Source organism: Ambystoma mexicanum, chromosome 14 (assembly GCF_040938575.1).
Source record: "Ambystoma mexicanum isolate Mex_15411 chromosome 14, UKY_AmexF1_1, whole genome shotgun sequence".
In the NCBI taxonomy this organism is placed as follows: domain Eukaryota; kingdom Metazoa; phylum Chordata; class Amphibia; order Caudata; family Ambystomatidae; genus Ambystoma; species Ambystoma mexicanum.
Genome location: NC_090940.1, coordinates 370,130,669 through 370,202,757, shown reverse-complemented (window position 1 = coordinate 370,202,757; position 72,089 = coordinate 370,130,669).

The following is a 72,089-nucleotide window of genomic DNA, read 5'->3' as shown; positions in this document are numbered from 1 at the left end:
AAAATGGGATTCCCATTTGGTAGCTTCAATTTCATTAGACAGTGAAGCAGAGTGGCATGAGTTTCCTGCATTCAATATTGCCCAGATTTCACGAGAATTCTTTGAAACCAACTGCTTCATTGAAGTCTCAGCTTTGTCTTGTTCGATTATTATTTTTTGGGATTTCAACCAATTTGCTTGCCGTCGTGATCGAATTGCGGTTTTGATGTCCATCCCACAAGTGTTAGCGTTCTCAGACTTTTTTAGTGCTCTGATGTCTTGTCCCATTGCTTGCTTTGCTTTTATTATTATCGTGGATGATAGATGTTTATGGGTTATTCCCATCACACGATCAGAAGCTTTGACGGTAATAAAGTCTGAGAGTAGTGGAGCGTAATCAACCGACAGGGCTGCGTTCTGAATGAATAAACGCTGATTTAAGGTTTGAATTTGAGGACCATTGATTCGAATTCGGTTGCCACTTGCATTGACCGTTAATGGAGTTTCATATTTCTTGCTACACTTTGTCCATTCAACCATGCAAGAGAGTCGAAGGAGATCGTGATCGCTGTTTGACATTTCACATACTGCAAGCGTCATTTCTTGTTCAAATAGGTTTTGAGATACCCAAAAATAATCTATGATTGGCTAAGCTTTTGAATTTGACCAGGTTGCCTGTGGTGGTTGATCCCCTGTTATTTGCCATTGACCATTTTACAGTTACGGTTTTGGAGTGCAAGTCGCCACTGCTGCCCCCTTGCAATTACCTCGTCGCCTGGCAACGGTGTAAAAAGCTGAGATATATGGTCAATTTTAAGCCATGTACAAATTTAAGTCTCCACAACATATAATTGATAGATTCCTATATGTGGTGAGAGCCTTATCAATGTAGGATGTGATCGTATTTAGAGACATCCTGGTTCTCATTTTCTTAGGATTCCAATACCCATTTATAATAAGTATGTGTTTCCTTGTTAGGATATTTTCGTCTTATGTCTGAAGCAAGGCTCCACAATTAACCACCAAGGATTGATTTTTATTAACATCAGGAGACCTGAAGATGGTCTCCCCTTTGGATTTTTGATGGCTGGGTTTAGTTAGGTAACATAGCAATCCCTTGACGGTGCCTCACTTAACCAGGTCTCCTGGAGACAGATTACGAAGACTTTTTCCAGCGGGACATCAAAGTTGTTAAATTCTTGAGTAAATCCTCTGGTGTTCCAAGATAAGAATTCACACATACATTCACTCGCCTCCTGTTGTGGCTAACACTGGTCAGCTGTTTTGTTCAAGTTGACTTCCGAATGAACAGGACTCTTAAAGGCATTATCACTGCGGTGTCGTGTGTTTGCCGACATTGCCATAGCTTGTCGTGGCTCAGCACGTCTTTTTTCCTGATTTTCCTGTGTCCCGGGCCTCGCACTCAAAACGGCTGCACTAGGACCAGTGGACACTGGTTCGACAGTTATGTCAAAACCAAATACTAACAATTCCTCCAAAGCTTTCAGCAGTATAATTTTCAAGATTCAACCACCCAAGAGCATGGATGGAGAATCCTGGCCGGTGGCATGTTCTGCATTTCTGTAGGACATTAGAATCCTTAATTGGATTAGCTGTACTAATTATGTCAGTCCACTGGGGCAGGGTACTCTGTATGAATTATCAGACGCCAAAACAATTCTTGATCTTTCTGCCCATTAAAAGGAGGTTCTTTCCAGGTGCCACCTGATGAGCCAAGTCTACTGATGAACATGATTTCTAACCCATGGCCCACACATATATAGCCTGATCAGCAGGAACTCCAATCCAAAAGATCCTGAATTGCCATCTTAGGCTGGTTTCTTGCATTGTGATCTGTAAATATAGCATGGAATGGACTTGCGGCACACAGGGCAAATTGGCAAAGTCCTGGCCAAATGTGATCCTTCACGTTCTTTGATTCTAATATAGATTATCCTTTTCCAATAACAACTGAATATGGAAAAAAAATACTATGACTATCTATCATGATGGCTCGGTGTCTCTTACCCCTTCTCAGCCATTTTCCCAGTCCCACCTCATCAACTGTCCCCAAGTCACAGCCGCTAATTGTTCACTGTCATGTGATCATGTGATTTTCCCCCAACAGTGCCCTGCATGATGTGGACTTGAACGTACATGTTGAGAATGGGGGAAAAGAAGTTCTTCTTCCCAAAGTGTGGTCTCCTCAAAAACCATGAAAGGACAATAGGAACCCTCAAAGTGGCAGCAGTGCTGCCATAGCTGTACTGTGAAGACCTGGCACAATATATCAAACATCTATTGTGGTGCATCACATAATGGTGATAAAGTAGGGAATTGAGCATTTGACGTTCTTACTCTAAAGGATAGATATAGCTTGCAGCACTAATGGACCGATTATTAATTGAGGAGTTTTGACCTGTACCAACATTCAGCACACACAGCTGTATGGTGCTGTGAAGGAGGTGATGAGTGGAGGGCCTAGGCTGCTGGAGGGGAACAAACACTCAAGATGTGATCAAGTCCTTTAAGGCCATCTGCTAGATGAGCAGTAGTGCAAAAGAACCAAGAAGGCTTCAATTCTAGGATCAGGTAGGCAAGGACAAGTGCAAGTCGGGTGTTGGGCATAAGGCTCCTAGACTGCATTATGGGTGGTATTGGACCCAGGTGGACGGATTCCAAAAAGGGGTGCAAGAAATGGCATCATGGGTGGAAAAAAGGCCACAGTGCCTGAGGGCAGCCTGCAGCCACAGTTTTTGTTTGGCCAGGGGTAGCAAGAGAGACAGCAGGGATCACAACTGAGACAACAGAGGCCGCAGCTGCAACCCCTAGCAAACCCCAAACGATGTCCGAAGTGCCATTCAATTCCAAATTAGACCTTTTGTCAAGGCCCCATGGCCATTAGGCTATAATGACACCACGGTCAAGTGAGGTCTCACCCATATTGTATTAGTAAGTTATGCCAGAGCCATTTCAAGATGTATAGAGTGTAATGGATGGACCATTAATAGTTGTCTTAGAAATAGGCTCGCTAGATTTTGAAGGCAATTAGCCTTAACATAACCCCTTATCTCACACCCAAACATTCCCGTGGGGATTGCTTTGCCCTCAGACCTTTAACATATGTGCTATAGAAGAGTTTTGCAGAGTCCTTGCTAGTCTGAAAATTCCCCCTATGGTTTGGCTCATCTTAACTATTAGCGTCTTCATTTGGTCATTTTACTTCAATCTGTAATTGAACCTAATACCTTCATAATGAAATGGGGAACAGCTGCCCAATCGCTGTCCCCGTAGGATCATCAATGGTGATCTTTTGGCTTTCCGGTAAACGCACATTGTATAAAACTTTAGGTGGTTAACACGTTGTGCCCTATCCATCATAAACATATCATATTCCATTATTAAAACCTGCCATGATTTTGGAGTCTTGGCTAGGAGAACAGCATCATCAATGTTGCTTGGAATTGGCAATCTAGGAGCTCCACAATGGGGTACATCAATAGTAAGTGGCTGTAAAGGTGAGGCAAGGGAGTTGACATATAAATAGAAAGGCAGAGGTGCGAGACTGAAATCTTGATGAACCCCTTACTGCATTACAATCCGCCAGTTCTTCATCCAGCCCAAAATGCACACGTACCCAGGTATTCTCATGTAGGAATTCCATCATCTGAAATAGGGTTTTGGCACCCCCATATTGCATAAGGTTTTGCAAATACCATATCCAAATACCATATCATATCATAAAGTAAACTAACTAGGTGGTCAGAAACCGAGCTGTGGTCCATAGAGACCACATATAGGAGATTGCAGAACTTTGCCATATTTGGCTAAAATCAAATATAGATTCAGACACTGTTGTCTTGTGCCTTATCCCTTGTCTGAAAGCTAGTTGTGTGCTAAAAAGGATGTTATTATCTGTCACCCATTCGTCCAGGCTTCTCAGAATAACTCCTGTAAACAACTTCGAGGTCCTGTCCAGTGGGGCAACCAGTCCATAGGAGAAGGAAGGGATTTGCTACCATCTTCCTAGCTCCTATCTGTGGGATCGGGGAGAAAAACAGAATCACTAATTAGACATGATAAGACACAAGAGTGGGACAGATGATTATTAGCAGCCTACTTTCAGAATCTGATCGGTTTCACTTTAATCGAAGTCGCATCATGCATGTTAATAGAATATGCCACAACAGATCATCACATCGGGCGATATAAATTTAGCTGTATTATTAGATGATGAAAGAAACATTAGTTCAATACATCATTTTAAATCTTGCTGATTCTTGTCCTGATCACACTATTACTTGAAGGGATATGTAAACATGCATACTTGACCATCCAGCAGAGGGGCAGCAGACTCATCATAACAAACTATTAAGAGGATGATTATAACTTGTGCACATTTTTAAAGGTCTAACAAAAGGAAGGGAATGCTGAAGAACAATTAAAGGTTGATAATCAAAAGGACATATGCTTGGAAATGTGAAACTTCAGTCCCAGTAGGAAAAGGGCTGTACCCTACTACTTTCATGGAATCCTGACACCTGGACTGGCTGCAAGAGACACTGCAACCTAGATTTCTAATGAATACATGCACCCCTATACTTTAACCATATGAGCATTGAATATGCAATGATATACATATTACGTGAGCCCTAGATTAAGATTCTGATTCTCCAATGTGTTGTATTCTTGTGGGAAACTTGGTCGGTAGAACTAATCCATCTAGATGGTATGTGAATGATTCATGAACACGTAATCAAGCATGAATTGGGTAGGGTCAAAGGTGGACTTCCATTCATGGACGTCATTTAGGGGTCGCAAATGTGACCCATGAAGTCTCCTTTGCTACCCCTTCTGGTGTCCCTTGCTAACCCTACAAAAGAAAAAAACTTTTAATATATCTTTTCTTTTTTTTACTTGAGGCTCCTGGGCTGTGGCCAGCAGCATGTGGCTCTTTGTTTCTGGAGTGACTTGTTTTCTGGTAGCTATAGCCGGTAAGATAGCTCAGTGGGTAGAATGTTCGCTTATGTGATTTCTGTGTGATCTGCAGGTTGCAGGTTCAACTCCCGGCAAGGTCAACTCAGCCTTTCTTGCTGCTGAGGTTGATAAATGAGTACCAACACAGGTTGGGTGATATTGTATGTATATTTGTTCTATAAGAAGCACTTATGCATACGTGCTATATGATAACAGATCTTTATCGCTTGGCCTTGGACGCCTGCTTGCAGTCACAGTAATTTGGTAATATGGGCCTATACACACTGATAATAACTATACATATGGTGATCCATTCTTGTATGTAATGTATATCACTTTACAGTGATACCGTAACCATATTTTGCATAGTTTACTTGGAAACAATGCCATGTGATGCCACTTTTGTTTTGTCAAGGGGTGAAGGTCGTGTTCCATCGCTTCCTGTGATGTCACTTAGGTGTGCGGTCAGAGGATATCACTTTCTGTGATGTCATCAGAAGTCAAGGCTCGTGTGATGTCACTTCCGCAACCCCAGGCATTTTGGTGAAATTACGTCCCTGCTACTATTAGGGGTAAATGCTACATTCAGAATAATTAAATTAAATAGGAAATAAAATGAAACAATCATATTAAGAATCATTCAATAAAGTTATAATAATTAATGGAACTGTTGCTTATGAAGTGTGACACAACATACCCAATGCCCCTATTATATTAATGGATGCCTTAAATGCAAAATGTCCAGAAACAGTGGGCATGAATAATGATTAATATATTTTTGTTGATGACTGGTAGTTGGAGACTCCTGAATTGAAATACATGAAATCAGATATGAAAGGGCACTTCTGATCAGCAAATCCTCAGAGGAATCACCTTAGAATGTGGAAAAGTAGAGTTCCAGCTGGCGTTTCATCCCAATATGCATCTGTTACAGAAATAGCTTGAATGGTCAATAATGTCCTTTCTTTCGGACATGACTTTGGAAGCTTTCATTCATAAAATGTAGTTCCTTGTATAGAAAGGGATCAGTACTCCTTAAAAGTAAGTTGGAAAGTGAATGGCACCCAAAGTGACAGTAGGGAGCATAACGCTGAATATGCGAGGACATCAAATTATTTGGAGGCTACTCTTAAGATAACTTCCAACAAAATCAATAATGAGTTCTTTTTTACCCTAATTGAGGACAAAAGAGACAAACATATACCAAGACAAGCTGAAAAATGATATGGAACTGGTGGATACATTAACCAACTTTTGAAATTACGTGCAAAATAGGACTAATGAAAACAACTAAATGAAGGACAATAAAGTATATATCCAACATTAGTACCTGGCACGCTCTATCCACGGGAAATACTACATGTGGATTGGCTCTTTTCCGAGCCATACCACACGGTATTCCCTATGTGTGTGCCTGCATTTGTTCCTGGCGGGCGGGCATAGCAGTCCCTTAGCCAATGAGGAGGCTCGAAACGGGGCAATCCCAGCTCCGAGCCTCCCCAAGGCTGGAGACTGCCTTCGTCCCCCGCCGGGGACTCGAGTAAGCTTTTTTTCCCCTCCACACCCCTCCCCTGCAAACTATCCCATTCCCACCCTCCCAACCCCACTTACCTTCTTTTTTCTTTTTCTCGGGAGCGAATGCACTGGTCCGCTCCCGCTGGCCGCCATGGAAAGGGAAAACAGACTACGTTCTCCCTTTCCCGGCGGCCATTTTATTTGATTTTTTTTTTCTGTATCGAAATGCAGCGTAATTTAAAAGATGTAATGGCACGGTCAAGCAAAAATGCAGGGTAGCCCCAATATATTCTTCTAAGTGGTATGATAACAGTTTACTGTACACGTGGCAGCGATAATTGGGTAATAGGATATTAACTTAGTCCATCATGAGTGTATAAGGGTACCTTAAAGGAAATGTTTGACCCTTTTAAACAATGTGAAACATTGAGGCTGCTATGTGCAGGTGGGCTTTCCAGTATGCTTTCAAAGCAGTGTCCCCTTAAAGCAGTGTCCCCTTCACATGGGTTCATGTGCTACAACTGTTTATGAAGGTGATTAGTAAAACAGGTTTAATGTCACTGATTTGCAAACGAAGGACGTTGTAAACAATGTACAAACATTGGGCTGAACATGGAAATGGTAAGATCATCACCCCCCTTAACATACATGTCAAACTATTTGTAAATAATTTGTAAACATGTGATTAAAATAAATTACTAAATGGGTGGTAGAAAACAACATTTGTCAAATTATCAGACTGCTTTCCAATGTCTACCTCAGTGAATACCATGGCCCCAACATTGCCAAATAATAAAACCTAGTATATCAAAAGCCATCCACTACATGCTGCGTTCATGGACTACTCAGAGGATTCTGACCTCGTAACTAGAGACAAATTATATGCAAAGTAGTACTAACGTGAAATTCAGTTTGGTGTCCTACAAATAATCATTGCACTATAGAGTGAGGTTAGATGAGTTTGGGGCATACCGAGAGAATTAACAACTACTGGATGTTTGAAACAAGGTTGCGTTCTCGCACCTGTCCTCTTTAATCTTCAGATTGCAGATGAGCTTATTCGCACTTGAGAACCTGGAGACTGCTCCTGGGTGGTAGCGGTGCACAGTATAAAACAACCTAATATAATATAAAATAACTTGCTAAAATAAGTATCTTTCCTACAAAACAAGGCCCTTATCTGCAATTGCTTGTCTATGCAGACGAGTTTGGAAATACAGATTGCCACACTGATCATCCTTCAAGATAATTATCCAAATTAACAACTGTTTTAAGAATTTGGAAATGAACATTAATTATGCATAAATAATGTCATCTGCTTTAGCCAGTAAGTGATTGCTAGGCAAATAGATGGCATCCCATGTTCAAGTTGTGAGAAATTTGAAATGCCTAATTAATCTTTTATAACTCGCTTAATACTGGAGACGAGTCTCCAAGCAAAGGAACTGAACCTGTTTTTCTCTGCGTTGCCTTGCTTCTGAGACAAATGCACTGCCCCTGAGCTATCCTCCCTGCATGAACCTTGCTGTTACAGTCAATGATAGATTAACATGGAGCAATCAAGAAATTGTGCATACTAAAAAACACCAGCTGATGTCGCCCTATGGTGTTTGGACAAAAACATAGTATTGAAATTGTGCCCATTGATAAACACATGCATAATGAAAAGAACATTTGGGAAGGAAAGGCACACTAGTTGTACAAAAGGGGACTCCCTTGGAATATATATGTATACATATATTCAGTGAAAAACCTTGTTTAAAGGGACGTCATGGTTAAGTTGCACTAATAAAAACCGATTAAATGTACTGAAAAAACGAAAAACGTTGTTAAAGGGATGTTATGGTTACACATAAAACCGGAAAACCTCAGAAATTCACCAGTTATGGTAAGCTAAGCAACTATAACTCATGCCACCACCGTGCACTGCTAAAACTAACACCCAGGATATCAACAATGACATCACAAATGTCATTGTTGACATCACTGATGACATCACACATCTGGGACACTTGTTTTTGTTCACTGACATGATTAGGCTAGTTTTTTTGTTTTTACTGACAATGAGTGCTATATATCTACACATTAACCTGTTTTTATATGTTTTAAAAATACTTTCCTTAGAGTTTAACTTGAGCTCATACTGCACATACATGGGGCAATAAGCACGCCTTAAGCACACAATTAGTTTGTGAACATGATGATTAACTCTAATGTTATCGTCATTTTTTGGTACTGTTGTTTCTTTCCTCCTTCAGTTTCCCTGTATGTACCTCTAATTTGTATGCATTGTGCTTTTTTATATGTATTCTTTCTACTAATAAAAGTGTGTCTCACATTTTCAATTGTTACCTATTTATTCCATGTTTAACATCAAAATTCTCATCAGATAGCATTTATTATTTTACTATCGGAAATTACCAGATTAAACATAGTGTACTTCTATGGTGTATGCCGCAACCATTGCCTATATGTATTTATGATTAGGTTGCTCTACTAAGAACAACACTAGAATATAATGATTTATTTGCATGAGTACATTCTTTAATACATTAAGACATTCATGATAGTTCTCCCAATCACCCCAAACATCTTGTTTCCAACATTATAAACTCAAACCCTTGTAGGTACTCTTTACTAAATTTAATGTAATATGTTATGTCATCAGTGATGTCATCATTTGTATTTGTGACATCATTTTTCAAGTTCTGGGTGTTAGTCTTAGCAGTGCACAGTGGTGGCGCGAGTTATGGTAGCTTAGCTTACCGTAACTGGCGAGTGTCTGACGTTTTTCAGTTTTACGTGTTACCATAATGTCCCTTTAACAACATTTTTTCAGTGAATTTAATAGGTTTTTATTAGTGCAACTTAACCATAACGTCCCTTTAACAAAGTTTTTTTCACTGAATTTCATGGATTTTTAACAGTGCATGCTAATTTCCTACAGCTTACTTATATCATACTTACCCCAATATTCCAACATTTTTGAACAATTTACAAAGTTTTACCGTAAAAGTCTGCCATTTCCACCTTCTAGCATAATTTTTTTTGTTTGTTGATGTTTTAGTTTGGTGTCAAACTTTCCCATCATTGTGAGTCGAGTGTGAAATATTGTGAAGAGATGAAAAAAAAAAATGATGCTAGAGTGTGGAAATGGCAGAGTTTTACACATGGCGCGCCATTACAGAGGATATATTAGTGCTTTAAAATTGAAATAAAAGCAACACTTTCACATCTGCACATTTCTAGAACGTATATGCTTCCATGTTGCTCCTTGTTACTAGAACTGTGAATGGACCGATTGATGTCTGGCGATCGTCCCAGATGATTATTATTACATATCCGTTGTTTATCATTATTGTCCAAATACTGTTGAAAAAGCCGTTTGCGGGTAGACTGTACCCCTGACATGCGCACATGAGGATTTGTTAGGATGTGCAGTGTTTCCAATGTTTACCTGTTAAACCATGAGTGTATAATATTTCCTTCACTATGTCTATTGTCACTTAGATACTATAGAACATAGAACTGCATCTTATGTAGCAGGGTTCCGAAGAGAGCCAGTGAAGAAGCAGGGCCTTAGTGGGAAGATTGTACTCCTCCTGCTGGGGGTCGTCTTATGTCATCAACTTGCAAATAAAAGGTTCTTTACCTTTAAACTACTGGTTATGTGAAAGCCTCCCTTTGTACATAACATTTGGCGACGAGGATTTTGACTGGGACCCGGAGGACGACCCCCAGCGCCTTTTCTACAGATCTAGTGTGCTGGCTGTGGAGCGGAGCCAGCCTGACTTGCCTGAGGGAGGGCCTTTTTCAGTGGATTATTGACGGCCTGACATCCAGTGTGTGGCATCCACCGGAGGGACATTGCTAGCGCCAGAGGAAAACCCCTGGAGGCTCCGTGGTCTGTGGGAGCTGGAATTGGACCCCTGCAATTTTGTTGAACTTGTGGAGACCGGGCTGGCAAAGACACGGCTTTGGCACTTTTATAATTGGATTTTGGGTTGTGTGTTTTCCGAGCGGCCATTGGACACCCTGGCCCCACACTGAGCAAGGTTGAGAAAGAAGTCGCCGCCGATGACCCTGGTGAGGCGCTCCAGGGTGAGTACATAACCAAGCAGCTATCTTTTAATTAGTGTCACCTTCCTGTTTGGGTGGGAGCTCTATTGGTTAAACCAGAATTGCAAGCTTGTTATTCTATTCTGCAACTTTGAGACATGGCAAATGTGCCTGCTCCTGTGTTTTTTCTGGCAGTGCCAGGTGAACCCAGGGTTAGATGGCAAGACTGGAAGGAAGGATTCAGCAAATATGCCTTAGCAGTGTTTGGTGCCAAATACTCCAATGAGCGCAAGGAGGCATTGCTATTTCACTGTTTGGGAACTGCAGGCCAAGAGGTCTTAAAGAGATTGCCGGAGCCTTCTGACATTTTGGATGCTGGTCCATATGAAAGGACATTAGCCAAACTGGACAGGCATTTTAGAGTGGAGGAGAACATTATATTGGAAAGATATAAATTTGCCACGAGAGAGCAGAAGAATGGGGAAAGTATCGAGGATTTTGTCACGGCTTTAAGGGGCTTAGCAGTGAAATGCAAATTCACTCACTGTCAGGATGAGCACTTGAGAGACCAGCTAATGATTAAATGTTCCAATGACAGTATTAGGAAAGAACTATGGAAAGAGAGGAACCCCACTTTGGATCGAGCAATTGAGATAGCGAAAATGGTGGAACACACAGATAAGTGCATTGAAGTTCTTCAATCGGATACTGTGAACAATGGTAAACCCAAGTTGGATGAGAGTCAGGGTTCAGTGCTGAAGGTGTCAAAGGTTGTTCAGAGGCAGAGTACGTGGAATCCAAGACTCGCCTCGCAGAATGCTAAAAGGAGGGAAGAGAACAGACCGGCAACTGGCAGAGGATGGCGTCAATGGGTTCCTGCAAAAGATAGCAGAGGGATTCCCAAAGACATGAATTCTTTCAAGATGGTTAGGGATTCAGGACAATCCATAGGTTTTCCAGGGAGAAGATGCTTTAGATGTGGAAGCTTGTCGCATATAGCCTCGGATAAGGATTGCTTTGCTATTCATATCATATGCAATGAGTGTGGTGTGAGAGGGCACATTGCCCGATGTTGTAGAAATTTTAATGCTGGGTCAAATCAAGGTCATGAAATAAGTGCAAGTTATGAAGATGAGTCATATTGTGAGGATGGCACAGAAGTGGTATTTACAGTGAATGCTGTCAATGGCAGAGTGAAAATGCAGAAACCTTATGCTGAGGTTGTAATTCGAGGTGTACCCGTACGCATGCTAATGGATAGTGGTGCTGACTACACCTTGATAAGTGTGGAAGTGTGGAGGAACAAATTTGATAGTTGTACTCTGTGGGAAAATACTGTTAAAGCAAATGCTTATGGAGATGTTCCCATAGATATTATAGGTTGCTTTGATGCTGAATTACAGTTTAAGGACAGGAAGGCCAAAGGTTGTGTGTATGTTACCAACAGAGGGGGTGAATTGTTGTCATGGAGTGATCAAGCTGAATTGAAGACAAGGCTAGAGGCAAGTCATCCCGAGCAGGTAATGTCTGTTGCGGGAGGAGAGCCCACAGAGATACAAACCACGTTATCTGGGAAATTGGGGTGTCTTAAGGGCTTTGTACATGTAATTCGCCTAAAGAAAGGAGCTGTCCCTAAGATTGCAAAACTGCGAACTATTCCTCTTGCTCTTAGAGGAAATGTAGAGGAAGAACTCAAGAGAATGGAAAGAGATGGTGTCATTGAAAAGATAGAAGCATCTGAATGGGTCAGTCCTATAGTTGTAGTCAGAAAAGGCAATGGGTCTTTGAGGCTCTGTATAGATCTTAGACATCTAAACAGCATGGTTGTGGCAGACAGGTTTCCTCTTCCCCGAATAGATGATTTGATGGTGGGAGTAGCTGGGTCAAAAGTGTTCTCCATACTAGATCTTAAATCGGCCTACCATCAGGTTGAATTGCACCCTAATTCCAGGGATCTCACCGCCTTCATCACCCCGATTGGATTGTTCAGGTGTGTTCGCATGCCATTTGGTTTGGTCTCAGCCGCAAGTGTGTTTCAGAGTATTATGCATAAATTACTTGGGGGTGAAAAAGGGGTGATGTGTTATCAGGATGATGTTCTTGTATGTGGGAGCGATGAGAAGGAGCATGATGTTCGATTGAAAAGAGTTTTGGATATTTTGAAGGAGGCAGGCCTCACCGTTGCCTTGGAAAAATGTACTTTTAAAGCCAACAAAGTGGTGTACCTGGGTCATGAGATCACTGGGGAAGGGGTTAGACCCAAGGAGGAGGCTATTGAGGCCATAAAAAGAATGGAGGAGCCTAAGTCTAAAGGGGACATACTATCATTTTTGGGACTGGTGGAGTTTTACGGCAAATTTGTCAAGGGGTTAGCAGAAATGTCGAGGAATATGAGATTTCTCACTCGCAAGGGAGTCGTTTTTAAATGGTGTGACTGGTGCAAGAAAGAATTTTTGATGATAAAAGAGGCTATTGTCAATGCTCCCATTTTGAAAATATTTGAGGAAAGTAAACCCACATTGCTTTTTGTTGATGCCAGTGATTATGGTGTTGGGGCTGTTCTGATGCAGGAGGATCAGACAGGTTTACAGACTGTGGCTTTTGCGTCCAGGTCTTTGAAGGGCCCAGAATTTAGATATTCAGTTATTGAGAAGGAGGCTCTAGCATGCGTTTGGGGTGTCGAGAAATTTAAAAGATTCTTGTGGGGGAGGAGTTTCACCATTTGCACTGACCATAAACCCTTGGTTGGAATTCTTACGAAAGGTGGTTTGGAGGGAGTGTCAAGACGCATTATGAAATGGGTCACGGCATTGCAAGGGTTACAGTATACCATGCTCCACGTAAAGGCGGAGGTTAATGTGGTTGCAGACGCCTTGTCTAGATCTGTCCAGAGGGAAATTTCTGACGATAGTGACTTTACAAGTTCAGAGGAGAGTGCAGAAATATTCCAGGTGCATGAAACATTAAAGAAAAGTGAGTTGGATGTGTCTTGCACGGAAGATGTTGTATATCAAGGAGTACTTACTCTGGTTGCAGAAGGTAAAATTAAGAGCCACAGGGGCGAGATGAATGGTTTTGCCAAAGTGAGGGAGGAGCTATGGATTCAGGATGGTTATTTATACAAGGGTCACCAGATGGTTGTGCCAGTCGGTATGAGGAAGTCTGTCTTGGAGTTGGCCCATGTTGGGCATTTAGGTCTGGCCAGGACGAAGGGACTTGTGAGGTCTGAATTTTGGTGGCCTGGTATCGACAAGGACATAGAGGAACAAGTCAAAGACTGTGTGGAATGTATTGAGGGAAACAAAGGCTTGAAAGTGCAAAAAGTTCCCATGGTAGTGAGGGAGTCCCCGCGTGTCCCTTGGGACGAAATTGCGTTGGATCTCCTCGGTCCATTTAATATTGGTGGTGGCAGAGATAGCTACCTATTAGTAGTCATGGATTTATTATCAAAATGGCCGGAGGTATGTGTACTCAAGGACATATCCAGTAGTAGTATAATCAGATTTTTGGAACAACTGTTTTGGAGAGAAGGGTTTCCAAGAAAGTGTTTGTCTGACAATGGGATCCAACTTGTTTCCAGAGAGTTTAAAGAATTCTTAGAGAATCATGGGATTGAGCAGGTGAATACTTCTTTATATCATCCCCAGAGTAATGGGTGTGTGGAACGATTTAATAGGACTCTGATGGAGGCTATTAGGATAGCGGTGGCTACTGGAGGAGATTGGGTGAGAACAGTGATGGAACGCACGTTCCAGTATAGGCTAACTACCCATAGTGTCACAGGCGTGAGTCCATTTGAGATCTTGAGAGGAAGAAAACCAAATACTCATTTATGTCCAGGTTGGATGGGCAAATCAAAAATGGTGGATGTGGATCTAGAGAGTGTAAAAAGGAGAATTTTTGAAGCTGGAGTTAGATCTAAGGAGAGGTATGATCAGAAGAATTGTTGTAGGGAACTCAAAGTCAAAGAGGGGGATTGGATTAAAGTCAAGCTCCCCACCAAAGTTCGTAAAGGAGCCTCGTTGTTTTCTGAACCCAAGCAAGTTGTGAAAGACTTGGGTTCGTCAGTGTTGGTCAAAGGAGGAGCTATTTGAAATAAGGAAAGGGTGGCTTTTCTGTTTCAATGTTAATTTGTCTTCAGTTAGTTGGAGACAGGGACTTTCTTGTGACTCTACCTAATCAACCACTAGATGTCATATATCTATGCTCTTGATTTGTGCCAGGACTTGCAGCGCATCCAATGTTTTACCTGTTAAACCACGAGTGTATAATATTTATTTTACAGGTTTCAATTTCAGTTGTTCAATATGTGTTTTACAGGTTTCAATTTTAGTGGGTCCTCACCCACACAGTTACTTGTTATGTTTAAGGAGGAGAGGTGTTAGGATGTGCAGTGTTTCCAATGTTTACCTGTTAAACCATGAGTGTATAATATTTCCTTCACTATGTCTATTGTCACTTAGATACTATAGAACATAGAACTGCATCTTATGTAGCAGGGTTCCAAGGAGAGCCAGTGAAGAAGCAGGGCCTTAGTGGGAAGATTGTACTCCTCCTGCTGGGGGTCGTCTTATGTCATCAACTTTCAAATAAAAGGTTCTTTACCTTTAAACTAATGGTTATGTGAAAGCCTCCCTTTGTACATAACAGGATTATATAACTATACAAAATCAAGAAGGCAAAAACATATTTTTGTAACAAATTTATAGTAAAATATTAACAGTACATTCTTATTTTGGCTATACATTTAAGTTACAATTCAAACTTATGATGTCTGTTCTTTGCACCAAATTGAACATTCATCCGTCAGGACGTTCATCATATGGCACACAGTACACTTTCAATCCACACATCAATAAATATTATTTAAAATCTTGCTTACATTGCGTTTTGCAAATCCATTCTTCCAATGTAGCGGAGCACCAACCGCTTCAAAACACAGATTTACAAAATAGAAACTTTACTTTCTGACATCAGCTTTCAATATAGTGAAACTTATCATTTCTTTGTGGATTTTCGACACATTTAGTCCTTCAAATTCTTAGTGCATTGCAGCAGTGTATTTAAGGACACATAACAATGAGACCCTTCATGTACCGTTCACAGCGTGTCCTAGTCAGTTTCGTTTTTAGAAACCCATGCCACAAAAATAAACAATATTACTGGCAATCAGTTTACTAAAAACAAAGAAATATTTCAAGTAAATCACATAGCACAATATTTACTTCATTTTACTGCTATCAACACAACTTTTCCCAATACATTTAGGTTTTCTTTAATAAGATAACCTCAGGCGCGGTCCACACAGGCAGGGATTTCCCTTCATGCCAATGATAATCTGCCCCCCCTCTGCTATGAGAAGCATTTTCCCAGCAGAGACTTGCAGTGACAAGATTTAAGATATCGTGAAGAAAAGTAGTTTGTCAAAAAGACTTGCAGATAGTGGGTTCCCACACCTCACAGAGCCGTGTGGATAATGCAAGGGTCTTGACTTTCATCCTTAAACCAACCACAAAGGCATTACACTTTATCCGCCATAATTGCTGCAACCTGAAGGAATAATAGTAACGTAAATACAAGTACAGTGATCACGTAAAAGTGTAGAAACAAAAACAATTGAGTACAGGCTTACTAGCTTTTGTGTACATCTATTCCCACAATCATATCCATTTCTGCATTCATGCACACACCCCTTGTTGTCCTCTACAGTAAGATGTAAATGTGTGAAGTCCATAGGCACATGTTCATACTGCACTTTGGCAATACAAATTATTTTGCCCGTTATTTTAATGTTGACTAACACTGTGGCACATAAACCTTTGGTGTTTTGCAATGTGCAGCCGCTTATCATTGTACCAACTTTCACACGTGTGCAATTACATCCAGTTCAATTACATAATTCCTTCATATTACAAACACTTTGTACTCCCTCAACATTACCTACAATTACTGTACAATTATTGCTACTATGGTGATTCTGGTCATATGCCCATACTCCTACTACATTCTCTATAATTACTATACACATATTACTACTCTGGTGGTTGTGCCCAGTGCACATATTCTGAGGGCCATGGCTTGAAGCCATGGCCCCCAGAATCTGGCCGATAACCACACCACAAATAACAATTTATAACAAGTATGTACCATAAACTGTTAACGAATAAAACTCACCCTGACCCTCCTACAATCGAGGGGATGTCCGCAGACTACCACGATGTCCGTGGACAGCTACGTCACCTGCCCGGGCTTTTCAACATACAAAAACAGCATCATATCATCTTTTTCCAGTCCCCCACCCTGTCCAGCCCCTCTTGACACCACCAAATGACCCAACATGTGTTTTACTGACTTTTTCCCCACCGCACTGTCCACAGATCCAACATGTCGGTGCTTGCAAAAATATGATGCACCTCACGCTCTTCACCATCCAATCAGTCGGCATGTCCGATGTCCGTGGACCTCACATCGGCCTCTGGACCAATCGGAGGTTCGTCCGGGGAGCAAACAGGGAAGTAAGTCTGTGGACAGAACCCAGATATCGTTAATGTTTTTTTTTACCTACTTTTGGTCATTTAAAAAAAAACTACTGGGCGAATTTACACCGAATTTACAAAAGCATGCTTTTGGGACCAAACGGCTGCTCCTGCTGCAAATTTGGCAAAAATCCATCGAGTGGTTTGGGCTGTAAGCATGAGCAAATTCTTTTTCCATTGCATCTATGGGAAAAACCAAACATTTTGTAACACCCTATAACTTTGCCCCCCATTAATGTAACCTCACCAAACATGGCAGGATCAATCTGACTAAACCAAATACTTATTTTTTCAAAGTTTCATGTGGATTGGCACAGGGGCGGGCAAAGTTATAAGCACCCAAAAAGGGCTCTTCCTATGGGCTGAGCAAGTTAACCATAACTACAGGGAGGTTACCGCAGGCCCTGTAATATATTCATTGAAAAAACGTTATGGTTAAGTTGCATGAATAAAAACCTATGAAATTCAGTGGAAAATCTTTCTGAAAAAAGGGACGTCATGGTTGCAAGGTGAAATAAAAAAAAGAAATTTGACGAATATGGTAAGCTGCACCACCATAACTCACGCCACTGCCATACACTGCTCACACTAACACACAGGACATCAATGATGACATCACAAATGGAAAACTTCAAAGATACACCAGTTACATACCCTAAAGTATTACCTCTACAATGTACTCCAATCATTTCTGGATGTTTTGAATGCATCATATTTCCACACATGGGTAATAGTTGACACCATTTCATGTCTTTAACTCCATACCATACCACTTCTAATTTTTCAAAGCCCCAGATTATGTGAGATACCAAGGTGCTCTACATACATCTGATGCCAATTAACCCAAAAATCACTTATAATCCAAGGAGTCCTTGTTGAGATCCATGCTTTCAGCAATTCAAACAAGAAATAAAGCACTTGCTGCTCTATCTTCCTCGCCAGTTCAAATCCTCCTCCACAAACAGAAGGACCTATTGGTTGAGCCTCCCAACATCTGTGTGGGAAAATAGTCCGGACTACATGTGCAATCTGTCTGTGAACAGTCGCGTATGTCTATGGATGTCAGGGCACAGAGCAGCTCTTCTTCCCTTTTTAAACCTATCCCTGCAACACTCACTTATTGGCTTAATTTATTCAAACTGTCACTCACCCATCCACCAATCACATCCAAAAACCCTACATTCAACTCTCTCACTTTAGTTCAAAGGTTCAGATGTATCCTTCAACTCTGAGAGCGACTTTGTGCTGTGATTCAGAGCCTGCACTATCACAACCTACTGTACAATTATTTAGAGATTTGTATTTCCAGAATCTACAGGACCTACAATGCAGAACATAATACAGGTAATGTTTTAATTTTCAAAAGTAATGTTCTATACCACCAGTTTTATAATATGACTTCAGGAACGGGTTTTCTGTGCTGGAAAATATGCTTCACTGCAAGTGTTTCTGCTTAATTAAAAATACCTCAATTATCAAGCTACAGTAGAACAAATAATGGCACCTTGTTTTGAAAAAGGACCTTCCTTCTGTCAAAACGATAGCAAATCTTTCTTACACTGTGTTAGAAAACCTTCTGTGAGAAACCTGGGGGTGTCCTCACATCTACTCCGCTTGGGTCCTCTTCTCTGGTGCCCAGGGAAAGGCCATCACTTTTGGCTCATGACCCTGGGGGCGGAGAAACGAGGGAGGATCACATGGGCAGAAGGTCCTTGGTGATTTGGGATGAGATGTCCTTAGGGGAGACGCGGTTTCCAGCATTGCCATTTCAGGGGGAACCCTCTATCCTAGACGCAGTTAGGGGGTATTGTTACACCTGTCCCACTGACCAAGAAAATGCCAGGAGATGTTACCAAACTAGAAGCACCATGAAGAGGGCAAAGAAGACGAGATGTGATATCCCCCTTTTCCCTGTGAGAATCAACCTAACCCTTCCCCAGCCTTTATGGGCTATGGTAAAACAGCTCCCCTCGATTTTCCTCATTCAACCTACTACAGTACTGGGACAAGGAAGAGGCCACTAGGAGTAGTGAACACCAATGGGTCATTTCACCACTCTAGTACTGAGACGAGGAAGAGGTGACTATGAATAGTGAACACCAATGGGTCATTTTGCCACTCTAATACTGGGACAAGGAGGATGCCTGCATAGTACTACACAGGTCAAGCATGTCCCTCTAATCATAGTGAGGCAGTGCAGATTGAAGTCTCACACCTGCCACCTGTCAAGTGGTTGCAGGTTTATAAGAAGGGAGGGAACCAGCAATACAGAGACCAACAGGGAGGCCTGTGTTGGGAGACCAGCAGGGACCCCTTTTTGGAAGGAGGCAGCAGTAGTGGGACCTGAGAGGAAGCTAAGACACCAGCAGATGGCCCAGAAGACCTGTGGAGCACAGAGTGAGTTGCGCCAGCAGAATTCCACAGGTGTGGGAGTCTCAGTGGTCAGAAAGGAGCAACTGGAGCTGCGAAACAAAGCAGACAGAAGCAAACTCTCTGCAGGCATCCACTGAAGGGAAGAGGATCTGCTGGGGACCAGTGAGACGCATCGGACGTGTAAGCTGAGCTTGCGGTTACCGGCAAGCATGCCGGTGGAGAAGAAGTGAAGCAACGCAGCTGCCCGAAGGGAACGCGCAGAATCAGTGAGCAAAGGGAAATGTCACTCGAAGCTGGGGCGCTCCTAGGGACTGCGTGTTAGTGAGAAATGTTGAATTAACCAATTGGAATGCCGAATTAAATGACATATGCAAATTGAAATAAACCTGTAGATACAGATTTAGTGAGAAATGAACAACAAAACAAATGATCATGAATATTGAATACCAAACTGTCAATATGGCCAAAGCTATGATCTGATGAAATATAAATGTGAAAGTTCCCTTTTGAAATTAACATATGAAATAAGAAAGCATGTATAGAAGTTTGCGAACAGGCATGAAAGAAAGGTGTGGAAGAAATAAAAGCACAACGCAGGAAACTTTGTGCATGAATACAGTGCGGCAAGGCCACAGACTGGCAGAGGGTATATGATACATTGTGGCAAAGCCAAAAGGCTAATCAGGAGAAACCAAAAGAGTGTGAAATTTTCTATAAAGCCAAGAGGCTGACAAGGACGAAAGTAAGTGAGTGTGAATCTGTACATAGGGGCAAATACACTGCCCAATCAACAGGAGAAAAACGTACACTTTCAAGACGTAAACAGTGTAAATGAGAATAGGAAACAGGTTGCTTTTTTACAACGCGACGAGGGAGGGCAAGAGGAAGAGCTAGATGGCAAGACCAGTCACCCAGGATAACCCACAGCAAAGGACAGGGATGGAACCAACCGCAGCACCTTTGATTGATAGGAGAACAACTTTAGTTCCTCCACACACAGATCTGAGTCCCACCCCTCAACCCTCTTTGATTTTGAAGCTCTCCGAGGTCTCCCTTAATCAGGATGAGCTAGCACTTTTAAAAAAAGGGATTACCCTTTGTTCCCACGGCTATGCATGACCCCTTCAAAACCAGGATAGAGATAGCCCAATTGGTGTGCAAGATTTGATTAAACCAATTTTTGGAAGACAATGTTTTTTAATCCACACTGAGTGCTACCTTTTATCCCCTACAGGAGGGATAAGTACTTAGTCAGTAACATTTGAAAAAGCCCTTATTAAAAAAATGGAGGAACTCAAAAACAGACATGTACAGGGATTTACCAACTTCTCTGGCTAAGACAAGGCGGCCTTGAAAGCTCTGACTGCAAATGAAAATATCATCATAAAACCAGCAGACGAAGGGGGAGCCACAGTGATTATGAATATGGTTGACTATCGCAACATGGTTAAAACCCTCTTGGATGGAGTAGCTATAGGAGACTGGGCAGTGATCCAACATCAAGAATCAAATGATCATACCGATTGAGGCGCTATTGGAGGGCTATATTAGCAGTAAAGAACATTAATTTCTGCTTCCTGAAAATTCCAAATGCCCAGCCTTCTACACACTACCTAAGGTACATAAGGGATTAAAGCCACCGCCGGGCAGACCCATCGTCTCTGGCATAGGAAAGATTTTTGAGCCTCTGGCACAGGATGTGGACTACTTTCTGAAACAAGAGGTAACTAAGATGAAGTCATACCTGAAGGACACCACAGCGGTGTTATATTTGATTAAAGATCTCTTCTTTGACCACATCAAACAAATTGTAGTTACTCTCGATATAGAGTCTGTGTACACAAAAATTCCACAGGAGGCCACACTCATCTTGATAAGATCCTCAGAGGAAGGTGTAAGGAAGGAATGGCATTTCCAGTAAGACAGACACAAGTGATCACAGTTTGAGGGTGTTTATTGAACTTCAAAAAGGGTATGATAAACGCCTATCTAATCCCAAATCTACAGATGGGAGCAAGCTACGACCATCAAACAATAATAACGCAGTCCTAGTGGTGTCTTGCCAAAATAAAAGGGCCTATACTAAAAAATTAATTGCCAATCCTTACCTCTAAATACAAATAGTGTGGGAAATAGTTTTAGAAAAAGAAAGAAGTGTTCACAAAATGATAAATCAGGATGTTCGGGCCATTGGCCTCCCTTCCCCACGTTTTATGCACAGGACAAGCAGTTCACTCAAGCGTAGCAGAGTCTCTGGCTTCCCTAGCATGAGGTCACAGTTCAATCATCAATATCAGGGTCTTTGGAGCGTAAGTCTCTTTGCTTTTCAAAGTCTCTTCACTCAAAGGGCCTGAAGCAACCAAATAAACAAGAAGTTATTTTCTTCTTTAGATTTTCTCGAGTTTTCACATTGGGTCATTCACTATTCACCCCAGATTCCCCTCTGCTGTGCTCAGATCCTTCTAGCACAAAGTTTGGCGCAGGCTGAAGCCTGTCTTTCACCTTGCTCTTTATCACATAATGTTCATAAGTTATTCTTGTTTGGGTGACACACAGTTCACCCCAGATGCCCCTCAGCCAGGCTCAAATCCCTTCAACACAATTAGTGTGCTCGGACCAATGTCAATTTTAGCATCATGAATCGAAGACTTTCTATCATGCACACGGTTTGGCTTGACTCATTGCAGGACCACTTCGATTTTACAATTCTCTTTCTTTAAATGTACACACCCTTTCAGTTGGCTACCTAACAGAGACATTTGATTAAACACCCACGTGATGCTGGACCACTCTGTTTACAGTATCATATTTTAGCTTCAAAGTTCATTCACTCATCTTCTGTCTTAATAATCTTCTTCATACAATGATACCGCTTGTAATCATGGTTTCCACACACCCTGTCTGTCATCAGTCTCCCCAACTTACTGGCTGTGCTGACTTCACTGTTCTGCTTTGTTGTAGGAGCCAAGGACAGAGCCACGGCAGCAATAGCTCCTCCCCACCTTGACTATCGACGCAGGAGAGCCCCAGGTACCTCCGACACACAATGTAGGATTCTTCAGCTTTAATTCCAGGTCTTACATTTCCTATTCTTGAAGGCTCATGAAAGATGCAGTCTTTCGGTGAAAAGGACATGGGCACTTCTCTCCTAGGAATCCTCTTTGGTCTTGCCATCTTCCACCTTGAATTAAGCTGCCATCTTGGAACTGCTGCCTTCTCGTGTATTTTGCCTCGCTCAGAGTATAATTTCATGCTCCGTCTTTTATCCATGTTGGGAAGGGTGATAGAAGTCAGGTGTGTGCAATGATCAGTAATTTCCAGATTATGCCTGACCATTGTATTGGGACCTGTCAGGTATACCGCTCAGGTGTTAGTCTGTTTTCGCTCACAGGGATTTGTTTGTAGGAAAGTGTTTGCGTTGGAAAAGGGGGAGGTTTAATTCCTGAGTATCGTATGGGGTAAAGGTGTTACAGGGAAGGGAATACTGCATCTCACTGAATGGTGTTCTCCTCTTTTGGCATTCCCCAAACTATCCACTCAGCTTGGGAGAGGGGGGAAAAAGACCTTTAGGTTTTTCACATAGGCAACCACCGATTGAGTTCCCTGTTTCTTTTATCATGTAGCTTGCGAAGATTGCACTACCTACTTTATGAAAAATACTTTTTTTTAGCAAATATCAGGAACAGCATTGGGGGCCACTTTTGCCCCTATCTTGCTTATATATATGGAGCAGAATTTGAAATGACTCCCATCTACGATATCAATAACCCTTTTTATGGGAAAATAAAACTTTGGAGGAGATACATCAATGATATCCTCATGATCTTTGAAGGCACTGATGGTGACCTCAGGGAGCCTATGACATGGCTTAACACAAGGAATGGCTTTCTGAAATGTTCAGATACTAACAGTCACTCGACGTTCAATTTCCTTGATCTAATCTTGAGTGCCCAAGATGGGACTATCAAGAGCACAGTATATCACAAACCTACAGACAGAAACAGTTCCCATCGGAGAAGTGTATGAGAAAACTTTCCCTTTAGACAAGTACTCCAATATAGGAGAAACTGTACTGCCCTGTGGGACTATGATCATAGTCAACCAACATAGCACACAAACTGAGAAGTCGTTGATATCCAAAATGGACAGTACGACATGTTAAGAAAAGTGCAAGGAATATCCCTAGACACATAACTGTAGAACAACATGGGAGAAAATCTGATCCCTCCGACACCATGACTTCAGTCTTTAGTTACTCTCCTTTGGCCAATCAAATGTAAAAAGAAGAGATGAAACAATGGCCAATTCTGAATGTGGGCTCTTCCAACATTGGATCGCCTAGATTTGCAATGAAGCGAAGAAGCAATCTTTGGGACTCACTTTTGCACACTTTCAAGGAAATAGAAGACAGGGCTGATGGTGCCCTATGGAATTAACCTAGCCCTACTGGACACTCTATGTGGCCAGTGTAGTTTGTGCCCCCCAACCAGGAGGAGCATGTCCATCAACATAGACTGGCACTATCCCTGGATTCAGAAATTCTTCACAAACTGCAATAGTAGTAGCATAATTTATATCATCACGTGCCCCTGTAGTTTAAGGTATGTGAGAATGACTATTAGGCCTGTCAAAACATTCATCAGGGAAGACCAATCCTGTATTAGGACCAAAAAGATCACTGCACCCTTAGATGAACACTTTTTATTGAAGGTTCATGGCCACTCAGAGTTCACATGGAGCATCCAAGAGAAGATTTTGGTTCCCCAAAGAGGAGGTGACTTATATGCAATTCTGTATAAAAAAGAACAACTTTGGATTTTCAGACTGTGCATAGCAGTACTGGTCTCAGTGAATATACCAGCTGGCAAACACTGGCTAGCATGTAAGGGTTCCAGTGGTACCTTATGGTGAGAGAGAGTACAACTGATATATATGCATTTATCTTTCAAACATAGCAGTATGGCTGACTATGCAGGACACGTCCCTTAATTTATTTTGCCTGTTCTGTATGAGATGGTCCCAGCGCTATGTACGTAGGCAACATCAAGACAAGCATAATTGAATGACGCCACAACCTACTTGTCCATTTAATGTATGCCACAACCAATCTCACCCCAACACCTTGTATTGGGAAATTGACATTACATATATACCCTTGAGTCTGTGGTGCTTGGTGGTCCTGGTATATTGATTGCCTGGAAATGCTCATCTATAGAGCCATATATGCACAACTATAGACACCTGCACCACTTGTTTTGAGTTAACAGTTCCAGTTGCAGCATGGTGCATAACCTAACTCTGTATGGCTAATCCCAAAAAACACAATATAAAAGAAATAAAAAATAAATAAAAAAGAAAAAGAAAAAACACAGTGAGTGGGAGACTCATAATAACGTTTTGCGGTTTCCATGGGAACAGACACGCCGGCTAGTTACAGTACCCAGCACGAGACACAAGCTATCATTGCATTCTTGTGCCTCGAACTTATTCTGTGAGAAATATTAAGTACTATTAATGCCGACGTAGCGTTTTAGATTTATGGAATTGTATTCTCACACATTTTCAGCAACTCCATATTGGCAACACATTTATAATAGCCGCTGTACCAGGGCTTCCTTTTTGATGAGAAACACTGGAAGTGCTGATATTACCAACTGCCTCTCAACGTATCTTCCTTTTAGGTGTCTCCATAACAGCCTCCAAGATGGAGGACATGTAAACAAGCAAGAGCAGTGACCCCGCTGTGCGCATTCGCACCCTAGGCAGAGCAGGGCTTTGGCTCATTTTGCAAGCCCGTGGGATACTGCAAACAGGTTTTTCCAGCCGTGTGCCGTACCTCAGTTCTGTTTCACTCGCTGCACAGAGAGAAATGTAAGTAAGGACATGAATGCAGGGAGGGATCTGCAGAGGGCATTCAATTGCACAACCCTCTGTGGATCTCTAGCCTATAGTGATTTTGCATCATCAAATAATGAAAAGTAATGTATTTAAAACCCTCCATCAGACCCTCATACAATATTACTGGTGTATTTAGGTAATCTTGAGAAGTAAAGAATCAAGAAAACAAGAGGCCAGTTCCCTTGTGTGTTTGGGCACTGCCTGCGGTTCCAAGTTTAGGGTAAGGACCCTCATACTATGGGGCAGATGGCATACACATAGACAGGAGGCTTGATGAGGATAGTAATCAGTCCATCTTTCTCTTCACATCCCCTCTCCCCACAATCGTTTTCCCAACAGGCATGGTGACCATTTACCTGCAAGCATTTACTTGGTACCCACTATAGCATCGTAGGTCCTGAAGAAAGCGGTTCCACTGACATACCACTGAAACCGGTTGGCCAATGATTACTTAGGGACATCCCATTAACTTAGGGATGCCCTATATTTAGCTGTGTGCCGGGTTTATACACACACCTAAATATAGGGTATGTTTTTTAACTTTATTTTTTTATGCATTTTGAGTTCATATGAGCAGGATAATTAAAGTAACTAGGTCTCCTGCTAGAATTTAGCACTCTGGGCAAAGTTTGAAGACTCTCTGAGTGTTTTTACACATACAAAACTTTGTTTGTGAGCAATAGGGAAAGCTTCCCTCTGTCCCCTCACCCCAGGTAGGCGGCTCATCACCAGTGTCTAGGGACAGATCTGACCTTGAGGGAACAGGTAGCATGGTTGGATGGAGATTTAGTTTGCATATGACAGCATGATTAATAACTAATATACTTTACGTTTACTGTGTTTGTGTGAAAGCAAATACAAAAGAACCTGTGTGGGCTGAGGAGCGTAGAGTTCCTGGTTGCACAACCTGTAATGTTTGAACAGTGTGGTCTGACAACTGTGCCTAGACCGGGGAACCCCTAATTGTGAAAGCCAAAGACATTTTGGAAATTAACCAAGAAGGGGTAATTTCAGTCAACTATTAATTCAATCCTGGAGGAGTGTCAAGTGAATTCTAAGTTGTACGAATAAAACCAAGTTGACAAGTTGAAGTCTTAGGGAAGGGAACCCTGAGACTTGAGGAACATTAAGGCTATCTTGAGGACGGAGCCTTCAAGACCCTTTTCTTTGGAAGTGTACGGCTTTGAACTTGGGGAAGGGAACCCCAAGGAATTGTGGAACTGTTTGACCTTTGGGAAAGGTAATTTTGAGAATTTTGTGGAACTTTCTTGAACTTGGGAAAGTGAAGCTGAAAATGAAGCCAGAAGCTGGAAGAAGCTCAGAACTTGGCTTTGATCACATTTTGAACAAGTATTAAACAAAGGCTTATCCTTTGCCCCGACCATAGGGGGGGATTTTACCAATTTTCAGATTGATGTATTTAAGTTTATTAGGAAACTGAAGCCTAACAAATGTTTTGCATCACAGGGAAAACATTTGTTCCCAAGACTAGACTAAACCTTTTGAGTGAACTAACCATGGAAGACACTGAGAACAGTCATCTATTGATGTCTCTGGAAACAGACACTGTTCCTAGTTGGGAGGAGACCCACACTGACCTAGAGATACATGGAAGGCATTTGAAGTTAAAGAAATGAAAACCTAAATCTAAATTTACTCCACATCTATCAAACAAGAGCTTCATAGAAACTTTTCACAAAGCTGTCACCAGCAGAATATACCAACACTTAGACAAGTACTATAAAAAGAGAAAACACACTAGGCCTAATCTTAGCTGGGAACAACAGCAAGCATTAGACACTCTTTCCATGGACAAAGACATAGGCCCTCATTACGACCCTGGCGGAAATCGAAAAACGATGGCGGAAATGCAATACCGCCATCGAATAGCGCTCGGTGCGACTATGACCCGTCACCGCAAAGTACGAAGCCATTAGCGACACCGTAGTGAACGCCAACGCTAACTGCACCAAGCACGCGCGCGCGCGCCATGCCAAACCGCAAACACCACCATGGTGCAACGGTACGCCAATTCCGACCCTAGCGGACATGTACCTAACGCCATCAGGCATGGCGGAATGTACCATTCCGCCATGGCGAGAAGTACGGCATCGCGAATCAACCGTAAACGGCCCCACTGAGTGCCTGTACACCGCTCCCTGCCCACAAAGTACAACTCCCGGTAGGTGCAATGAAGTCACAATGCAACCATTGAAATGTACAAAGCACCCATGCATGCCAACGAACAAAAGCAACACAAGAGGGGCCAATGGGAGCTGCAGGTCACAGATGGCACGAATACAGAAGCCATCCCAATGGACATGACCACAGTCCCCCACCAAGAAACGCACGCAAACACAGGCACCTGTGCCCAGCAATATTCCGAAAATCACATCATTCCACCAGTCCACCTGGCTGACCGGCATCTGTTACACAAAACCCAATCCCCCGCCCCTGAGCATGACAACATTCAAACTGTCATATAGGCAGCCCCCATCCCTGACCTCACGGGCTTAGTAGGCAAACGCGCCCAGTACAGTACCACGCAACTAAACCCCGAAGCTGGAACCCAATGCAGATCTCCTCACAATACATCGCCCCCCAAATAGGCATATGCCACATCACTTGCAAAGAAAAACGCTACACGGGCCAAATCAGAATAGCAATTTATGCACATCAAAGACACCAAGCCCATACAGCCATCAGGCCATGAACTCCAAAACACTAATCACCATTGTGGGCTGCATCCGCAAGAAATGACCAGCCACTACTTGTGTGTCGCCCTGTACCCCCATGGTACACAGAGCCACATTCACGTACGAAAAGGCAACATGGAAGCGCACAGAACCGCAGGGCTGTCCCAATGGGGAGGCACTAGTCCAGCTGAAAGGCCGAAATGTTGCTCCGAGACACCAGTACTGCGTAAGGGCATGTGGGCCATTGGCGATCGTCCCATAAGATCGTAATGCTGCTCCACCGATTAACACGAAGCAGCAGGTGTCGGGAGTAAAATCCATCTGCAGGAGTGGCATACAGATGGCAGTGGCAAAAGGGGAGGAGATACCTGTCAACCAAAAGAAAAGAAAAAGAACAGAATGGCCATCAGAACTACATTCGAACAACTCACTTCAATGATCACACGAAATCCACAGCCATATGCATGCTAGCCCACTCAAAAGGATCATCACCACCCCAAAACCACTTGCGACTCATAACCATCTATATCGAGGTGCAAACACCATCACAAACGAGTGTACCTGTGCATGCGTCTGTCAAAACAGAATCCATCAGATGGGAATGTCAACGTGCATGGACACAAGTGTCTGAGGGCGCCTCGAGACAGGGAGGGCTCAACAAGGCCAGATAGACGATGGTCCCACTATGGCAGCCCTGCATCACATAGCGTAGGGGAGGCGGATAGATCCCAAGAAGCCCTGTACATGGCAAACTCTGTATCAAATCACCTGCCCATGCATCCATTCATCATTCCCTCATCCCGGGATCAAAACGCCTGAATAATTACTCACATGACATTAGAAACATCCATTGAGTCTGTGCGTTATGCAGCCTGCAAAATCCACAGTGCCCCAGCCCGTAATTCCAGTGTTGTGAAGTAACATGTATTTGGGAACGGCCGGCCTCATCGCCCACGTAGCTAATGCGCATCCCAAACTATTCATATCAATCATTGCTCCCTCGCCATGGGCCCTGTCTCAAGGACATTGAACAATAGAACGTTATATTTGCAGTCAGACCTGTGGGCATCTCCTCGCCGCCAGCTGAAGACCGAAAGCGCCGCCCTTCGAATTCCTCATTTGCAACACCACATCAGAAAGGCATCTGTGGCCGTTTGAAATCACTAATTATTCCATCGAGTGCGGCTGTGTGTGAAAATGGCAACTGCCTTCACCCACGAATGGGACGCCCCGCCCGTCGTTGCAACTCGGTACAGTGATGCATGAGGGCCCACCGTTACTCGAGTACTACGTTCCACTGACCCTTCACAAGTCTGTTTGCGACTGCACAGATAGAATGGGAAACAATGGGACCATAGCCGAATGAACATAACAACCAATCCAACACGGCCATCGGGTACAAATACATGATAGCAATAGCAAGATACCATTCCCCGAATTGCAGCGTTGTGCGCGTGACGTGCTCGGCCAAAGGGGAGGGCAGTTTGCACAGGTGGAATGAATCACCACAGGTGGAGGCCATACAGCCTGAAAACACATAAATTGCACAGCCAGTCTCCTCCCACAACCACACCGAAATGCTACCGGCAGGACTTGCGATGTTGGCCCTGGGGGACCTGATAGCACTGCAAGTGCTCCAACTCCAAGAGGAAGACGAACACCAACTACAACCGGCCGCACGGAGGAGACGCAGGAGGAGGAGGAGGGCAAGGCAGGGCCAGCAAGGCCCACCAGCACAGCCACTACCACCACGCAGGCAGCCCGCAATCCCACGCCTCCGAGCACATCCGTTCAACCTCACTGATGAGCAGATCCACACCCTCTACCGTTTGGACCGGGACACCATAGCCGCCATTGTGGACATGACACAGGCTGACCTTGTCAGCATGATAGATAGCCCAACCGCCATCCCACCCCTACTGAAGGTGGTGTCTGTACTCCACTTCCTGGCCACAGGCACCTACCAGCACACAGTCGGACAGTTGCATGGCATTTCTCAGCCACTGTTCTCACGGACACTATTGCAAGTGCTCGATGCCCTCCTGCAGCACGCAGACGACTACATCTCCCTACCACACTCGGAGCAGGAAATTACAAACACGAAAGTGGGATTCCATGCACTTGCCGGCATACCGGGTTGCATTGGTGCCATCGACTGCACCCATGTGGAATTGGTCGTCCCACATGCCATGGAGGCCCAGTACCGCAACCGAAAACAATTCCATTCCCTGAATGTACAAATGGTGTGTGACTCCAACAGGATCATTACACATTGTTGCGCCCGATTCCCTGGATCAACCCATGATTCTATGGTCTTGAGGAACTCTACAATACCACGCTACATGGAGCGACACGCAGGGAACAGATCCTGGCTACTCGGTGAGTCTCATTACATGCATGATGATGTGGGGTATGTGAATTGGCAATGACCTGGCAGGAAGGGGGGGGGGGGGTGTGCGTACGTATCAATGGCATTCCACATCATACGTTTCTCGTCCACATACAGGTGATGCTGGATATCCACTGAAGAGATGGCTCCTCACACCAGTCCGGAACCCACGGGACCAGCATGAGGAGGACTACAACCATGCCCACTCACGTACCCGTGTAGTCATAGAACAGGCATTCGGCCTACTGAAGGGCCGTTTCCGCTGCCTCAGCAGGTCTGGCGGGGCACTCCTGTACCGCCATGAGAAGGTTGCAAAGATGGTGATGGCATGTGTCATGCTCCACAACATGTGCGTACGTAGAAATGTGCCCATGCCCCCTGACGCAGAACTGCAAGCACCTGAAGATGGTCATGATGAGGGTGGGGATGTGGCAGCACCTCATGGAGTCTGCGAGGCACCGGAGGCCCGTGACATTCGTCAGCATCTCATTGATGTATGCTTCTAGCACTCACGCCTGGTGGCTGATACATGGACACGGGACTCGTGGCACTGCGTGTGTCTGGGACATGCACAATATGGACTGTACGCCTATGATGGCCTAGTACACAAAGATCAATGTCCACACATCTCATTGGTTGATCGTGCACTTTTTATGGCATATGTGATGTCATGTTGAACACCCTATCGACCCGCCACCCAAGTGAGCCCAACACACCCCCTCCACCCCCCTACCTCCCCCCCGAACACCAGTGTCCAAAGATGCTCATTGTCAGTGGGCTGTCGCTATTGCAAGCCCCCTCTGCGGGTATCAGGGGCACCCCTGCCTGTGGAGCGCAGGTTCCTTCCAGATCTACGTTGGGGGCTGCCCTGGACGGAGCTTGCAACGGATGATGTGTCTGCCTGCTCACGTCCATGCATGTCCCTAAGGGTTTGCGAGAGCTCAGTGAGCACACGGCGCACTGCGGCAAGTTCGGCACATACGTCCTTGGCCGTCGCATGCAGTTCCCCCCTGAGGCTCTCGGTGCTTCTCTCCATTTGGACTCTCAGGCTCTCGGTGCTACTCTCGATTTGTGCCCTAAGTGTCTCAGTTGATGTTTCTATGTCTGCCTTAGTGCCCCCACATTCATCAGCATGGTCCTTGAGGAGCGTGGCCAGTTGCTGCTGTTGTTCGATCAACTGGTCGAGGGACTGTTGCCTCTGCTGGGCCAAGGCCATTTGCGGGGGTGTCACAGAGGGGCTGTTGTCCTCATGTTGCATTGCCACAGGGCTTGTGGGGGATGGCCAGTCGTCGTCTTGTGGGTGCCCCTGCGTGGTATCCTCATGTTGTACGGGATGGGACAGACAGGGGGATTGGGACAGGTCATGGATGGATCTGACTTCGGCATCCCCGTTTTCTGTGTCGGAGCATGCTGCCATCAATGGGGTGTCACCTATGGTGCTGCTGCCACCGGAGGCAGTGCCTTCTGTGGCATCCATTGGGGGGACCTGTGGTGGTGGTGTTGTGGGCATGCTGGCTGCTGGGGTGCCTGTTGATGTTCCCTCCTCTGTGCTGCCACCTGATTTGTGCTGCTGCCGTGTCTTGATGCGTGCAGCTGAGGTGGAGGGTCTCTGGCCGTTGGTCTTGGCCCTCTTTGCAGGTGTGCTGGTAGGGGTGTCCTGTAGCTCGTCGTTTGGATCGGACCCTGTGGTGGAGTAGAGGAGGGCGAGGGTTATTGGTGGGTCTGTGGGAATTGGAATGGCATTGTATCACATGCATTGGGGTGGTACCTGAGGGTGATTTGGGCCGGGCCCTTGGAGGTGCTTTGATTTGTGTGTGGAGTGAGGGTGCAGTTGTTTGGCAGCCTGCAGTTAGGGTGTGCCTGCTGCACGTGTAGTGCGTGTATTAGGGGTTTTTAATTATTTATGTATTTATTGTGGGTTTTAACGTGCTCTATCAGGCCGATGTGTGTGGACGTTCTCCTGGACATGTGTTTCTGTTGCACTATGTGGACGCATGGTACTTCACATGGATGGACTGTGTGGATTTGGCATTGTTTTTTCTGGCCCACCTACCTGTATCTTCGGATGTCTGCACTCCTTTCTCCATCCCTCCGACTCCCTCTATGCTCTCCATTCCGATGGTGGAGGCACAGATTTCTTCCCAGGGGGTCAACTTGATGGGTGATTCAGGACCTCCCCCGGTGGCTGTGGCAATGTTGCGGTTGGCAGAGAGTATGCTGCGGACGCGTATCCGCAGGTCGTCCCATCGCTTGCGGCATTGCTGTGGGGTGCGGGGTGCGGTCCCCACCGCACTTACCCGCTGTGCCACCAGAGCCCATATGGCCTTCTTGTTTGCAAGTGCCGTCCTGGTCATTTGCGTGCAGAAGACGACGGCAGCATTCTCCTGGAGGGTCTCTGTTAGCACGGTGAGTTCCTCACGGGAGAAGTGGACCTGCCGCTTGCGGTCGCACGCTTTCTTCGCTGCTTTTCCCATTATTCTTGGTTTCGCTAGGGTGGTTGACGGGTTGGGGTGTGTTTCAGGGTAGTGATTTTAGTGGTTGTGTGGTTTTAGTGTATTTATAGGTGTACGCCGGGATGTTTCCCGTTCCGGGCCCATGTTTTAACTTCCGTTTCCGTATATTTCCGGGCACCATACTTTCCGGTAGGCGCACACTGCGGTGACCGCTAAGAGGGGTGGCGGTATTGCACCTGGGGCGCCGTACGGCGGCGGTGTGGGCCGTTTTGGGGTCATTTCCGCCATCGCGGACTTTGCACTTCCGCCATGCCGTGGTGCTCTTGCCCGATGGGTCGGAATGGGCCGCACTTTGCTCCTTCGTGCAATGGCGGAAACGCTATTTACGCTGTGGCGCTCCGGTCAGTCGCTTTCCGCCAGGGATAGTGATAAAAGAGGCTGACAAGGGCGGTAATGTGGTAATCAAGAAGAAACAGGACTACATCAAGATGGGCTCAGCACATCCGGAAACATCAGGATGTTATCAGAAATTGAATGACAATCCAACTAAGACAATTGTTAAAGAACTACATGCCCTGATCCAAGAGGGATATGGACTAGGTCTCATAACAGATGATGAGACACAGTTTCTTAATAGCACTAAACCGACCATGCCAACAATCTATTTCCTGCCCAAAATAAATCCAAAATATAAAACACTTCCGGAAGTACGGCCAATCATGATCGGAATAGGGTGGGCTATGGAAGGTCTGTCACGATATATTGACAACACAATCAAGGAACATGTTCTGGCACCTCCATCCAACAATAGAGATAGCACACAAGTTCTTCAGTTCTTGTCAGATATAGAAGGGAAAGAGGACTATCTCTTAGCTACAATTGATGTGGCAGTGTTGTATACAGCCATTGATCATTAACTAGCCTTCAAGGCAATTTATTACTGTTATCATGAATTTTCGGCGTCCTATAGGACATATGTTGAAATGCTGAAAAATGTTCTAAGATTTACTCTCAACAAAAATATTTTTATCTTTTGAGACCCATACTATGTACAAAGGAAGGGAGTGGTGATGGGGGCACCTCTTGCAAACCTTTTCATGGGACGATTTGAGCAGACACATGCTTTAATTAACAGTGAATTTGTAGACAATATCGTAGTATGGAGATGCTATATAGATTATATTAGTGTTATTTGGCATGGCGCACCACAATGTTTTGAAAAATACATGCAATATTTGAACAACAACATGTACGAAGTCACACTGACAAGACATTGTGACCACGACAGAATTGACTTTCTTGAACTACACATCCAAATTACAGATGTTAAAATAGAAACACAAACATATTTCTAGGCCACAGAGGTCAACTCTACACTGCATGCAGGGAGCTGACACAGCAAATCCACAATCAGCAATATACCAACTGGGGAGTTTTACAGAGCTTGTAATTGTATTAATGATGCACAATTTGAGAAGGAATGTCAACTTCTGACCAGAAGATTTCAAGAGAGAGGGTATCCACCCAGCATTGCTTGAAAATCACATGACAAATCAAATCAAAAACATTGGACAGAATGACTATGCTCCAACCTAGGATCAAAGAGAATACGGAATGCAGGAACATTGACATTATTACAAAATACTCTCAAGATACACCTAATCTGTAGAAAAACAATACAGAGACACTCGCATATTCTGCTGATGGACTCCAACTTGTTCCAACATCGAGACAGCAAAGCCAAATGTGTGTTTACAAAAGCTCCAATGATCAGAAACATATTTTGACCTCCTTTCTAGACACCACTCGCACCAATTCCAGAAGTGGGAGCAAATGGCTGAAGAGACTGACAGGCTTCCACAAATGCGGCACCTGTAGCATGTGCAGATACGTTTATGCTGACTGCACAAAATAAACAGACAGAGGGGGGTATTGAATCAAGATCAAATACCTCATTAACTGCAGAACTACTTATGTAGCATACACAATAATCTGTGTGTATATAAACCGGAATGTTGGTAGTATCATTAGAGAACTACGGGTTAGAATCAGAGAGCATGCAGCAAGTCTTAACAGTCAAGATATAAGACTACCACCCGCAGTACACTGGCAAGAATACCATCAGATGGATATTAAGAATGACTAAGTTTATTGGACTGATGAATGCCAAATCTACCATGAGAGGAGGGAATTTGAAACTCAAATTAAGGCGTATGGAGTCTAAATGCATTTGTTACCTATGATGTGTAAATGATGGTCTCAACACAGAACACGAGATGATTGTCTTTCTATAATATATAATGAGATTATGGACAACAATGTTATGATGTATGACTTTTTACGATCAGGAACTAAAATGCAATGTGATTATGCCCAACAATGCTATGACTCAATGTACATGTAATGTCTCCTGTATTGTAGTTACCAATATGAGAGTTCCCCATAGGGATCCAGTTTGGCTTAAAATGTAACTTACTTTGTGTTAAATACACATTCTAACTGAAGGTGATATCTGGAGCACACATATCACCTGTGCCAGGTTGACAGATGATAGATGTCAACAATTACCCAAAACATTACACGTAAATCTTGCAGGTCCAATCATAATATAGAATCATCACTAATGTATCATGAGTATATTTATAGTATTAACAACCAACATGACCATTGTAGCACACACAGGGGCACTTTTCCAAATAAATATGACAAATCTATACACACGCATTCAGAAAACAACATGCAGACCACTGCAGCGAATTAGAAGCCAACACTGAGTGGCTGCACTGTGATGTCACGTGCTTAACGTATGTGACATCACACGTACAGAGCAGAAACACAAATAAACAAAATGGCACCATGTTGAGTTCAGGGTTTGGCCACAAATGACTCTGACACTCCAGTGAACTGTTAACTTATTTACTTAAGTTCAGGTACATCAAATACAGTTCTTAGAGTCAGGTACGTAAGAGGGGACATAGGACACCCACCGGCATCCTCTCTCAGGGCTTACATCCTTGCAACTAACAAACCTGGAACTCACTCATAGATAAACATTCTAAGCCCTGCATTCCATCTCAAGATTCTAGTCACTTGCACCAGATGAATGCAAAGTTAATCACAACACATCTTTCCCCTATAGGGACAACAACAAGAACAGTAAAGTATCGGTGGCAAGATCAATATTTCATCAAAAGATTTGTCCAGTAAAGTCCCACCTGAAAAACAAAAGATTATTCAAAGCATTTCATATATAACCACAACCAACTCCAAAAGGTTTAGACCCTGTCACCACTTCAAAATCTATTAACATTAACATCAATGTCCATCTGTGGATTAAAATTAAAAGTCCACCTGTGGAGAGAACATATTAATATGCCTACATAGAACAGCTAATGATGAACACTGTTATCAACTTAATAACTCTAATGAAGATTTAATAAACACTCAAAACCTTAATATCTTATTTCACTCACACATCACCGCATACATGTCTACCAACATATGCCAAAACAATGGCACCAAAGTCTAGGAACAACATTTCCCTTTTTATACAGACAGTGTAATGGACAGTAGTCCGCTCAATGGTTCACCACAACCATTGCACCTTTTCACACATGCAACACATGTAATGGACAGTAGTCCGCTCAACGGTTCACCTCAACCATTGCACCTTTTTACACATGCAACACATGTAATGGACAGTAGTCCGCTCAACGGTTCACCTCAACCATTGCACCTTTTTACACATGCAACACATGTAATGGACAGTAGTCCGCCTGTGGAGAGAAATATGTTAAACTACATAACTCAATTAAAGAGAGAGACATGTACCTACAACATCACTCTAATAAACTAATATATATCAGCTCTAGTATCTCAACTCTAATCGCCAGCACCTCTGCATTCTCTCCTACTTCACCATTGCATAGAGAGTAACGGAGGAACACAGAGCTCCCATCCCCATCAAACTTCATAACTGAGTCAGGCCTCCCGCTGCAGCACTCATGCCGAACTCCAGGACTTCACTCAAGCCAACCGCAGCAACCTTCGGTTCCAGTCAAAGGTAAGCGCTGACATCGGATAACTTTGTCAGTGATCTCAGCTGCCTTCAGTATGACCAATAGCTTGTAGCCTTGGCGCAACAGATATTTGCACAGTCCATGGGCCCCAGGCCCCTCCTAGATCCATTAACAACTTCCAACTCTTCTGAATGTTTGTACAGTCTCAATTCTCCTAAATGCTTTATGAGAGACTGCCACCTTGAACTTCACCATGCCAATGAATGAATGAACCTTGCTGCTCCAATGAACTTCACAGCTCCTTCTAATAACCATAAGTCTCACAGAGCCCACTGCACTTTACAGCAGACCGTTGTACCTTTCAACACTAGAACTTCTTGTCCCCACTGCCCTTTGCAGCACACCCTTGTCACTGAAGTGCCTCTTCACTCCCTATGCAGTGCCTCTTCACTGCACCATGCAGCACTTCACAGCCTCTGCAGCGACCACTCACTGCCTCTTGCAGCGCCTCTTGACTGCCTCTTGCAGCACCTCTTAACTGCATCTTGCAGTGCCTCACTGCCCTTGCAGAATCTCTTCACTGCCTCATGCAGCACCTCTTCACTGCCTCACGCAGCACCTCTTCACTGCCTACGCAGCACCTCACTGCCCCTGCAGCGCGTCTTCACTGCCTGTTGCAGCACCTCACTGCCCTTGCAGCACTTCTTCATGCAGCGCCTCACTGCCTCTGTAGCATCTCACTGCCCCTAGCAGCGCTTCACTGTCTCTGCAGCGTCTCTTCACTGCCTGTTGCAGCGCCTAACTGCCCTCGCAGCACCTCTTCATGCAGCGCCTCACTGCCTCTGCAACATCTCATTGCCCATTGTAGCGCCTCACTGCCCTGGCAGAACCTCTCCACTGCCTCATGCAGCACCTTTACATCCATAGCTGCTCTGTTATTCCAGTGCCTTCGTAGCGCCTCTGTCTGGGCCTTTCTTGCCCCCTCTGCCTCTGTAGCACCTCTGTCTGGGCCTCAATTGCCCTCACTGCCTCACAGCCATCCAGCGCTCTTACCTGAGAGAGGATCACTTCTCAGAGGGGGGGGGGGGGGGCGGTGGGTGTCTCCCTTTGGTGCTGTCCCCCCAGCACAGCCAGATCCCATCCTTGTCGCCAGTGTTGAGTTCAGGGTTTGGCCACAAATGACTCTGACACTCCAGTGAACTGTTAACTTATTTACTTAAGTTCAGGTACATCAAATACAGTTCTTAGAGTCAGGTACGTAAGAGGGGACATAGGACACCCACCGGCATCCTCTCTCAGGGCTTACATCCTTGCAACTAACAAACCTGGAACTCACTCATAGATAAACATTCTAAGCCCTGCATTCCATCTCAAGATTCTAGTCACTTGCACCAGATGAATGCAAAGTTAATCACAACACACCAGCGCTTGTCACACGGGCGTGAGTCCTGGGATAGATCCCTTCATTGAAAGAAGACTTTGAATAAGGTAAGGATGAGATATAGTGACTCCCCCGTTGGGAAAAGGCTAAAATAGAAATTTGGTACCCAGTATTTGGTATTATACGAAAGACAGGCCGCAACATATTAGTCCTATTAGCCATTATATACAACTTGATTATGGTGACCAATAATATGCATTTATTTCTATTGCTGTGTTAAAATAAGTCCATATTGACATATGTTATGTGCATGTACTTATACACTTATGAGATTGCAGCTCAAGGCAATATATGGGGATGGGCAACCTAACGAGTATAGTGGACACTTGGAACGAAAGCGACAAACTCAAGCATTAAGACTGCACAGCCTTTGCTATCTATCTACTATATAATAGCAGCAGTTGGATGCTCATGATGCCATAATTTTTCAGGCCATAATCGAGCAGCGAGATAACCCTATTGACTTAACCTACCTTACTGGAAACAGAAATCTGACAAATAAGTTAAGATTTAACTTGCAACAAGGGTAAGCATACCAGCCTTGGTCTATGGCAAGTCAGGTGACCGTCACACTCAAGAGCTAACTAATTTTACATACTTATGACCATGTTAACTTGCAGACACCACAAGACGACCTTGGTGAGCTCCACAAGTTCTTTCTCTCCCTTTCCAATTGCACAGATATTTGGGGAATGCATTAGAGAAATCACAAGGTGATGCAATGACAGGTGTCGCCCATAACTCCTGGAAGTATGTAGCAACTAGTAGATTTCTCGCAAGACAACTACAGAACCGTGTGGGCTGCACTCTAGCACCTTTAGTAAAATACATATATATAGACAAACATGGCATGGGTTATATAATGCTTCACCCAATCCGCACCCCACTTTGTTTTTTGTTTTAACGTATGCTACCATTGGTAATATGAATGCTAATAATATTGGATAGCCTCATATTCTCATCTGTTCTTCTTTCTTTTATGCCCTAGGACCCTTCCCTTATAATGATGGATTTGGTATGTAATTTCATTTCATTCATTTTTTGTGAACAATTACACTATAGGTTTATTGTTATGATGCTGTTTGAAATAACAGCCTTGAAGATGACCAAGTATCAAAGCACGTCTCGGCTGTAGCAAGATAATACATTGAACACAACAGAATTTCATGACTCTCAAGACTAATATGTTGTGTAACATACTAGCAAGGAATACTGTGCATTTCAACAGATACAGGCAAAGCACAAACTACCAGCACAAGTAGCCAATCTGTAGATATTATAAGAAGTTTAGGGTCAAACCTCTTTGTACTGGAGACGCAGCTTTCCCAAAAACCAAATGTGACGATCAAAGTGCACTCCCACACGGTTTATTATCCAACCAATCATCACTTATCTTGCTTCATGACGCCTTCACACTTCCCTTTAACTTCACTTCAACTGCAAGTGGTTTATTTTCTATGTTGCAAAACATGCTTCACTTCAGCATCCATCACAATAGTTTAATAGTGCTTTTCATATGACTTATGCTTTTATAGTGAATGCCATGTCCTACTATTTAGAGCATTGCACAATTTAGTTGGCTTGCCAACAATCTTTCTTTTACATTTGCAGAAAAAAGATTACCAAAGAAACCTACTGAAGAAAGAGAAATCTTCTATTTCTACAAAGTAAGTTTATTAATTTGGCATGTATGTCATAACACATTATTTTAATAACATAACTATACTTTGTATTATCCAAAACTATCTGCTCATACTATAGCTTATATTTTCCACATCATCATTTCAATGTGGCTAATCACACTCTTTTCCATTACAGCACACTATTCCACCTTATCCAATAAAACCACCACTCTCCAACTCATAACACTACAAATATCTTATCACCCAACCCTCATCATCTATACATACTTCTTCCAAAAAAACATTCCTATTACAATCCATATCATTTACCCAATACCCCACAGTTCTACAAGCTCACTCTAGAGATCTTTTCTACCACACCTCCTATCACCTATCCATCTCTGCCTCATTTATTTCCAAAATGTAATGTATATAATTTCCACAACAACATTCTTCCCATTCTCCCCAGTATCCAACATTAATCTATGGGCCTCATTACACGTTGTGCGGTAAAAACCTCAAATTACCGGCATGGCGCTCTTAACCTGTCCGTCCTCGCAAGAGGGCGCTAATAGCATACCGTTATGAGTACGCGGACACGAGCATAGCGCCATGCCGGTAAAGACCCTACTGCCATGCCATTAAAGACCCAAAAAAGTCACTTACCGCCCTCGATGAAAGTGCAGATAGCACCTCTGCCCACATGCTGCATGCAAAGAGCGGTCACCGCAATTAGCGGTGACCGTTAAATTGCGGAACCGGAAATAGCGTCATCGCACAGGAACGGGAAAGAGCACGGCGGCCATCTTTAAAAACACAATCCATTGCCATCCATTGCCCCCTGGACCTATTTGGAGTAGGTTCCAGTTGCAAATCATCCAGGACACCTTCATCATGCCCAAGGCATTTAAAAAAAGCACTGACAGGCAGCGCAAAGAAAAATTTACCTCAGAGGAGTTGAACATGTTGACCCAGACCCTGGCTGGCAATGCTGAGGTTGTCTTTGCCAACGACATGCGGCGACCGACACTACTGAAAAAAAAGGCCATCTGGGAGGAAGTTGCGGTTAAAGTCAGTGCAATGGGCACCCGCACAGTGCGTGAGTGCAGGAAAAGGTGGGACGACCTCAGACTGCGGGTGAGGGGCATCCTTGCTGAAAACCACCGAATAGCCACTGCAGGTGGAGCCGGTTCACCCATCAGACTAAAGGAATGGGAGGAGACCTGTGCAAACCTAATCACAGTGGAATCCATTGAGGGAGTAGGCACTATGGAGCAAGGCATGGGAACCACTTCGGATGCAGGTGAGTGTACACATGACAGGATGCTATGTGAATGTACTGTTCCCCCCAAATGTGAGCCCAGAATCCTCTCATGCATGGACACACATCCACACATGCATCCATCCCTGCCCATGTCAGTGTCAGACCCAAACACACACACATGCACACATCGCCATAGACAAGTGCCAAACACAACCATGCATGGATGTGGCACTGAACTGACACATCACCTGCATCCACAACTATTAAGTCCCAATAGCCACAACTGCATTATTGATGTATCCTGCATGAAGTAAATAGAAATGTAACCAATGCCATCCCCCTTCTTGTCCCTGACAGGCTCACATACAGATGGTGAGGATGCCGCAAATGCATCCCAGGCACCACCTACATCAAAGAGGCCAAGGGCACAGGACTCTGAGGACACCCCCACGACATCTAGGGGCAAGGGGGGAAGGTTCCACATGATGAGTGTGAAGCTTGGGAGGAGTCCCACTGCCAGGATTGAAGTAGCCACACCACCAACTAGAGCCCCACCACCGCAGGTGAACCCACAACCACCAATACCAGCCACCGAGGGCCCACCATCAGCTGCGCCAAGCTCCGCAGGAGAAGCAGCCGCCACTGCCCCCCTATCTGACCTTGAGGACACAACAGTTGGCACAATGCAGATGCACACCCCAAGCCCCCCTACAATCCCTGAGCCAGCACCATTCCAGACACCTGGGTCTGATGTCACTGGTGAGGACAACATTCCAGCCATAATGTCCCCCATGGTGGCTTCACCTGCTGTCATGGATGCATCTGAGGGCACAGCAGCCACTACACCATCACCCAGCACTGCCCTCGAGCTGGCCACCATCCGGCAGCATCAACAGGAACTTACGGTGCTGGTTGGCCAGAATGTTGAGGAGGCTGCCCATCTCAGGGAGGATATTGTGGAGACCGCAAGGCACTCCAGTGAGAGGATGGAGGCCTGTACTGACAGGCTTTGTGAGGAGATAGCTAGGCTAAGGGAGGTCCTCACTTGAATAGCTGACACAATGGACTGCCACTTCACACCACCAGGACAGTCTGCCACGTCGTCATCCGCCGGTTCAACGCAGACAAGCCCCCTCCGCCGCTCAACACGCACCACCAGGCGCATGTCTGCCCATCCTCCAAATGCTGCTGCAGATAATGGCCAATAGGGGTTTATGGCGATTCTTCTGCGTGCATGGGCCAACGCAAAAATGGCAGACACATGAGGAACTGTTGTGGGGGGTGGGTGGAAGGGTGTTATGGGTCTATTGTGGGGGGTGGGTGGAAGGGTGTTATGGGTCTGTTGTGGGGGTGGGTGGAAGGGTGTTATGGGTGTGTTGTGGGGGGTGGGTGGAAGGGTGTTATGGGTCTGTTGTGGGGGTGGGTGGAAGGGTGGTGGGATGTTTGGGAACATGCACTATTTCATCTTTATGTCACTTAATACACTGGTGTCTGATCAAAACACAGGCTTGGACATCTTCATTGTGTATGTGTACTTTATTGGCGACAGGGTCCATTGCGTGCTTCTAAACATACACCAGTGCATTACTACCCATATCCATGTGACAGTACCAAAACATGTTCCTCAGAATATTTGGTTGATCAGATGCTGTCTCACAGCACGTCCCTCCTGCCCATCCCCTCTTGCAAGACCTGCATCCCCTTCACCTCCGTCCTCATCACCATCATCATCCTCATCAGGTGCTTCTATTTCAACGTCAGGGGGCAGTGGCACATTCCGTCTGATACACATATTGTGCAGCATGACACATGCCATGGTGATCTTGGCCACCTTCTCGTGGCCATACAGGAGAGCGCCACCAGACCTGCTAATGCACCTAAACAGTGCCTTTAAAAGGCCAAAAGTCTGCTCGATCACGATGTGGGTACGGGTATGTGCTCGATTGTATTCCTCTTCGTGCCTGTTCTGTGGGTTCCGTACAGGTGTGAGGAGCCAGCTCTTCAGGGGATAGCCTGCATCACCTGTATGGGGGAACAAATGGGGTCCTGTTACTGTTCACCTCAAGAGCGGCCTGTTCATATCACACAAATTGACATTGCATTGTGATTCAAGTACACAGTCAACAGCATACATGCAGATGGTCTGTGTGACAGCAATGTGCAAGGGTGAGCTTGAAGCTGCAAGTAGACATGCCCCATTGATGCCTCCAACAGTAATTGAGATGTCCTGGGTGAGGCGAGGTCGTAGGTGTCCCTGGGCCCAGGAAGATTTGGTTCCTCACTGCTGCTGTACTGCCATTCCAACATAGGTGTTGCCATGCAGTGAGGCATCACTTCAGTGGTGGTAAAGGTGCGTGGTGAAATGCTATGTCTATGGCTAGGGCTGATCCCTTTGCATGCATCATAGGGCACATTGCATTATAGATGTTGTGCTGGACTGATTCCGGATGACTATCCTGATGGCACGTATGAAATCTGTGTATTTTGTGGCATGGAATGTTGTGCAATGTGTATGTGGATGGGTGTTTGATGTTACTAGGCCTGAAATGTCATCTGTGTTGTGTGGCCCATACTTGCATGTCAGTTCAACTCAAGTACGTTGCGCCTTCCCAGATGGACATTGGCGTACATCTGTATGTGCATTTTGCAGACAGACAACAAGCTACACCCAGTTGGAGTATGTATCTCTCCCCCCCCAATCACACCCAGTTGGAGCATGTCTCTCCCCCCATCACACCCAGTTGGAGTATGTATCTCTCCCCCCCAATCACACCCAGTTGGAGCATGTCACCCCCCCCAATCACACCCAGTTGGAGTATGTATCTCTCCCCCCCAATCACACCCAGTTGGAGCATGTCTCCCCCCATCACACCCAGTTGGAGCATGTCTCTCCCCCATCACACCCAGTTGGAGTATGTATCTCCCCCCCATCACACCCACTTGGAGTATGTATCTCTCCCCCCCAATCACACCCAGTTGGAGCATGTCTCTCTCCCCCCCATCACACCCAGTTGGAGTATGCATTTTCCCCCCCATCACACCCAGTTGGAGTATGTATCTCTCCTCCCCCCAATCACACCCAGTTGGAGCATGTCTCTCCCCCCATCACACCAGTTGGAGTATGTATCTCTCCCCCATCACACCCAGTTGGAATATGTATCTCCCCCCCATCACACCAGTTGGAGTATGTATCTCTCCCCCCCATTACACCCAGTTGGAGTATGTATCTCTCCCCCCCCAAACACACTGCCATGTGCTTGCCCTGCTACTCACCAAGTAGCCACGAACGTTGGGCGGTTTGTCGCTCCATGTAGCGTGGGATAGTTGAGTTCCACAGGACCATGGAATCATGGGTTGATCCGGGAAATGGGGCACAGCAATGTGTGATTATCTTGTTGGCATCACATACCATTTGGACCTTGATGGAGTGGAATTGCTTCCTGTTTCGGTAGACCACTTCATTGCGATGTGGGACCACCAATTCCACATGTGTACAGTCGATGGCCCCAATGCAACTTGGGATGCCTGCCAGTGAATAGAAGCCAACTTTGGTGTTGGCAATCTCCTGGGCAGTCCGTGGCATGAATATGTGTTCAGGTGCATGCTTCAGGAGGGCATTGAGTACCTGGTTCAGCGTGCGTGAAAATACTGGTTGGGAGATGCCATGTATCTGGCCCACTGTATGCTGGTAGGTGCCTGTGGCCAGGAAGTGGAGCACAGTCACCACTTTGAGTAGAGGGGGGGTGGCAGTTCTGATGTCTATGAGGCTCACAATGTCGTTGTGTATCATGTCCACGATGCTGGTGATGGTATCCCGGTCCAGACGGTACAGGGTGTGTATCTGCTCAGGGGTTAGGTTAAATGGACTGGCTCTGATCCTGGGGATTGGTGGGTGCCTCTGTGGTATGATTAGGTGCTGTGGTGGTGCTTGTTGTGCCTGTCTTGCCCTCCTCCTCCTCCCCCTGCGTCTCCTTTGAGCTGCCTGTTGTGCGCTGCAATCATGTCCTCCAGCCCATGTAATGCTTCTAGTATAGCAACCATCTTGGTGTGGGAAGGGGTGTGTGAAGGGGTGTGGTGTGCTCCTTTTGAGCTGCCACAGTCTCCATTGCCTCCACCTGTGCTGATTGTGTCCACCTAGCGGTGAGCCGGGTCGTAATTCGCATGGGGATTTAACGTTGCCGGTATTCCATTACCAGTAACGTTAAATTCATACCCCCTACCGTGTAATGCGGCCATATATCTTTATGCTTACACCACTCTCCCTCATGTGACTTCACCAAGAACAATGCATTCATGATCTATTTCCCACTTCCTCATACATTACTGAAATCACATTATTATGCATTATCCCCACACCACTCTTCCTCATACCACTACACCAAAGGTCTACAACCTCTTCCCTTACACATATATTACCCTACAGCTCCCATTATCTACACATTCCTCTTCTACATCCTATTGTGCAATTATAGCTTATATTATGACTGCAACACCCCTCTTCCTCATCCCAGTACCCAACACTAATCTATACAGTTATGCTTACACCACTCTCCATCATGTCACTTCACGAACAATGTATTAATCGCTGTATTTTTCCACCCCCATACTATCACTCAAATCACATGATTTTGCATTATGTCCACATCCCTCTTCCTCATATAATAATCTAAATTATGACTCCAACACCCCTCTTCCTCATCCCAGTACCCAATATTAATCCATATTATCCATAGACCACTCTTCCTCAACCCTTTGCAATAAGACCCACAGAACCACTAACAAAAAAGAAAGTAACCAAATAGTAAAATAATTACAACTGCATAATAACCTCCAACTATATCAAGCAATGTCAATTTAGTCACAATACAAAATGTAAAACATTTATTTTACAAAACAAAATTTCTGGTGCAGAGTTCTTACCAATCTCATAAAAAGGTCAGAAAAGTCATGTTCCTCACATCAAAATTACAAACCGAAAAAAGTATACTTAAAGCTCTGATTGACAGTGCATTTAAACTAAAAAGAACACTATTTATATTAGTTTTAAACATAATAAAACGACTAACAGAATTAAGAAACTGCAAAAGAAATTCTAAACATGAACAATATGAACACAGATAATGTTTCTAACTTCAGTGCAGATGAATGGTTTCACAAATGAAGCACAGAACCATATTTCAATGAAGAAGCATACAACCAGCAACAACAACCCAATTGCCGTAGACACTAATGCAAGAGGCTCTGAAATAGTAGGAGATTCCATTGTGGCAAAAGAAAACTTAATAGAAAAATCGTCCCCAACAAACTTTCACCCAAATGTTCTGGATACCCACACAGGTCATCCAGTGTACAAATGGACGTGCATATCATTTTGCAATGTGCGCTAGTAGTCTTTCAAATGTTTATAGCAATTACTCAATTCCTGTGTTAAAATAAACGACGGAAGTAAAATCAAAATTTTACAAAACATTGTCTCCTGCCCAGTGCGCATACACACTGGACTACGAGGACATTCAGTAGCCTGCATTTCAGGAACTGCTTGCAGAAGCACAATCCACCACATACAGGTTTTAGCAATACACTTTTTTACAATGCAAAACCTTGGGCATAGATTATGTATACAATGTTAAAGGTTCCACTGTAGAATTACAAAACTTAAATGACAATCTTCTAAATGGAAAAACCCAAGAAGTCCTCAGCCAAGAGAGCTCATACAAAGTAAATATTTTGGAAGTGATGAGAAATGGAAAACACAGTTAAGTTACAAAATATGAATCAACAACTTTCTAACACTAACCTTCTTACATACACATACACTCTTTTCTCTGACCTCAGTGATGGAGGCTGCAGGGAAGCAGCCTGCTTTGAGCCTTCCTCCCACCTACCATGAGACATTTCTCAGAAACTGCATCACTGGCTGAAAATCAAAGGTAAGCCCTCCTGGTCTGTTTACTACGTGAAGCACACATGGCAAAAGAGGGGAAGAAATGTACAATAATTTCTTGATGATCATATCGTAACATTGTGGCACTCATTCACTCTTCCTCGAGTGCCTGCATTATCTGTTGGGCATTTTTTCTTACAGTAAGACCGTTGTGTTGTACTTCCAAGGGGCCTGCCGCAAACGAGAACCTGAGTGCCTCATGTGTTTACTGGTGAGGGCCTCTGATTGGTTGAGCCCCCTCCTATCTGGGCCAATCATAGAGCCGGCAGGCTTGTTAGACCCCTTCTAAAGGCCCAACTCCTGGCCCTGCTCCTGGCATCCACCCTCACTCCTTCCACTGACTTCAGACTGCTTTGAGCTTTCCCCAACCCACCATGAGACTTCCCCCGACTCTGCATCACTGGCTGAAAATCAAAGGTAAGCCCTCCTGGGCTGATTACTATGCGAGGCGTGCACAACAAAAGAGGGGAAGAAATGTGCAATCATTTCTTGATGATCATATCCTAACATCGTGGCACTAGTTAACTCTTACTCAAGTGCCTGCTTTATCTGTTGGGCATTTTTCTTACTGTAAGCCTGTTGTGTTGTACACTTTCAAGATGGCCTGCCGCCAAATAAGAACCTGAGTGCCTTGTGTGTTTACTGGTGGGGGCCTCTGATTGGCTGCACCCCTCACATCTGGGCCAATCACAGAGCCGGCAGGCTTGCCGGCCCCCTTCCAAAAGCCCCACTCCTAAGGCCCCTGTCTGAGCCTTTATGGGCCTGACTGGATTCACATGGGCCCCCACTTTGTTACTGCCCCACAAACAATCCTGCACCCTCATCGGCACATCTTGCCCCTGAACTTGGACCATGGCCCCTTTTTCTGCACAAAAATGAGTGATGTCTGAACTGTCTGATTGTCTCCTCCAGCTATATCCTTGACCCGTAACTGTGCCATTCCTATTCTGCCTCTCCCTGGACCTTCTCTGTCTTTACAACACTGCACCCTGTGTTCTACATTTGGTAAATACAGCTCACATTGTGTTTTTCTCCTTACCTCTCACATCCCTGTGTACACTGCATTGTATTCCTGCTCTAAAAATCGAATCTAGGTGGGTGTGCTTTCACATCTTACATCCATTTTGTGCTGCACTGCATTGTATTCCTGCTTTGAAAATAGAATCTAAGTGCATGTGCTTTCACATCTTGCATCCATTGTGTGCTGCTCTGCATTGTATTCCTGTTTTAAAATTAAAATCTGGGTGGTTGTGCTCTCACATCTTGCATCCATTGTGTGCTGCACTGCATTGCATTCCCGTTTTAAAAATACAATCTAGGTGGTTGTGCTCTCACATCTTGCATCCATTGTGTGCTGCACTGCATTGTATTCCTGTTTTAAAAATAAAATCTAGGTGGGTGTGCTTTCACATGTTGCATCCATTTTGTGCTGCACTGCATTGTATTCCTTTTAAAACTCAAATTTAGGTGGGTGTGCTCTCACATATTGCATTCATTGTATTCCTTTTTAAAAAAAATATATTTTTGTATCCATCTTTAGAAAACATTTTACAAAAAAAATCCATATAATCCAAAAAAAATCCATGTAATCCCAATACATTAATTACTTCATTTAAAAAGGAAAAAAAAATCCCCTATCCCCCATTGCATGTTTCTTTAAGTGTTCCGTTTCTCATCTATTTTTTTAGAATAATTTCCACAAAGGACATAGTCGCTAGGACTAGGCTGGTCTTTTCACCTTAGAGAATCCAGTCCCACTATTCTTAGGCTGTGAGCAACTCTGCTTGTTTAGTGAGATTTCCCCAAAATCTAGTGCGCACTTCGGTCAATGCCTTGCAACTAGTAACCAGGTGAAAGATGGTTTCAATCACCTGCTGGGTACCACAGTATCTATAGTGTGCCTCATCTATCACAATCTGGTTCCTTAATAGGAGCACCTCTCTAGACGGGAGGATGTTTAGGTGGCATCATAAATAGATCCCTCACATGGGCAGAAGGTCATTTTTGTAGGTATCCTGGCACTTGGTTTATCCCTCTCTGTTCTTTCATGAGGGTCAAGGATAGCATATACATAGATCTTGCCTGCATCATTTGGATCCAGTCAAGATCTTGCATTTTTTTCTTGACCGTCATTGGGTTGGCTATTAGGGAATCTTGCATTATGTTATATTCCTTTAGGAAAGTGTTACACTGTTCCTTCCATTTAGAAAAACATTTCTCTGACAAGTTCAATTTTTTGTTTTAAAATTTCAAAGGTCGGATTGTTATCTGAACTCAGGCATTTCCTATAGAGGGTGATAACTTTCCATGCCACCACCACATTGATTGCAAACCCAGTTCGAGCTTAATACGAGCCATCGACAGGGAGCCTAGAAGGTGGAGTACCTTTCTCCAAAATACTCCTTCTTGGCTTCCCCACCCTTTCCATGCCAAATTAAGGATGGCTTCAGCTTCATATGTCAGGATCTGGACTACTTTCTGTGTGTAAAACCTCAATACGGGAAGCTCCGAAAAAGCCTCACATTTCTTATGCAAGACATTTGCCTGAATTGCAAGTCTTTCAACCTTCCCCTGCAAAATTATTAGATACACTCTCTCATACAGATTATTTTATTGTTCCCAGACATGTGATTGTGTCTACCTTTCCCAGAGGTTCTTGGTCTACTCTGCAGGTCGGTCCTCCTCTAAGCTTTCTCCTAGCGGAGGAAATAATGAGGATTTTCAAATTGTTAGCATTAACCTTCATGTTGTTTTCTTTTAGGTAGGAAACAAAGCCATTTAGGTGGAGTCAAATTGGGGTCTGGTCAATGAAGACCAGATCATCTGCATAAAGAACCCAGGGTAGCTCTAATTCCCCAGATTTGGGAAAGAAAAGGCTCTGATACCTGATTGCGACTCTCTCAGGTCAGACAGATATAGGTTGAAAAGAATCTGTGTTTAGGAGCAACTTTGTTTTAACCCTTTAAATATCCTGATCTTTTCTGAGAGCACCCCGTTCGATGAGAGCCTGACCTGAACTGAGGTGTCTGAATATAGGCGTCTAATGGCCTCTACCAAATCTGGAGGACAGTTCCACCTTGAAAGTGTATGCCATAGTCGTTCCCTGTTAACACAGTCAAATGTTTGTTTGGGGTCCATGAAGACTAGATACACCTTCCTATTATTTTGAATGGCCTTAAGTTTTAGTACATTGAGGAGGAACAGATTTAACTGTGTACCAACCCCCTTGAGAAATCCTGTCTGACGCAGGTCTAAATGTCCTGACTGTGTTACCCACTCATTTAGTTCTTTGAGTAGTATGCCAGCGAACAACTTGTCCAAGGTGTCCATTAGGCCTATTGGGTGATAGTTTTTTGGATTGCTACGGTCTCCCTTTTTAGAAATAGGAACTAATATGGCTTCTCTCCAGGTAGAAGGGATACACTTAGTGGCCCGGGCTTGCTTAAAGATCTTTGTGGTTTGTTTCGCCCAGGTCTTAACATTTTATTTTTTGAGGACATTATTTGCTGACCATCTGGGCTGGCTGCTCTAGACGAGCTCAATTTGGTAATCATGGCTTTTATTTTTTCTTTATCTAGGCTAAAACCCCGGCTTCCACTCAATTTCGCCCGCTCCATGTGTAAAACCTCGTCTTCCCTTGTAAAAAGCTTGGAGTAATGACTTACCCAACTCGCTTCTGGCACTTGAGATAATAATGTGGAAGGTTTAAAGTTTCACCCATTATTTTGGAGTTCAATAGTTGCCTAGTATTGTTTTTACAGAGAATTTTGAGCATATTTTCAGCATCAAATTGGAGCCGGGTGGCTTTAGAAGCCTTGAGCCAGTTTCTGTATCTTTCTTTCCTTTCTCGCCTTAAGTTCCCTGATAAATCACTGCGTGCTATGTTTAGCCTTCTCATGTCTGCTCTAAAGGCTCTCCTGGCCATCACCAGGTCATGGTTATATTTATGCACTGGAATAAAGCCAGTTTTGCCACCTGGGATTCGTTCTTCTCGATATGCCTGTAGAATCCAGGCATATTGAGTTACCTCTGGATGCTCATGCGTGAATTGGACATTGTTCCGTTATTGCAGGTACATCTCAGGGCTTTCTTCTAAGTCTGTTCTGGCCCCATGTGACATTAATCTGGCCAGTGGGTCCCAATGTTCTACTTTGGCAATCCACTACCTAGGTTACTGCCAGTAGGTTATGATCACTGTTGGGCATCTCTACCACCCTAAATTGAGATATATCTGCAAGCACATTCTGAGAAACGTAACAGTAGTCAATGCACGCCCTTTGATTGCCCCTTGACCAGGTGATGGATGCAGGGATGTCTCCCTAAGTTTGGCCATTTAACAGCACCAAGTTTCGAAGCTGTATTTCCCTCAGCCATAGTTTAGCCCTATTTTCTAGTAATGCCTCTTGCCTAAGCACCCCCCCAATCCACAATCTGCATATTAAAGTCCCCAAATAATATCAGGTGAGGGTCGTCTACTGTAATTGTGCCTCATCCATTATTTTGGTTATGGAATTCAGGAGGGACAAGTCATTCTCATGCTTCATTCGCCAGTACACGTTGATTAGAATTAGTGTCTTCATTTGTTTGAATGCTAGACACATACTGGATCTGCAGAGAATGCACAAAGGGGTTTGATTAAACACTTTATCACCTCAAAAGTTCTTGCTGCCTTAATCTGTGTCAGTAATCCCAAGAAAGGTCTGCCAAAAGGACGCTTTTGTGCTTGATTTAGATATACTTTGAAGCCCTGGGCTCCTCAGCCAAGTTTCCTGTAGGCAGATAATGTCCACATTTTCTAACCTCAAATTTCCAATAGCAAAAAACTCCACAAAACCCGTTGTATTCCAAAAGCTAATGTTCACGGGTTTAATGTGTTCCTCTATCTGGCTATAGGGTCGCTGGGGCTCTACCAAGGTGGCTGCCAACCATAACCACGATTGCGTTTTTTGTATATCAGGTCTCAGATTGTTATTCATTGCAGTTACTTTGTTTTTTAGCACCACATTCGAGATGGTGATTTTGAACGAGGGCATGTCTGCTAAAGGTTTTGTCTGGCCATCCGATTTTGTTTGGTTCACCTGCTTTGAACCAGCACTATGCCTTCTTATTTTGGCCAGCATTCTAGGGGCCTGCTGAGAGGGTTTCATTGGAATTTCCCTTCCATCTCTTGTAATCTAATTAGACTGTTTTGTTGTAATTTTCATTCCATCTTTGTGTCAGAGAAATCATAACCTAATGGGTGTAGGAGTTCTCGCAATTCCAGTATCTCCTCTTTTATCAGCTGGGACCGTAGATCCCAGTCCATGCAAGATTCCTTTAGAAACTGGACTATACGGATGTCCTCTGTTGTTATAATCCTGAATTTGGTATGTGATGGAATAGGTGCATTACATTTGCTCGATTCAGAATGGGATTATCTTCATTTGGCAGGAGGTTTTCTAGGCAGACTTTAGCCACTTCTTTATCCAAATGATCCTTGTGTTTGTGTTTAAAATCCCTTTTCTCTGATCTCCTTTGGGTATTGACTTCAGTTTTATTCCCCTTCTCTGAGGATTCAGATTGATTTCTAGTGGCCCCTAGAGTATTTCCTTTTTCCTCCAATGTTCTAAATAGAGCTTTAGACCTTGCTGCTTTCATAGGTGGTCTCTCCGTGGGTTCCATCTTGGGGGGGTTGAGAATTTAGGCTGGGTAGTTAGACAGGAGACCTGTTTGTCAATTTCTACTAGTTCCGATCTACTCAGGTTTGCCCAGTCATCCTCTTCCTTATCTCTTGTTATGATGTCTATGAGATCGCTTAGACATGAATCAGATATTGTATCCATTTCCTCCGTCCTCCGATTAGGTTCACTTTCATTTTGCAAGGAGGGCTTTGCCATTTCCAGAGCACCTTTCTGTTCCAACATTAGTTCTCTTCTAGAACGTTTGATGGACTCATCAGAAGAGTTTGGAGCAGGAGAGCATTGTTGCCTCAGGAATGCCCTCAATCCATTAGATTTCCATTTGAGCCCGATTTCATGTTTTTTTTTATTTCTTTCCGAGAGGCTCTTGATGGTTTCACCTCTTGTTGCTATTGTTTACTGTTTTATGATCTTGTGTTTTTACAAAGATTGAAAACATGTTGTTGGTTCCCCCTGTTGTTAAATAAACCGTCACTTCTCTGCATGCTCAAAGGCGGGGCATGGATCTTGCACCTGGCTATGTCCCATATTTGCTGGTCTTTAAAATGTGCCTGCATCCATTTACAGTCCTCTAGCACAGCTTCCATTAAGGTTGTTTTATTCAGTTGTTCCCGCATTGCTAGATCTCTGAGGCAATGCTGCAAATGCATCGGAGGGACAGGGCCTCCGTATCCTTGTCCTTTACTGCTTTTTATCGTGTGTTCTGTTGAGTTTTCCGCACAGGAGTTCATGTGGGACTCCTGGCGGTGCAGCTCTCTTTTGGTTTGGTGAACGGACCTGTGGGATACCCTTATGGCACCCATGGGTGGGGTTACAACCCTGTGCCCCTAGTGTATGTTTTTGGGCACCTGTGGGTGGCCCGCAGGGTGTGGGCTGGTGGCAGCTCTATGCTGAAGTTGACAGGTGCGCGGAGTATCCTCCATTTTGGGATACCCTGGCCCTGCCATTGGGATCAGTTGATTCCTGGTGGAAAACAAGATGGCCCCTGTGGCCTCTTGCTTTCTATTACCCATTACCTTGTTTTCCCAAAGTCCTGGGAAGCCCTGACTCTGTCCCTTCCCCCTGACTGACTGTTGGGTGGAAATGCCATATATGGTGTTGTTGTGAAGGCCCGGCCAGACTAGCTGGAGCCTTCCCGGTGATGTATGTTGTGGGTACCTCCTGTGGGTGGGACCTGGGTGAATAGAGTGTGTGACGAATATGCATTCTGTGTTGTGGATGTCTAGTATCTGGTGGTTAACAAAATGACTGAGACAGCCCTGCCCGAAACCGGTGTGAATGCAGCTCGGAGTGATGAATGGCTCGGTACTTGTCCCAATACAGATAACTTGTTGTGAGTGTCTGTAGAGAAGTGAATGGCCTGAATACCTTGTGTGCCTGATTGACTGCCTGCCTGCATGAATGCCTGTAGTCGTGATTGGATGCTTGAGTGTGACCCAGCGGAATGAATGGGAGATCAACAGTATATCTGCTAGGAATCGTGTTCAGAAGCTGAAGTCCACTACGACGAGAAACTGGAGTAAGTGACGCTTGACCTTGAAACCCCGCTGAACGAGAAGGAGTGCTGTGGCTCTCCCTCGCAATTTTACGGCTGCTGTGTTTCCAAGGACTGACCCAGAGAGGACCTGGTAAGGCGCCCTCTTCCCGAGCTACGAGGGACCACCGTGCAGAGCTGATCTTTGCCAACACTCCCTGGTAGACAGACCTTCGACAGGCTGCCAACCCGATACGGGGACTGCTGCGGAACTTCAAGGAGAAGCACTCGGACTGTTGTCCGCCACTGTCGACGACCGCCGTCGCCGACCGGAGCTGCCGTGCTCCCGTTTGCCTAAGAACTTCCATTGATCATCGGACGCTCTCGTCTGCATCATCAACCACTTGTCTCCCGCTGGAGAAGGCCCGACCGTCGACGCGCCGATGAGCATCCACTGGTGGATTTCCCGCCACCTAAGGACCACAGAGACGCCGACGACTCGACGCCCTTGCGGGGCCACAGTTCTTCATCATCTCTTTGCGGTCCGGAACTATCGTCACCGAGGTGCCCCACGCGCCTCTTCCTTGCAGGACGCCAACGCTCTGTCGTCGACGAGCACCGCTAGGAACGAAGCTGCCACTTCCCTGCCGTAGTTCACCCTGTTCACCGTCGGACGTTCGACGCCCCGTGACTCCCGCCTTAAAGGGAGGGCACTCAAGAAGGGCCGTCGATTTCCCAACACTGAACGCCAAGTTCCCCGACACCTCTCGACGATCCGTGGCTCCCGCCTGAAAGGAAGGCACTCAAGAAGGATCGGTCGGCGCATCGTCGGAGAACTCTACTCCACCAGGTACATTGGGGGGGTAAAACCTTAATAGGAAGAAGTGAGACTATTGAACATATGGACTGGGCTTGTGCGATATATCTTTATTTTACAGGTTGCCCAGGTGGGGGGATCTCCACACAGAACTGTGTCTAGGTAACGGGGCCAGCATTCTGCCTATTGTTTCAACCATCTTACGTTCCTGCCTATCTCTATTGCTGGTTCCTCGTTATTAATCTGTGTGACATTTTAACCGTACAGTTGATGCACTTTAATGACATTCGATAACATTAGTGGTACCACTTTAGAATTGTATATATTTATCATTATTGACTTCCGAGTACAAAGTGCGTTATTGTGATCATGTACATACCTTTGAATATTAATTATATAAAGACTGTGTTTTCATTAATACACAGTGTGAACATTCCTTTGTGGGGGTTCGGGGAATACACTGTACTTAAGAACCAGCCCGCATCACCTCCTGAGAAGCTAGGCCTTGATTGCTCGTCCATTGCTACCTTATAGAGAATCTTGGCTGGGGTCTTCTGTGCCTCTCTTCTACCATATAGAGAGCAGAAGTACAGACACCCTCTACCAGTCTTTACACTGGTGGCAGCGGTGGGATGCTTATGGTTTTAAGAATCAGTATATAACCGTGCCACTTACAAAATATCTGCACTTTATTAGATTAAGGTTTGGGTGTGTACAAAATAACTGCATTACAAGCAATGGGGTCTATTGCGAATGGTAAATTGACTCGGATGAGCTTAGAGGCTCTCCAGAGTGCTTGTGAAGCCAGGGAGTTAGACTTTGTGGATAAGTCTAGGGCTGAGCTGATAGCTGCCCTGGTGGACTACCAGACCGATGGTGAAACTCTTGATGAAGGGGGGAATGCAACCAATGAGGACTCTGCCCCTGGGGTTTCTACTGAATCTGTTTCTGGGAATGCCGCCATTCCTGCTGCCTCTGTTCCGAACCCCAGCAATTCCTTGGAACTTGAGTTATTAAGGATGAAATTGGCCTTTGAATATCGCAAGTTGGAAATAGACGCTGAGCTTAAGAAAGAGGAGCTGCCACAACAAGTTGAACTCAAGAATAGGAATCTTGAACTCAAAGACAAGGACACTGAATGTCCGAGAATCCAGATAGAGAAAGCTTGAGTGGAGACTTCAGCGAAACCCAGTGAGAGTGTCAGGTCCCCAGCAACTAAATTTATGAAGGATTTGGTTGGTGTGTTTTCAGAGGGTTCTGATATCCTCCAATGGATTGAAGCATTTGAAATGGCTTGTGCAATTCATGATGTTGACAAAAGAGATTGGGCTAAGTGTTTGCTAAGCAGAGTGCCTCAAACGGGATATGACTGTATTCTGAAGCTGAGTGTGGAAGAAAGGGGTCAGTATGAGTGTATGAAATCTGCTTGATTGCCAAGTTTGGCAAGACGCCTACCCAATACCTTAAAAGGTTCAGGGATTTTAAGAAAACAGAGAATGTGTCTTGGGTCGACTGGGTGAGTGCTGCGCACATGAATATGATGGGGTTGATTGATGGTTACAAGGTGAAAACTTTTGTTGAATTGTCCCACTTGTTGTTTTTTGAGCATTTTTCTGAAGCCTGTTCACCAGAGCTGCGTCAGTATGTTGCTGACCAGAACATTTTGGATCCCTTTAAGATGGCTAGGTTGGCTGACAAGTGGGTCTCCCACCGGGTGTCCCCTAAGGACTCCAGTGGGAAGGACAACGACAAATAAAAGGCGGCCTCTCAGAAAGCTGAGGAGTCCCAAAAGCAGTCACATTCGAATAAACCTAAACCCTCCTCTCCTAAAACCCAAAAATCTAGTGGGGATAAGTCATCTGTGGGTGGGAATAAGAGTAGTGGTCCACCTGCTGCAAAGCAGGCTTCCGGTGGTTCCAGTACCGTACCCCGCACTCCCGGCACTTGTTGGGACTGTGGGGCTCTGGATCACAAAAGGGGTGACTACAAGTGTAAAGGTAAGGCACTCGGAGTACAGGCTGTCAGCCTGACCTACCCTTACGCCATGTCTGAGGTGGAGGCCACTGTCCTCCCCTCCTCTACAGGAATCACTTTTGGTGCTCCCGTAGAGATTTCCTTAGAGTCCCTTGGGGCCTGGGACCAGTACGCGGAAGTACTGGCGACCATCCCACAGAACACCCGTAGATTTTTGAAAAGTGTCCTCCTGAATGGCCAGCCTTCTACTGGTTTGAGAGACACTGGGGAAAGCATGACAGTGGTGGACAGGACCCTGCTCAAGCCAGAGGACTATGTAGATGCTCCTCTGCGAACCACCAGGTTAGCTGGGGGGCCTCCCTAATTATCGCCTGTAGCCCGAGTCACACTCGTAATTGGAGACAAGACAGCAAAGCTTCCTGTCCTGGTTCAGGACAACGTCCCTGCTAACATTCTGTTAGGTAATGATCTAGTCGAGTTGGGATTGATCGCGGATGGTCTTCCCATGACTGCTGCTGCGGTCACTAGATCACAGGTGACACCGGCTCTGGCTGTGAGTCAGGTACCCGAGCCGAAGGCGCGACCTAAGGCAAGACGAAGGAAGAGCAAGAAGGCCACCTCTGTGGAGGGAGCTCCTTCTCTTCCTGCTGTTCCTACAGCACCCATTGGGATCCATGCTCCGGACGGACTGGGACCAGTGGTAAATCCCGTCTCAACTCCTGTGGGAGAAGAGCCAGAAGACTCTCCTGTGGGAGAGGTTCTCAACCCGGAGGATCATCCCGATCTTCAATGCTTGTTAGCCGAAGGGGGACCCTCCCGGGCAGACTTCTGTAAAGGACAGAGAGAGTGTCCCTCTCTCGAGGATCTAAGGAAGCAGGCCCTGTCCCAGGCACAAGGAGAAGTGCCTAGGACATTCCGGGTTTATTGGGAGGGTGAGCTCCTTGTTAGTGAGCCCACTAAGCCTGAACCTGGTGCCCTCAAGAGGTTGTTGGTACCCCAGGTTTACAGGCCCTTCCTACTGCAGTTGGCACATGAGGTGCCATTGGCTGGTCATCTTGGTACCAAGAAGACCAAGCAGAGGCTCTTTGCCCATTTCTACTGGCCTCGGATGGAAGTAGAAGTGGAGTCCCACTGCAGGACCTGCCCAACTTGTCAGTTGTCTGGCAAGACTAGAGGCAGTGTCATAGCCCCACTGCAGCCATTGCCAGTGGTTGGCACACCGTTTGAGAGGGTGGGCATCGACATCGTCGGTCCCCTTGACCCTCCCACGTCAGGTGGACATCGGTTCATCCTGGTTTTGGTAGATCATGACACCAGGTACCCTGAGGCTATACCCCTTTGGACTGTTACTGCCAAGGTGGTTGCCTGGGCCCTCCTGGGCATTTTCACCCGTGTTGGATTCCCCAAGGAGGTTGTCTCTGACCGAGGATCCAACTTCATGTCTAGTTACATGAAAACCATGTGGAAAGAGTGTGGGGTAACCTACAAGTTCTCCACCTCTTACCACCCCCAGACCAATGGTCTGGTTGAGAGATTTAATAAAACTCTCAAGGGCATGCTAGGTGCTTTGGAAATGGGATCTCCTCCTGCTGTGCCTGCTGTTTGCTTACAGAGAGGTACCTTAAGAAGGCATTGGTTTCAGCCCCTTTGAGTTACTCTTTGGACATCCCGTGAGGGGGCCCCTCGCCTTGATCAGAGAAGGTTTGGAAGCCACCCCTCCCGGTCCCGCCAAGCAAGTGGGGGACTATGTGTTAGGCCTCAGATGGAGGATGACACAGATGATGGGTCAAGCAACGCCGAATCTCGAGGCCAGCCAGGAATTGAACAAATACTGGCATGACCTTAAAGCGTTGCAAGTGGATTGGACTCTGGGACAGGAGGTCCTTGTGATGGAGCCTACCAAGCCCTTAGCATTGGCAAATAAATGGACTGGACCCTCCAGGATAATCTTCAAGATGGGTGAGGTCAATTATCTGGTTGACATGGGAATCCCAGGGGTGGCCCCTCAGGTATTCCATGTTAATAGGCTCAAGCCTTTCCACAGGCGAGCAGAAGTCTGATGTCTCTTGCTAGCTTCAGAGCAAGAAGAGGATGAGAGTGAGCCCCTTCCTGATTTGCTGCATAGCAACCCTCAGGATGGCTCAGTGGAGGGAGTGCAGCTCTCTCCAGATTTGACAACCGAGCAGCAGAGGGCCTCCAGGACTTTACCACAGCAGTATGCCTCTCTGTTTTCGCTGACGCCAGGCCTTACACCGTGGTGTAAGCACGAGATTGACACTGGTGACAGCGTGCCTGTCAAGAGCAGGAGCTACCGAATGTCAGATACGGTTAAGAACCACATCCAGGCTGAGGTCGCCAAGATGTTGGATCTGGGTGTTATTGAACCCTCAACCAGTCCCTGGTCCAGTCCCGTGGTCCTTGTCCCCAAGGCAAGTTCCCAGGCAGGTACCAAGGATTGGATGTTCTGTGTGGACTACAGAGGAGTCAATGCCGTCACCAAAACTGATGCGCACCCATTGCCCAGGGCTGATGAGCTCGTGGACACCATAGGTGCTGCCAAATTTGTGAGCACCTTTGACCTCACCTCAGGCTATTGGCAAATAGCTCTGACGGACCATGCCAAGGAAAAGACAATGTTCTCAACACCAGAGGGACTCTACCAGTTTAGGGTCATGCCTTTTGGGTTGAAGAATGCCCCTGCCACCTTCCAGAGATTGGTCAATCATGCTCTCAATGGGCTGGAAGCATTTGGTGTGGCTTATTTAGATGACATTGCCGTCTACAGTTCCACTTGGGAAGAGCACTTGACACATCTGGGTAGAGTGTTGCAGGCCTTAAAGAGGGCTAACCTCACTATCAAGGCCACCAAGTGCCAGATAGCTCAGGGGAAAGTCACGTATCTTGGTCATGAGGTAGGAGGGGGTCAAATCCAACCTCTCCCCAGTAAGGTACAGGATGTACAGGACTGGGAGACTCCCACTACTCAAACCCAGGTGAGAGCCTTTTTGGGCCTCACCGGGTATTATCGCAATTTCATGGTGGACTATGGAACCATACCTGCACCACTGACAGCTCTGACTTCACCCAAGCAGCCTAGGAAGGTTAATTGGACTGAAGACTGTCAGAGGGCCTTTGATGGCTTGACAGAAAGTCTGTGTCGGGCACCCGTGTTGTGTGTGCCTGACTACAGCCTACCCTTTATCGTCCAGACGGATGCCTGCGACACCGGAATTGGAGCTGTCTTGTCCCAGTTAGATGACAAAGGGAGAGAACATCCTATCATATTCATCAGTTGACAACTCAAGGGTAGAGAACGTAGGTGGGCTACTGTTGAAAAGGAATGTTTTAGTATAGTTTGGAGCCTTAGGTGTTTTAGGCCCCACCTTACGGGGTCTACCTTCAAGGTCCAAACAGATCATAAGCCCCTGAAGTGGCTTATGCAGATGAAGGGTGAAACCCCAAAACTGCTCAGGTGGTCCATTAGCCTGCAAGGGGTAGACTTCACCATAGAGCACAGACCAGAGAAGAGACACGATAATACAGATGGCCTTTCCAGAAGGTATGTTGACCGTCTGGATGAGGGTGTCTATCCTGTGGGAGATTAGGCACCCTCCACCTCAGTCTGGGGGGGGCGACTGTGATGCTGGAAATGCATTGGAGGGACAGGGCCTCGGTATCCTTGTCCTTTACTGCTTTTTATCGTGTGTTCTGTCGAGTTTTCCGCGCAGGAGTTCATGTGGGACTCCTGGCGGTGCAGCTCCCTCTCTTTTGATTTGGTGAACGGACCCGTGGGATACCCTTATGGCACCCATGGGTGGGAGTATAACCCTGTGCCCCTAGTGTATGTTTCTGGGCACCTGGGGTGGCCCGCAGAGCAGGATATGGGCTGGTGGCAGCTCCATGCTGAAGTTGACAGGTGCGCGGAGTATCCTCCATTTTGGGATACCCCGGCCCTGCCATTGGGATCAGTTGATTCCTGATGGAAAACAAGATGGCCCCTGTGGCCTCTTGCTTTCTATTACCCATTACCTTTCTTTTTCCATAGTCCTGGGAAGCCCTGACTCTGTCCCTTCGCCCTGACTGACTGTTGGGTGGAAATGCCATATATGGTGTTGTTGTGAAGGCCCGGCCAGACTAGCTGGAGCCTTCCCGGTGATGTATGTTGTGGGTACCTCCTGTGGGGGGGACCTGGGTGAATAGAGTGTGTGACGAATATGCATTCTGTGTTGTGGATGTCTAGTATCTGGTGGTTAACACAATGACTGAGAGAGCCCTGCAGCTCGGAGTGATGAATGGCTCGGTACTTGTCCCAATACACATAACTTGTTGTGAGTGTCTGTAGAGAAGTGAAGGGCCTGAATAACTCGTGTGCCTGATTGACTGCCTGCATGAATGCCCGTAGTCGTGATTGGATGCTTGAGTGTGACCCAGCGGAATGAATGGGAGATCAACAGTATATCTGGGGACCTCTTACTGCTAGGAATCATGTTCAGAAGCTGAAGTCCACTACGACGTGAAACTGGAGTAAGTGACGCTTGACCTTGAAACCCTGCTGGACGAGAAAGAGTGCTGTGGCTCTCCCTCACAATCTGACGGCTGCTGTGTTTCCAAGGACTGACCCAGAGAGGACCTGGTAAGGCGCCCTCCTCCCGAGCTACGAGGGACCATCGTGCACAGCTGATCTTTGCCAACGCTCCCTGGTAGACAGACCTTCGACAGGCTGCCGACCCGATACGGGGACTGATGCGGAACTCCAAGGAAAAGCACTCAGACTGTTGTCCGCCACTGTCGACGACCGCCATCGCCGACCGGAGCCACCGTGCTCCATTTTGCCTAAGAACTTCCATTGATCATGGGACGCTCTCGTCTGCATCATCACCCGCTTGTCTCCCGCTGGAGAAGGCCCGACCGTCGACGCGCTGAGGAGCATCCACCGGTGGGTTTCCCGCCACCTAAGGACCACAGAGACGCCGACGACTCGACGCCCTTGCGGGGCCACAGTTCTTCATCATCTCTTTGCGGTCCAGAACTATCGTAACGGAGGTGCCCCGCATGCCTCTTCCTTGCAGGACGCCAACGCTCTGTCGTCGACGAGCACCGCTAGGAACAAAGCTGCCACTTCCCTGCCGTAAATCACCCTGTTCACCGTCGGGCGCTCGACGACCCGTGAATCCTGCCTTAAAGGGAGGGCACTCAAGAAGGGCCGTCGATTCCCCGACACCGAACGCCAAGTTCCCCGACCCCTCTCGACAATCCGTGGCTCCCGCCTGAAAGGGAGGCACTCAAGAAGGATCGGTCGGCGCATCGTCAGAGAACTCTACTCCAACAGGTATATTGGGAGGGTAAAACCTTAATAGGAAGAAGTGAGACTATTGAACATATGGACTGGGCTTGTGCGATATATCTTTATTTTCGAGGTTGCCCAGGTGGGGGGATCTCCACACAGAACTGTGTCTAGGTAACGGGGCCAGCATTCTGCCTATTGTTTCAACCATCTTACGTTCCTGCCCATCTCTATTGCTGGTTCCTCGTTATTCATCTTTGTGACATTTTAACCGTACAGTTGATGCACTTTAATGAGATTCGATAACATTAGTGGTACCACTTCAGAATTGTATATATTTATCATTATTGACTTCCGAGTACAAAGTGCGTTATTGTGATCGTGTACATACCTTTGAATATTAATTATATAAAGACTGTGTTTTCAGTAATACAGTGTGTGGACATTCCTTTGTGGGGGTTCGGGGACTACACTGTACTTAAGAACCAGCCCGCATCACCTTCTGAGAAGCTAGGCCTTGATTGTTCGTCCATTGCTACCTTATAGAGAATCTTGGCTGGGGTCTTCTGTGCCTCTCCTCTACCATATAGAGAGCAGAAGTACAGACACCCCATACCAGTCTTTACACCAGTTGATCGAGGCCTCATCCTCCCCATTGAGTTTGTCCTGCACCTTTCCTACAAAAGTTTTCAGGAAGGACAACTTGGAGTGTACCATGTCTATAAGTATAGCTTGATCTTTCAAGGAATCATTTATAGTTTCATAAAGCTTTGTGAAGTGGGCTATTGAAATGGCTACAGAGGCCATAACCGTATTTTGCAGTTGTGCCATCATCTCTCTCATCCTCCTGCCACCTTTCAGGATATTCTCCCCACCAGTTTGCAGATTCCCTCTTAGATCTCTTCTGGGGATTGAGTATTGGCCACTCTCAGAGAAGACGGAATCCAGATCCGACTTCGAGGAGGACCGATGTACGAGTCATTCTATAAATGTCACCTTATGGGGCTTTCAGAAACTTGGCTTCCCTCAGATTCTTGATTAGAGGGACATCTTTTTGGGCTCTCCCCATCAATATTCCACCTATCCTGGGCCGACATGTTCTGTTCCATTGTCCCTGGCCATTGCGCATTTATACTATTCATTTCAACACTGGGGCTGCCTGTCTACTCATCGAGCCTGATCTTGCCAGCTGGCAGGCTCCATCGTCTTTGTGCTGAGATTTTAGAAGTTAGAGCCAGAATATCATTCAGCAGTCGGGCTACCAAGATCGAGTTCTTTTGCTCCCCAACTTTTGGAGATTTACTGTATTATATTATCCTGAGAGGTTTCTTCCTCAGCGTCGGTATACGTTTTGGGGTGCTTGAATTCTCCCTGCCTCCTGAGTAATCTCAATCCGTGACTGAAAGGGGTCGTACCTGACTGTTGGTACAAACGGGAGCCCGTTTTGTAAGATTTCTATCTCTGCAACATTTAGAACATGAGAGGACAGATTCCTAAATAAGGAAAGTTCAGTTGAGGGCATCATTGGCCCCGACTGCGTATTATCTGCGGTAAGAAGGTCTTCCATCTGGGTCACCCTCTTTGGTTCCCTCGTTGGGCTAAAAAAAGGTTGTTACCATTGCCGGTGCCTTGATTCCCAGGGTGTGGTAAGGAGGTGTTGAAACGTACTTGTTGGCTCTGATGTTTTGTTTGTTTGTTTATTTATTTGGTAAGGCGCACCAAACCCTTAGGTAACTTGGCACAAAAAACAGTACAGGTATACTTAAGCTTAGTTACAGGCAAAGGAAAGGGTACAGGCACACAATGATATAATAAACTGTTACTTGAAGGTTACAGTAAGGACAAGGTACAAAAGGTCACATCTTACATACTGGTGTAGATGTGAGGTAGACTGTCAAGGCTGACTAAAAGTGCCCAGCTGGCAGTGAGGCAGAGAATAGGGTGATAGGTATCTGGTACCATACTAGGCAGGTAGGGTGCGTATTAGCAGTCGTTTGTATGTAACCAGTTCAGCATGTTACGTCTGAATTTAATATAAGGTTGTTCAGTTCTAATGTCAAGAGACAGTGCATTCCATGCAAGGGCTGCTTTGACTCGGAAGCTAGAGCCACCAACTGTGGTTCGTTTAAATCTAGGAATCTCTAGGAGGTGCGCATTGGTAGATCTCGTTGGTCGTATTGACATTCTCCTATTTATTCTTTCTGATAGATAAGGTGGAGCTATGTTGTTCAGGCACTTGGAAGTGAGTGAAACTGTTTTGAGAAGGATCCTATCCTTTATGTTTAACCAGTGGACATCTCTTCTATATTTGGAGATGTGCTCTCAGTTGGGGATATTTAGTGCTGCTCTTAGGGCGTTATTTTGCAACATTTGGATTTTGTCGGTGATGTATTTGTTAGCACCAGAATACAAGGCGTTACAGTAGTCCAGTTTCGACATGATAAGTGCATTGGCCAGGGTGATACAGCTGGTTTTGGAGAGAAAGGGTCAGCTTACGCGAATCAGTTTACAGGTGTGGGCAGTTGTGGATGCAAGTGAGTTGACTTGTTTCTTCAAAGTTAATGTGGAATCAAGGTAGTAACCTAATGTTTTCACCACCGGCATTACCTTGATAGAGTTACTATCAATATTGAAAGAGGCATAACTAGGGCTGAATTATTTTAGGTTGGTCTCTGATCCTAGGATCAGTATCTCAGTTTTGTCATCATTCAGGAAGAGGCCATGGGATGCCATCCATGCCTGAATGAGGAGGTATATCCTGTTTACCAAGGCAGTGTCCTCGAGAAAGTTGCCCGAAAGGGGAATGAGGATCTGAGTGTCATCTGCATAATTTGTGTAGGTGACACCCAGTCTCTCCAACTTGTCGAATAGGGGCTTAGTAAAGATGTTATACATAGTCGGTGAGACACAGGATCCCTGTGGTACGCCGCATGACGTTTGTATGGGGTCAGCTGAGGCAGAAGGGGAGAAGACTTTCTTTGTGCGGTTTGCTGGAAGGACTGAACCCAGATTATGGCATCACTTGAGAAATGGGCAGCCGACCTGAGGTGATTGCATATGACTGCGTGATCCACCAGATCAAAGGCTGCAGATAAGTCACGGAGGGGTAGCATGTTTTATTTTCCATTGTCCTTCAACTCATCGATTTGGGTCTTAAGATCTATTATGGCTTTTTCCGTGCCATGTAGAGGGCAGAAGCCAGATTGAGGTGATCCTAATAGGATAGTCCTGGATTTGCAGGTAAGCTACTCTGTCAATTATTTTTAGTAGGAAGGGGACTGTAGTAATGGGTCTGTAATTAGTTGGGATAGAGGGGTTCAAGGTTTCTTTTTTTAGCAGGGGGAGCACCCAGGATTCTTTAAGGTTGTTTGGCACTGCATTGGTCTTGAAGGAGGCATTGATGAGCTTTGAGATAAAGGGGGCTAGGTCTTTAGCTGCGTCCTTTATGATATATGCTGGGCAGCTATCTCCCTTGCAATTAGTCGGTTTTAATGAGAGGATAATTTTCTCCATCTCAAGGATGGAGATTTTACTGAAACTGAAGGGTGTGGTAGTTCTATCCGGCATGGATTGGTCGGTTGGTTGCTGTTCAGCAGTGAGCAGGGAGGCTTTTTTAATCGCTATTTTAGATTGGAGGGACTCAATTTTATTAGCAAAGGCATTTTGTATGTCAGTACACCATTGCTTGTCTTTGGGGGCGTTGTCAATGGGCAGGATTGGAGCTTCCATTTCCCGGGCGATAGTGAATAATGCCTTAGTGTTAGACTTAGCTTAGGAAATTCTATCACTAAAGGTATTTTTTTTGTACTAATTATTTCTCTTTTATAGAGCTTAGAATGGTCAGTTAGCTTAGTTTTGTTCTCATCGGTAGGGGAGTGACGCCAAGTGGATTGAAGCTTTCTTTTTGTGTTCTGGCATTATCATCTGAACAATAGCTGGATTTCTTGGATGAACTGGAATGGTTATTTCGATATGGTCTCAGTCCTGCTTTGATACTTTGCTGGCAGGCATTTTTTTTCTGACTTGCTTGGCTTCTTCATTGTAGTAGTCTTTGGTCGTGTAAGGGTATACCTTATTATGTGTAAAGGCAGCCAAGTCTTCCTATAGTTGAGCTTCTTAGTCATGTTCATTTCATTAAATTCTTTCATTGTCGCCTCCAGTGCTGCTAGTTTTGCATTGTAGTTGTGCAAGCTGATTTTGTCTTTGGTGGAGTCCAGTTTGTCTTGTATGTCTCGCATTAGTTTTTCTGAGACAGTTTTCACAGTATTGATGATAAGAATTAACCAATCGGGAGTACACTTGTTGGTGATAAAGGACCAGTCCTTTTTAAACTGTAAATTGTCCAGAATAATTCTTGGTTCTATATGATTAATCAGTCCATTCGGCGCGGCATGTGCTCCTAGGTACTTGATCATGAGTGCCCCATGAAGTTCTGTGCATATCAGCTTCTTTCTGAGGACCTCTCTCTCATTTAATCATTGCTGTTGGTAATGGCTTGCGCCGCAGCATTTGTCCCCAAAAGGGAGGGATTTGCCAGGATGCCCTCGACAAGTTCTTCGGCGAATGCCAGGTAGTTCTGATCAGCCATGTTAATCTCGCAACAACATTTGTCAGATAGGGTAAATATAAATGTTGATAGTTACCTGTGTGTATTGTATCGTGGTTGTTACAAAGACGACAGCCCTGGTGGGTGTAGGTATGGTTTCTTATGTGTAAGAGACAGAGGGGGTTGGGGGACCCCAGGAGGGGCAGGAAACAGATGCTTCTCAATTTAGCTCTAGGGCTACCCGATCACACGTGATGTAGCCCGTAGGTAACTATCATAAATCACGCTGGTGAATGTAGCGGCTCAACGGAGCGACATGGGGCATGTTGATACCGACATGAAAGCAGAACATCCCTGTGCATACATGAGTAAGCAACCTGTGAACACGCACTTTGGTTTGATACAGGAGCACTCGGATATTAATATGAAAGAGGAGTATCACTCCACACACCGCAGAATAGCACTGTGCATATACATGCAAGCAACCCTTGGACACGCACTCTTGTTTGTAAGAAACTGGAGGATATAGCCTGCCAATCCATGTGTTGGCCAGAACATGAATAGATTGGGAAATTACACTGCCTTGACAAAACACTTCCTTCCTAAATTATACATTGGAGTTCATATATAATTGTATAACTAGCCAGGAGAACGGCTTATACAAGATGACCAGGGAGAAACATATGATACAGGTTCTCCCTCCTTCCATAGGGGATCCAGAAATGAATCATTGCTCCTGAGACCTTGACTGAATGATGCAAGTCATAAGCACATCAGACAAAAAAGAGTGAAAGCGGCCCAGATTGAACTCCACATAATCTGGGAGTAAGGTAAATAATTCATAAGAAACCATCGAAGCAGTATGCCACCAATTGCTTCGGTAAACTGAACCTGATAACATTGTGTGTGTAGAATATGAAGGAGAATGTAGAGAGTATGCTCAACATAGATTGAAGGACAGGGACCCCACTGGGGCAGTGGACAGAATAAAACAGACCCCTGTGGTCTATAAATAATAATTTATTGCAAAGTGCTTGTAATACAAAGTATAGATGCCAAACACAACCAGGCCAAACAAGTTGTTTGAAATTCTTATCCCTAGGTCAGAATATGAATGCACCACCATCCCTGATGGATGAGACGATCTGAATAAGACATATCCGAACTTGAGGTCCCGAAGAAGATGACGAGAACCAGCAGTTCATTGAAACCGGTCGACCACCACGATGCATGATGGCCCTTAAGGAAACACGGGATAAAGCAATTCAATGAATACCATTTAGTGGAGACATAGTCTCAATTTCTAAATAATTTTATGTCTTGAATTGAACCACACAAAATCATCTGATCCACATCTCATGCACACACTCCTGTTATTGGTGAATAAAGTAAATTTATGGGTATTGTGCCATAAAAAAGAATACATTCCTCCAGGGAATGTACATGGAGGTATAGTAGATTTGGATCAACCATTTTATTGTTTTATTAGAACTAGAACTACATACATTGTAGATGCAGGGACAGTACCTCTTCCTTTCCTATTGGATAGGCGGTGCACCACCTCCTACCTAGGGATAGCGACACCCTATAGGGAAAGGGTGTACTTCCACTTAGGGACGTTTGAGGTTTGAGGCATACATACTGCACGAATGAAAAAGAAACCATTATCACTAGAAGCCAATTGTGCTCCTGAAAAGTGTTCTTATGTGATATAATCCTTAACTACTAGGCAGCCTGTGAGATAGGTCCAGGACTGTGCATTGCAATCCCCCTTTCCTTCTCCTCCCTTCTCGTATCTATATCTGCCACTGAGATGGCTCTCTCCATCTCTTCAATCTTTTCTAACTGCTACACTATCAGCTATCCTCCCTCTCTCACAAAATCTGGACGATAAAAGCACAAAAAAGACATCATGGGTGTAAATCCTAGCCTTCCCATCTCAGACACCTATGTCAGTGCAACCTCCAGAGAAATGTACATTGATATCCTCTTCTCTGTCCCCTCTCCAGACCTAGGGACTTCTCATCTAATCTGTACTCTCCCCACTTTCTCATCCTCTCCCATTAACGGTGGGACCAAGTGGGAAGTCCTTTTGGCAGGCTTCTTCTCATCATGCTACATCATTAATGTCTACCACACTGGCATTATCCTGGTTCAGGGTCCTCAGGCCAACCTCCTTCTCTTTGACCGGATCCCGCCATCCCTCCTTAACTTTCTTCCTTCTTTTCCTTCTCCCCCACTTGACCCTCTGTCCCCCTACCTCTGACTGAAGTACCATGCCACTGTACTCCATATCAGAAAACCTTCAAAGGCAGAGATCATCTCCACCTGGCGACTCTTAACGCTCACTTAGCCAACAAACATTCTGCTGACATCTGCCTCCTTTTTGAAAACACTGACCTTGACATTCTCACTCTTACTGAGACATGGTTCAATGTCAGCTCAGTCACTGTTTTTGACTCCATCCTACTAGGTGGCTTTAAGATATTTTCCAAGCCTCGACCTCACTGTGCTGGTGGTGGGGTTGCCTTAATCTTCCCTGAGTGGGTTCCTTCTTCCATTTTACCCACTCAGCTCTTCTCTTCCTTTGAGAGTCTGGTTTGCATATTGGTTATCTCTCCCTCTTCCACCCTGACCATTGCTACCATTTACTGGCCTCCAAGCGCTACCTTCCTGTTCCTCTCTGAATGGGCTGATATCTGTCCCTCCTTACATTCAACCTCTTCCAACATGCTGCTCCTGGGTGGCTCTAACATCCAATTTGACTCCCCTGGCACAGCATCCACTCTTTTCATTGGCCTCTGCTCCTCTCTATCCCTCTGCATTCTCCTTTCTGGTACAACCCTCTCTGCTGGACACACCCTGGATGCACTCCTCCACTCTGACCTCCCTCTCTCATCTCGCCTGGTCATCCCTCTCCCTTGCTCTGACCACTCCCTTCTCTCCTCTCACCTGAGTCCCTATGGCCTATGTGACCACTCCTCCAAAAGCCCTGCCAACCTTGTTCACGAAGATCCACCCAATGAAACAAGTGTCAGCTACTGCCTTCACTTCCACATTTATCCCCCTTCCCTCCAACTCATACTCTGACACTGCTCTCAGCAACTTCCACCTGTCCATCACCAACACCCTTGACATTATTGCCTCAGTCATGAGGATCCGCTTGAAACCTGCCTCTAAGCACAACACTTGGTATGACTCCAAACTTGCAGACCTGAAACGAAAGTGCAAAGCTGCAGAACGGAAGTGGTAAACCTCAGGCTCATCCTCTGACAAACTGGCCTGCCGCCTGCTCCAAAGGCAATACAGACTCTCAATCCATGCCAGGAAAAGGGCCCACATTCAGACACGGGTATCTGGTGCAGTCAACAACTCGGCTGAACTTTTAAAAATCTGTGGGGAACATGCCAACCCTTCAGCAGTATCCTCCTACCCTATTCCTTCTCAGGCCCTCTGCAACACACTTGCCACTCACTTCATCATCTAAACTCAGGACATCCTGAACAGCCTTGTCACTCACTCTCCCAACCCATCTGTCTCCCCCTTTCCTCCCTTGAACACTCACCCTCCTCCTTCCTCCTTTTCCTACTTCATCCTTGTCTCACCAGAAGAAGTCATCAGAATTGTCTGCTCCATGAAGGTCTCTTCCTAACAGGTTTCCCTTTGCTCATTCAGAACCATCAAGGACAACATTAGCTCTCTCACCCCTGCACTTTCTGATCTCTGTAACCACTCCTTTGCTACAGGTTCTTTCCCCTCCTCCCTCAAGCACGCCCTTATCCGCCCCTTCTTAGAAAAATGTCAGCAGACCCTTCCTGTCCAGCCAGCTACTGCCCTATCTCCATCACCTGCTTCCTGGAGAAGCTGCTGGAGAACTTGGCCCTGTCCCATCTCAACTCTCCCACTAACTTGTTGGCAGTCTCCACGACAATCAATCTGTATTCCGAGCATCCAGAGGCACAGAAACTGCTCTTCTGAACACCCACGAAGAACTGCTTGCATGCCTGGATTCCAACTCCTCTACTGTCCTCATCCTTCTTGATCTCTCCTCTGCATTTGACATGGTCAACCACTCCATCCTCATACAAAGGCTCCATGACACCCTTGGTATCTCGGAGTGGGCACTGGACTGGCTGACCTCCTTCCTAACTGACTGCTCCTTCCAAGTCATTCTGGGAACCTTCTCGCTCCGACTTCCTTCTCCACCTGTGGTGTCCCCCAGAGCTCTATTCTCTCGACGAGACTCTTTAACATCTACCTTAATCAGCTGGCACTCCCCCTCTTCTCCTTCTGTCCCAATTTACAGTGTTATGCTGAAGACACACAACTTCCTGCTGACCCTCTTGCACCTTCCATCATCCCTGACTGCCTTCCTGCCATCCAGGCCTGGTGCACTTCCAATGATCTCTTCCTCAATGCCAGCAAAACAGAGATCCTTCCGATTGGGACACATGCACCTGACTTCTTCCCTTCACTCTGGCCTTCTTCCATGGGTGCTCCACCTGCTCCCTCTTCTGAAGCTAGAAACCTCTGAGGCATTTTCGACTCCTCTCTCTTCTTCCTCACTCACACTCAGGACATTGACAAGAAGTCCCACTTTCAGCTCTTCCTTCTCAAAGGAATCCTACCTATTCTCACCTTCCCCTAGAAGCTCAATGTTACCTGAGCCCTGATTCTTTCTAGGCTTAACTGTTGCAATAGCCTCCTCTTGAATCTACGCTGTGACCCCTGCAGCTAATCCAGAATAGGCAGCAAGACGTATCCTTGGCCTCAAGCCCAGGGACTGCATCTCTCCTACCCTAAAAAGTCTTCACTGGCTCCCAGTTGGTTCACTGATTAAATTAAAATCCCTGGGGCCGGGCACCACACTATCTGCAACTCTCTCTTGCTAGAAATTCCCCCTCTTGACCTCTGAGCTCCTCTGGCACCAACTCCTTATGTGTAAAGCATTTCGCTTATCACAGGACAGGAGGTCAATCACTCTCCTCAGCTGGCTTCCTTCTGCAGCCCAAGACAGCCAAATTGCCTCCTTCAGAATACCCAAATGCATTTGTGACAAGGTAGTATGCTTACCATTAGACCTGAATGAACATTTGGAAACACTAGGAGTAGGATAACCAGAAAAGCAATCTTTGTACTAGTTAATGGTGT